Source organism: Chionomys nivalis, chromosome 1 (assembly GCF_950005125.1).
Source record: "Chionomys nivalis chromosome 1, mChiNiv1.1, whole genome shotgun sequence".
Lineage (NCBI taxonomy): Eukaryota > Metazoa > Chordata > Mammalia > Rodentia > Cricetidae > Chionomys > Chionomys nivalis.
This window is the reverse complement of record NC_080086.1, coordinates 60,851,924-60,912,608: the sequence shown is the minus strand read 5'-3', so window position 1 is coordinate 60,912,608 and position 60,685 is coordinate 60,851,924. Positions and strand designations below refer to the sequence as shown.

Below are 60,685 nucleotides of genomic sequence, written 5' to 3'. Positions count from 1 at the left end.
CATATGTGTCCAGGAATTTGTCTACTTCTTTTACTTTTTCAGATTTCTGAAATGTGCCTTTTAAAATATTCATTAATAATTCTTTACATGCATTTTAATCTGTAGTAGTCTCCCCCTTTTGTGTCTAATTTTATTAATTCAGGTTTATCTCTCTTTCTTTTGTTTAGTTTGGTAAGGCATTTTTCTTTTATTCTTTGTTATTACTTTTATTGAACTATATATTTTTCTTTGCTTCCTTCTCTTTTACACACCTATAAACACCCGATTTTGACAAAGAAGCAAAAAAAATATAAAATGGAAAAGAGAAAACATATTCAACAAGTGGTGCTGGCATAATTGGATATAAACCTGTAGACGAATGAAAATAGATGTATATTTGTCACCATACACAAAACTCAAGTACAAATGAATCAAATACCTCAACATAAAACTGTTAAGTCGGGAGTGTAACACCAGCCCCTGGCATCCATCCAAATCCCCTGGCCTGGGAGTTGCATTGGTTTGGACTCCAAATCCCAGCATGCCAGGTTCTGACCCCTCCCCAGGGGAGGGTCAGGGCAACTCCCACTGGGTATTTAAGTGTGCTCCCAGAGGAGTAACTTATGGTTCCAGATTTGCATGTGCTCCCCGCTTTCCTGTCTCCCTGCCATGTACTCGGCCACCAGAAAGTACCACATTTAATTTAAAAAATGGACATTTTAATTTGGTTTAATTGGACCTAACTGGATTTCTTTGCCCCAGCAGAGCTCCCCGTTTTAGGATTTTTTCCTAACAAAAAACCAGCCACACTGAATCTCATAGAAGAGAAAATAAGAAGTATGCTTGAATGCATTGGCACAGGAGATCACTCCCTAAATATAACCCCAGTAGCACAGACACTGAGAGAAACAATTAATAAATAGGACTTTCCAAAACGGAGAAACTTCTGTAAAGTGAAGGACAACAGTCAACATGACAAAATATCAGCCTGTATGGGAAAAGGTCTTCACCAACCCCACACTGAACAGAGGGCTGATCTCCAAAATATACAAAGAACTCAAGAAATTGCTCATCAAAAGAACAAATAATCCGATAAAAATGGGGTACAGAACTAAACAGAGAACTCTCTATAGATTAAAATGGCTGAAAGACATTTATGGACTCTTAAACACAGCCTGCTAGTACCCGGAGAGGACCAAGAGGTGAGTGACCAGCCACTTCGTAGGACACCCCACTCCTAGAATCTCCATAGCAGGAATAATCCCTGATGGCCTCCCACACCTGCCTCAGCTTCTCTAGCCAGCCGGCAGGAGAAGTTCCTGCAGGTAGGCTGCTCCAACACCCCATCCCATCCACTGGAGCCTGAAATCTAGAAGTCTCGCTTTGCTCCCAAGTCCTCCTATCCCCCCTGCAACCTCAGTGGAACTCTGAAACACAGCCTGCTACTACAGAGAGGATCAAGAGGTAAGTGACCATACACCCTGCAGGACACGCCACTCTCTAAGCCCTCCATACTTGGGCAAACACCCAGGCCCCTCCCCACCTTCCTCATCTTCTCTAGCCAGTCAGCAGGCAAGGTTCCTGCAGGTAGGCTGCTCCAACACCCCTATCCCATCCACTGGGGCCTGAAAGTTACAAGTCCCATTCTACTCCCAAACCTACCAATGCCCCATGTAACTTTAGTGGAACTCTGAAAGACAAGCTTCAACTACAAACAGAGGACTAAGAGAGGAAATCTGAAGCACAAGCTGTAACTGCACAGAGTGGACCAGGAGACACCCTAGTGGCTCCCTGAAATACAGACAGTGACAGTACAGAGCAGAACTAGAACAGTTCCCAAAGACACAGACAGCCACTGCAAGGATTAGACCAAGACGCAAAGATACGGCCAGCACCAATTAAAGGGAAAAAATGGGTAGACGTCAATGCAAGAATTCATCCAAAAACCTAAAAAGCAACATGGTAACATGTGAACCCAGTTGACTTGATCATCCTGACCCAGAAGAAGCAAAAGAAAATTATTTTAAATGTAACTTTAAGAGGATGTTGAAGACTTTAAAGAGGAAAAGAAAAATTCCCTTACAGAAATGGAGGAAAAGACAAAAAAATTCAAAGAACTCAATAAATCTCTCCAAAAAAAATCAAGAAAACCAAGAAAAACAATTAAACAGTTGAAGCAAACAGTTCAAGAGTTGAAGACTGAAATAGAAGCAATAAAGAAAACACAAATTGAGATGATTCTGGATAGGGAAAACCTGGATAAATGAATGGGAACTACAGAGGCAATCATAACTAACAGAATATAAGAGATAGAGGGGAAAATCACAGGTGCTGAAGATTCTATAGAAGAAATAAAATCACTGGTCGAAGAAAACAATAAATTCAGCAAATTCTTAATATAGAACACCCAAGAAATCTGGGACACCATGAAAAGACCAAACCTAAGAATAATAGGGATAGAAGAAGTAGAAGAAGCTCAAAGCCACAGAAAAATATATTCAACAAAATCATAGAAGAAAACTTCCCAACCTAAAGAAGGATATCCCTATGAAGGTACAAGAATCTCACAGAACACCAAATAAATTGAACAAAAAACTGTCCTCTTGCCATATAATAATCAAAACACAAAACATACAAAATAAAGAAGGAATATTAAGAGCTGCAAAGGAAAAAAGATGTCAAGTAGCATATAAAGGTAAAATAATCAGAATTACACCTGACTTCTCAATGGAAACCTTGAAAGCCAGAAGGTCCTGAACAGATACTAAGAGACCATGGATGCAAGCCCAGACTACTATACCCATCAAAACTTTCAATCACCATCAATGGAGAAAACAAGATTTTCCATGACAAAACCAGACTTAAACAATGCCTATGCAAAATTCAGCCCTACAGAACATCCTAGAAGGAAAGCTCTAACCCAACTAAGCTAACTGCACCCATAAAAACATGGACAACAGATAACCTCATACCAGCAAACCCCAAAGAAGGGAAAAACACAAACACTTACCACTGATAAATAACAGAAATTAACAATAATTGGTCATTAATATCTGTTAATATCAATGGACTCAATTCACTTATAAAAAGACACAGGCTAATGGGAATGAATATGAAAGAAGGATCCATCCTTCTGCTAAATACAAATAACACACCTCAACCTCAAAGACAGACATTGCTTTAGAGTAAAGGGTTGGGAAAAGATTTTCCAATCAAATTGATCTAAAACACAAGCAGGTGTAGCTATCCTAATATCTAACAAAATAGATCTCAAACAAAAATTAATCAGAAGAGATGAGGAAGGACACTTTATACTCATAAAAGGAACAATCCATCAAGATGAAGTCTCAATCCTGAACATCTATGCCCCAAATACAAGAGCACCCACATATGTAAAAAGCATATTACTAAAGCTTAATCGGACTCAAATCCCCATACACTAATAGTAGGAGACTTCAACACCACACTGTCCATAATGGATATGTCAACCACACAGAATATTAACAGAAAAAGAAGATAACTTATAGATATGTCATAACTCAAAGAGATTTAACAGACATCTATAGAACATTCCACACAAACACAAAAGAATATATGTTCTTCTCAGCACTTCATGGAATCTTCTCTAAAATTCACCACATACTCAGTAACAAAGCAAGCCTCAAGAGATACAAGAAAGTTAGAATAACCCCTTGTATCTTATTGTATCACCATGGTTTAAAGTTAGAATTTCACAACAACAATAATTTCAGAAAGCCTACAAACTCATGGAAATTGAACAGTGCTCTATTGAACCACCCCTGAGTCAAGAAAGAAATAAAGAAATCAAAAGACTTCCTAGAATTCAACAAAAATGAATACACAACATACCCAGTCCTGTGGGAGACTATGAAAACAGTGCTAAGAAGGAAGTTTATTGCACTAAGTGCCTACATAAAGAAAGCGTAGAAAACTCACACTAGTGACTTAACAGCATACCTGAAAGATCTAGAACAAAAAGAAGCAGACTCACCCAGGAGGAGTAGATAACAGGAAATAATTAAATTGAGGGTCAAAATCAATAAAATAGAAACAAAGAAAACAATACAAACAATCAATGAGACAAAGAGCTGGTTTGTTGAGAAAATCAACATGGTAGAAAAACCCTTACCCAAACTAATCCAAAATCAGAGAGAATATATCCAAATTAACAAAATCAGAAATGAAAGTGGGGACATAACAACAGACACTGAGGAAATCCAGAGAATCATTAGGTCATACTAAAAAGCCTGTACTCCACAAAACTGGAAAATGTGAATAAAATGGACAATTTTCTGGATAGGTACCACATACTAAAATTAAGTCAAGCCCAGGTGAACAATTAAAATAGACCTATAAACTGCAAGGAAACAGAAGCAGTCTTCAAAAGCCTCCCCCCAAAAAAGCCCAGGACCAGATGGTTTCAGTATAGAATTCTATCAGAACTTCCAAGAAGAGCTAATACCTATACTCCTCAAAGTGTTCCACAGAATAGAAACAGAAGGAACATTGCCAAACTCTTTTTTATTGATTTTTATTGAGCTTTACATGCATTTTTCTCTGCTCCCCTCCCTGCCTTTCCCCTTCCCCTTCAATCCTCCCCAAGGTCCCCATGCTCCCAATTTACTCAGGAGATCTTGTCTTTTTCTACCTCCCATGTTGATTAGATCCATGTAAGTCTCTCTTAGTGTCCTCATTGTTGTCTAAGTTCTCTGGGATTGTGGTTTGTAGGCTGGTTTTCTTTTATTTATGTTTTAAAAACACCTATGAGTGAGTACATGTGATAATTGTTTTTCTGTGTCTGGGTAACATCACTCAAAATAATGTTTTCTAGCTCCATCCATTTTCCTGCAAAATTTAAGATGTCATTATTTTTTTCTGCTGTGTAGTACTCCATTGTGTAAATGTACCACACTTTCTTTATCCATTCAGTCAAGGGGCATTTAGGTTGTTTCCAGATTCTGGCTATAACAAACAATGCTGCAATGAACATGGTTGAGCACATGTCCTGTGGCATGATTGAGCATCCTTTGGATATATACCCAAAAGTGGCATTACTGGGTCTTGAGGAAGGTTGTTTCCTAATTTCCTGAGAAGTCACCATGCTGACATCCGAAGGGGCTGTACCAGCTTGCATTCCCACCAGCAATGCAGAAGTGTTCCCTTTTCTCCACAACCTCCCCAGCATAAGTTGTCATCAGTGTTTTTGATCTTGGCCATTCTTATAGGTGTAAGATGGAATCTCAGAGTTGTTTTGATTTGCATTTCTCTGATGACTAAGGATGTTGAACATTTCCTTAAGTGTCTTTCAGTCATTTGAGATTCCTCTGTTGAGAGTTTCTGTTTAGGTCTGTACTCCATTTTTTTTATTGGATTATGTGTTCTTTTGATGACTAATTTCTTGAGTTCTTTGTATATTTTGGAGATCAGAACTCTGTCTGATGTGGGGTTAGTGAAGATCTTTTCCCATTCTGTAGACTGTCGTTTTTGTCTTGTTGACTGTGTCCTTTGCTTTACAGAAGCTTTTCCGTTTCCATTTATTAATTGTTTCTCTCAGTATCTGTGCTGCTGGGGTTATATTTAGGAAATGGTCTCCTGTGTGCCAATGCATTCAAGTGTACTTCCCACTTTCTCTTCTATGAGATTCAGTGTGGCTGGCTTTATGTTGATCCATTTGGACTTGAGTTTTGTGCATGGTGATAGATATGGGTCTATTTTCATTCTTCTACATGCTGATATCCAGTTATGTCAGCACCATTTGTTAAATATCCTTTCTTTTTCCATTTGATTTTTTTTGCTTCTTTGTCAAAAATCAGGTGTTTGAAGGAGTGTTGATCCTTCCAGGTCTTCTATTTGGTTCCATTGGTCTTCCTGTCTGATTTTATGCCAATACCAGGCTGTTTTCAATACTATAGCTCTGGTAGAGTTTGAAGTCAGGGATTGTGATGCCTCCAGAAGTTCTTTTATTGTACAGGATTGTTTTGGCAATCCTGGGTTTTTTGCTTTTCCATATGAAGTTGAGTACTGTTCTTTCTAGGTCTGTGAAGAATTTTTCTGGGATTTTGATGGGCATTGCATTGAATCTGTAGACTGCTTTTGGTAAGATTGCCATTTTTACTATGTTAAATCTGCCTACCCAAGCTTCTTAAATTTCTTTCTTCAAAGATTTAAAGTTCTTGTCATAAAAGGCTCCACTTGTTTGGTTAGAGTTACTCTGAGATATTTTATGCTATTTGTGGCTATTGTGAAGGGTGCTGATTCTTTGATTTCTTTCCCAGCCCTTTTATCATTTGTGTACAGGAGGGCTACTAATTTTTTAAGTTAATCTTGTATCCTGCTATGTTACTGAAAGTATTTATGAGATGTAGAAGTTCCTTGGTAGAATTGTTGAGATCGCTTATGGAAACTAACACATCATCAGCAAACAGTGAGAGTTTGACTTCTTCTTTTACGATTCATATCTCCTTAATGTCCTTTTGTTGTCTTATTGCTCTAGCTAGGACCTCAAGAATTATATTGAATAGATACGGAGAGAGTGGACAACCTTGTCTTGTTCCTGGTTTCAGTGGAATCGCTGGGAGTTTCTCTCCATTAGCTTGATGTTGGCTGTTGGCTTGCTGTATATTGCCTTTATTGTGTTTAGGTATGTTCCTTGTATCCATTCTCTCTCTAAGACCTTTATTATGAAGTGATGTTGTGTTTTGTCATAGCAGCATTTTTTGGTCATAACCATTACCTAAAAACAACCCAAATGACCTTCAGGTGAAGAATGAATAAGGAAAATGTGGCACATTTATGCATTGGAGTACAACACAGCAGAAAAAAATAACAGCGTCTTGAATTTTGCAGAAAAATGGATGGATCTAGAAAACACCATTTTGAGTGAGGTAACCCAGACCCAGAGAGACAACTGTCACATGTTCTTACTCATAAGTGATTTTTAAACATAAAGCAAAGAAAACCAGTCCACAAATCACAATGCCAGAGAATCTAGACAAGAATGAGGACCCTAAGAGAGACATACATAGATCTAATCCACATGGGTAGTAGAAAAAGACAAGATCTCCTGAGTTAATTGGGAGCATGGGGACCTTGGGAGAGGGTTAAAGGGAAGGGAAGAGGCTGGGAGTGAAGAAGAGGAAAATGTAGAGCTCAACAAAAATCAATAAAATAAACAAAAATAAAATACCCCCTCCAAAAAAAAGCAAAAAAGAAAATCGTATAGTGAGATCAAGTAGACCCAGAGTCTACCCATTTCTTTTTTTAAAAAAATATTTATTTATTTATCATGTATACAATATTCTGTGTGTATGCCTGCAGGCCAGAAGAGGGCACCAGACCCATTAGATGGTTGTGAGCCACCATGTGGTTGCTGGGTATTGAACTTGGGACCTTTGGAAGAGCAGGCAATGCTCATAACCTCTGAGCCATCACTCCAGCCCGGAGTCTACCCATTTCAATGAACATCTATACAGGTAGAGGAATCATTATGGGTTTTCAAAATAAATTTTTTTATGTAAAAAATATATAATGTCTTTTCTTTACATTAAAATTTCTGTAGGAAAAATTTTGAAGGCAATATGACTAGAATGCAATCAAGATTTGAATTCACCCTCTCCACATGTGCCTTCTGTAATTTTTCTTCAATGACTATCAATTCCTTTTTAGCTTTAGCTGTTAATTTCCTGAGTCTATTTAAGTCTTGGTCACCATCTAAGGTTTTGTTTAAATTAACTATTAGATCATGTGTCTTTGAAAGTCATTAAGAATCCTCAATCAGTTTCTTCTAATTTGTGCCTTTTGTGTTCTAATTTTTGTAAACCTATTTTATTATCTAGGTAATTGACACAGTCTCCTCTCTGAATTTTTTCAGGAGCAATTTGTAATCCCCATTTTGGCAAAACTTTCTTTACTTCTTCAAACATTCTTTCTAAAGTATCTATATTTGAATGAGATAGCAAAATGTCATCCATGTAGTGGTAAATTATATATGTAGGATATTATTTACATATTATTTCCAATGGCTGGCTTACAAAGCACAGGATGGGACTATTGATCATTTCCTGTGTGAGGACAGTCCACTGGTATCTCCTAGTAGGGTGAGAATTATTGTAAGTAGGCATTGTGAAGGCAAAATTTTCTCTGTCCTTTACTTGTAAAGGTTTAGTGAAGAGACATATCTTTTAAATCAATAACTATAAGAGGCCACCCTTCTGGTAATAGAGAAGGCAAAAGAATTCCAGATTATAGAGGGTCCATAGGTTGAATTATCTTGTTGACAGCTCTTAGATCTATCACCATTCTCCATTTTCTTTTTTTTTTCTTTTTATTTTTGAGACAGGGTTTCTCCGTAGCTTTTTTCCTGTCCTGGAACTAGCTTTTGTAGACCAGGCTGGCCTCGAACTCACAGAGATCCGCCTGCCTCTGCCTCCCGAGTGCTGGGATTAAAGGCGTGCGCCACCACCACCGGGCTACCATTCTCCATTTTCAAGATTTTCTTTTAACAACAAACACAGGAGAATTCCAAGGGCTGGTGGATTCTTCAACATGATGAACATCTAGTTGCTCCCGTACCAGCTGTTCTAAAACCCGCAGTTTGATTTCTGTTAATGGCCATTGATTAACCCTTATGGGTTTCTCAGTTAACCATTTCAAAGGTAGGGCCATTGGTACATCTAACAGTTTGATAGTTTCTCTGTGTTCTTGTACAGCCTGAATGGCTGGTAATCTTTGTGTATAGTACCTTATAATATCCTTTGGAGAAACATGATTTCCTGGGATTGCCAAATGTTAATCTGGGTATTCCATTGCTGCAGTAGGTCTTAACCCCATAAATTCACTGTGATAGTACCCACATATGGTCTCAGACTTCCTATCTGTCCTTTTGGTCCTGTGCATTCAACCCATCTCATGCTTTGTTTCACTTGAGATAGGGTTCCAAACATCTGCCTCTTGAAGAGGCCAATTTGGATGCCAAGATTGGCATACTAGAATAATACTCATGTCATACAAGAATAATAATACTCATGTCCACATCTGTGTCTAGTAATCTTTCAATTATAATGGTAGGTAGAGACACTCTTAGCTTTGGCCTTTGATCATTTATAGAAGTCTGCTAAAATATATACTTCCTATTTCCTATTGGAATTTTTTATTCATCCACCATGTTTATTCCAACATCCAGAACATTATGATTTTTTTTTCCGCAGGCAAGGTTTTATTTTAATTTTCGTGGTGAGACATATCCTCTACAATGACTGAGAATGACTGAACCAAGTTTGACTTGGGAGCCTTCAAGAGGCAGGTGTCAATCTGCTGGTCACAGTCGGATGCTCATGAACTCTGGCTGCCTATAAAGGCCATTTAAGCTGATTTCTAATCCCCCCAGACCTAGATATGGGGGTCATAGCTTGGAAGAAGCAGGACTCTGAACTGGTCAACCCAGAAGATCCTGTAGGAAGATTTTAGGGACAGCCTGGCCTGGAATCTCAGCTGGGGTCAATAATTGATTTTCCCCAGACTCTAGCCCCATTCTCATGTTGTGTTTCTTTCCCTGGCTCAACCTGGAGCCAGGACGCTCAGGGGGTGTGCTAGGGCTATGGACTCACTGAATCAGTGGGGGCCTTGATCTCTCATTCCCCCTCTAGTAGTCGCTCTAGGGGACCCAATCATGGATCCTCGCTGAGGCCCTGATGGAATGTACTGAGACTGTAGTACCATCAGCTGCTCAGTGCTAATTCGTTCCCTGGTGAAAACCAGGCTCTGACAGAAGGAAGGTGAATTCCCAGACTCTCCACTGCAGCTAGCCTGGCTCATGCTGTGGAGATGAGATGAGACCCAATCTTAAACCAAGTGGCAAGTCTGCACCAGCATAACAGGTTGAACTCTGACCTCTACAGACTATGAAACATAGTTGCCTATATTCACAGACATAAAAACACACACATGCACACACACACACACATGTACACACTCACACACACACAAAATATTCCCTCCAAAGTTAAAAAGTGACAAAAATCTGAACACACCAATGTAATTGTTCAATAATAAACTCTTGTGACAAACATGTCCCAAACATTCATTTGAAGATCTTGCTCTGCTGGTTCAAGTCTTGCTATCAATCTCTCCTGGGAAAGTGAACTGGGAAAGTGAAGTACTTCCTGGAGATGCCGCCAGTGCCATGTGCTGCTCAGCCACACAGACAGCTCCAGAGTTGTGAGCTCCTAACGAAGTTTCCTGTGAGTGCAAAACTCCAAATGTAAAGAGCAGATCAGCCAAGAAAACCTTTGATATTAGCCAATGCCATAAAGCCATGGGCTTGAGATGTGCTTCTACATTAGATATGAAGTCAAATAACAAACCCTATGACATATGGGTTTCACATAGGTGACAGTACCGTGTGTCACTTAATGTTTTAAAAGACCAATTCACAGAAATGTGCCAATGCTAAACTCACATTCTACACCTGGAAAAGTCACTGTTTATACTTGTATATCACCAATCTTTAGGATTTACTGAACAAAATGACTCAAACATTGACTGACAGGAGCAGACAAGCTGGCAAAAAATTATGTTACATGTGCTTTCTCCATGTTTAATGAATCATGTGGCCTGACAACAGGTCACATGTCAACAAAATGAAATGGGATTTAACACTATAAGAACTAAAATGTCAAGAGTAATGCTGGGGAAGGGAAATGAAGAGAACCCAACATCTATTGGCCTCAGGCTAGTTAGCATTGGCCAGAACACTCATGCCTTCTCTGACTTGCAAAGGATATTAGGAAATGTAGTTTTATGCTTAGCCAAAGCCAGAGAGTATCTCTATCATCTCAGTAACTTCTCTGACTTGCAAAGGATATTAGGAAATGTAGTTTTATGCTTAGCCAAAGCCAGAGAGTATCTCTATCATCTCAGTAACTGATATATCTCATCACAGTTTTGTCTGCAGTGATAACAGCCACACAAACACTCTCACAGACATTCTTTACAGTGTTGCCATGGACCAGGCACACAGATTTCTGCACGGTGTCCTCTGTCGGGATACACAAAGTCAGAACTCCTCAGGGCTACTTGGGGAGCACTCACTGGGCACAAAGCACCTAATATCTACTGTTTGCTTAACTCCACAACACCCTGGGGTAATCGCTGCACTCCTCCCCTGACAAATGAGTAATGGAGGCTCTGAGAGGCTGCAGACCTGTTCATGCCTCCATCATTATATAACATAGGAGACTTCATACCTTGCTGACCAACCCCAGAGCTCTGGCCATTAACAAGTATGAATGGCTACACTCTAGGACATCTCAAACTTCTATGAAACCCAGCATCTGTGAATGACTTGCTACTATCCGCAGCATTTATTTAATCCACAGGTGGTAGGGTCTGGGCATCAGTACTCTGTACCATCCATTTTCCTTAATCTCTGGTGTTAATGCAGATGGAGTGATTTTTATGTATTAACATCAGGAATGGGTTGGGAGATGGCTCACTGAATAAAATGATTATTATACCAGCATTTCAGAGGTCAGATCCCCAACACACAAGTAAAGGTCAGGCATGTAAGCACAGGCTTGTAATCCAAGCTCCAAGAGGGGACCTCACTGCCCCACTAGTCTAGCTGAAACAATGACTCTCGGGTTCAGTGAGAGACCTGCTCTCAACAAGCGAGGTGGAGAGAAATAGATGAGACCTGAAGATGACCTCTGCCTGCCACATGCACACAAGAGGGAGTCCCCAGGCCCACAAACACACACATGCCTACAGCTCTCCCATGCACACAAGAGGGAGTCCCCAGGCCCACAAACACACACATGCCTACAGCTCTCCCATGCACACAAGAGGGAGTCCCCAGGCCCACAAACACACACATGCCTACAGCTCTCCCATGCACACAAGAGGGAGTCCCCAGGCCCACAAACACACACATGCCTACAGCTCTCCCATGCACACAAGAGGGAGTCCCCAGGCCGACAAACACACACGTGCCTACATCTCTCCCATGCACACAAGAGGGAGTCCCCAGGTCCACAAACACACACATGCCTACAGCTCTCCCATGCACACAAGAGGGAGTCCCCAGGCCCACAAACACACACATGCCTACAGCTCTCCCATGCACACAAGAGGGAGTCCCCAGGCCCACAAACACACACATGCCTACAGCTCTCCCATGCACACAAGAGGGAGTCCCCAGGCCCACAAACACACACATGCCTACAGCTCTCCCATGCACACAAGAGGGAGTCCCCAGGCCCACAAACACACACATGCCTACAGCTCTCCCATGCACACAAGAGGGAGTCCCCAGGCCCACAAACACACACGTGCCTACAGCTCTCCCTTACACACACATGCACACACACACACACACACACACACACACACAATGAAGACCTGGAGAGGTGGACTCTCCTGCCTGTTACCACACAACAAGCTTTAGGAACCTGGCATGTGTGCTCAGACCTCTCCAGCTTCTCCTAAGAGTGATTCTCGGCTCCTCCAAACAGTAGTCTCACCTGCAGATCCCCATCTCAGAGCTTCCCAGGGATTGTGTGGGGACAGAGCACCACATGTACATGGTGACCAATGTGACACACCATGCCACAGTGTAAGGCAGAAGTCTGTTCTGCTACAGCAGAGAAGTTCAGGGTTCAGGATGAGGCTGGACCATGGTGGCCCTGCTTTCCCAGTAGTAACAGGCTGTGGGCTTCCTACTTCCTGGATGAACCCTACTTGATTACGTGTGTTCAAAGCTTCTTCAACAACTTACTCTTACCTCATATTCAAAAGCTTTCATTTAATCCTCCCTTCCTGGCAATGGTCACTTACTACCTTGCTCAGAAGTTCTCTGTAGCTGTCTTCTAGAGTTTCCATCCTTCCCAGGCCCATCTGTGGGCAACCTGACTCTGTAAACGTACAGTCTTTGGTTCTCGTATTTTCTTTGGTTCCTCCCAGGTTTACAGTTCTCCCTGGAAGTTATGAATCTTTCATTCCATTATGACTGCATTAACTTCAAACATTGAGAAGTGTTATATTCAAGTATCGTTTGCTAGAAATGTTCAGTGATTCCTAGACAGTGATTTTTCAACCTTCCTCATGCTGTTACCCTTTAACACAGTTCCTCATGTTGTGGTGACCCCAACCATAACATTATTTTGTTGCTACATCTTAACTGTAATTTTGCTACTGTTATGAATCATATACTGAGGATATCTGATACGTGACCCTAAGGTGTCATGACCCACAGGTTGAGAACCCCTGCAGTCTTAAGGATCATGGTGATGCAGCAGGACCTACAGTGACCCAGAAGTTTTTACAGATTTTTCTCTGAAGCTCTGATTAATCCGGACCCCAGGTAGTATTAGAGGAGCCAACTCTGGCTTTGGAGTGGGAGGCTGACTGTCAAAGAGCTTATTGTCACATTCTTCTTGGTGAACAATCTAATGCTACTGCCTATGTGAAAAAACTCTTGAACTCAATCCAAATAATTCTACTGTGAACCCCTTCATGGTGAATACCATGAAAAAAGCAAGCCTCTGCTCTAAAAACGTTGGCAGAAGGACAGAAATTAGATAATGCAGATGAAGGTTTTGCTATTGGATTAAAAGGTGTCAAGATCCTCAAAATGAGGTGTCTGGGCCTGGAGGGATGGCTCAGCCGTTAAAGGCTAGGCTCACAACCAAAAATATAAGAGGTGTCTGCTTCTCAGGGGACTCAGTCAAAAATCAGGAAAGTCTGGTATCAAATGGAATCTCAAGTGATGGCCACACTTACGATCAGAAAGTTCATAAGAGCAACGTAAACACAGAATTTTCAGGAGAGGCATTGTCGGCAAATGTAAAACTGAATTCTGGTCAGGATTACAACTTGAAGCTGAGATTGCGTCATCCTATAAACCAGTTAACCTGCTTTCAACAAAGATGGAGACTGAGATGAAGAAGCCAGAGGCTGCGAGGCAGAACAGGAATGAGCGCACATGGAAACAGTGCACCACAGATGGGAGGAACCTGCACCATCCTCTCATTGTCCAGGAGACAGGATGCAGTGCCGGGTGAGATGAAAGAAAAGCGTGGGAAGGAAAGGTGAGAAGCTGGGGTGATGCAGTTAGACAAGTTGTGTAAGCAGCTGGTCTAATGCAGGCAAAAGAAAAGATCCTTCTGGTGATGTGGAATGGAAACAGCACTAAATTCATTAGCTATCAAACAGTAATGTGCTGTTTTCTCATTCTAATACCTGACTACTTGAGGGTCTCTCAACATGGCTGCTTTTCTTGACAAGGTCTCTGTGTCTCAGGCTGCTCTTGAACTAAGTAAGCTCCTGCCTGCCTCTCCTGAGTCCTGGGTGCAGGAGTGTGCACCAAGTCTGCACAGGAGATGGAAGCACAGTGCATATTGCTCCACTCAGACGAAGCTCAGCCTCTTTTTGTCATCATCCGTGTGGATGAGGCTGGCGGTTCCTGCTCCTCAGGGACTGGAGGTCCAGCTCAGGCATAGCCTCAGCCTCAGCCTGGCTCCATCTGCCTGTGAGCACTTCAGCCCTGAGCTGTGCCTCTACTTCTCTGGTTTTCATTTCACTTCTTTTAGATGCACATTTAAAATTTACTCTCATCTTTACTTTTTATCAACCTATTTATTTTTTATCCTAGTGGCAGGCTTCCTCCCCATCCTCTCCTCCCAGTCCCTCTCTTCCATTCCCCTCTCCCACCCTCAATTCCCTCCTCTTCTGTCTCTATTCAGGAAAGGGCAGGGCTCCTATGAGTATCAAGAAAACATGGCATATCAAGGTGCAGTAAGACTAGCACCTCCTCCACCCTGTGTATTAAGGTAGGGCGCGTGAGCCAGTATTAGAAGTAAGGTCCCAAAAGCCACTGAAAGAGTCAGAGACAGTCTTTATTTCCGCTGTAAGGATTCCAATGAGAGACCCAAGCTACACAACTGTAACATATATGCAGAATGTCTAGGTCAGTCCTACGCAGGTTCCCTGGTTGTTGGCTCAGTCTCTGTGAGCCCCTACAATCCCAGGTTAGTTGATGGTGTGAGCCTTCTCTTGGTGTCTTTGACCCCTCTGGCTTAGACACTCCTTTTTTCTCCTCCTCAGCAGGATTCTTGAACTCTGCCTAAAGTTTGCCTGTGGGTCTCTGTATCTGCCTCCATCAGGTGTTAGATGATGCCTCTCTGATGACCTATGGGCCAGGCACCAAACCGGTTACAGGAGACATCCAGTTCAGGATATATATTCACTATTGCTAGGAATCTAAGCTGGGATCATCCCCATAGACTCCTGGGAGATTCCCCTGCATTAGGCTTCTGTCTGACCCCCAAAATGCCCCCCAGCAATTCCCCTCAGCATTCTCCCCCGCTATGCCCCCAACCTGAATGTTCATGTTCCCATCCCCACCTGCCTCCCCGCCCCCCGTCCATTCATGAAATCTTTTCCATTTCCCCTTACCAGGGAGATGTGGGTGTCCACCCATGAATTCTCCTTTTTACCTAATCTCTCAGGGTCTGTGGATTGTAACATAGTTATCCTTTATTTTACAGCTAATATCCACTTATGAATTTGTCTTTCTTCATCTGGGTTATTGTTGTCAGGGTTTCTGTCCTGCCAAGTTCCTGCAGTCGTTAAGTTCCAAAGAAATCACACAGAGGTCTGCATTAACTATAAACTGATTGGCCCATTAACTCAGGCTTCTTATTAACCCTTATAACTTATATTAACCCATTGTTCTTGTCTATGTTAGCCACATGGCTCGGTACCTTTTTCAGCGAGGTAGTAACATCTTGCTTCTTCTGTGGCGGGCTCACAACTTCAGAAAGAGCTTCCTTCTCCACAGAATACTCCTGTTTTCATTGACCCTCCTCTACTTCCTGTCTGGTTGTGCTGCCTATATTTCCTGCTTGGCTACTGACCAATCAGTGTTTATTTAAACTATAATTGACAGAATACATTGTCCCACACCAGGTTACCTCATTCAGGATGATTTTTTTCTAACTCCGTCTAGTTGCCTTCAAATTTCCTGGTGTTCTCGTATTTAATAGCTGAATAATATTTCATTGTGTAAATGTACCACATTTTCTTTATCCATCTTATTCTGTCTTCTGGATGATGGAAGCTTCTCCAGTGGTCACCTCCAGAAAAATAAGGTTCTCCAGTGGTTCCAAGGCCTCATCTACTGAAGTTGTGTGTTCATGAGATTGATCCCATTTTCCTGAATGAGGGTTTGCAGCTGCAGTTTGCAAAGGACCATGACAACAGAGTCAGTGTCCTGTTGTGGTGAAAATGTGCTGCTCGCATTTAACAATGTGCTGTGTGGAAGGATTGAAGGTTCTCTCTCTCCCTCTCCCTCTCCCTCTCCCTCTCCCTCTCCCTCTCCCTCTCCCTCTCCCTCTCCCTCTCCCTCTCTCTCTCTCTCTCTCTCTCTCTCTCTCTCTCTCTCTCATAGATAGATGATAGATAGATAGATAGATAGATAGATAGATAGATAGATAGATAGATAGATATGTTGTTTTGTTTCTGACCTCTTCTTACTGAGACTGAAATTAGGCCATTAAGTCCATATGCTATGTAAAGAAAATGATAATTTAAGGGGAATAATTCAGTAAATCTTATTTAAAACTCTATTAGTACTGTTATTGCTATTATTCTTACATTATTATTACTATTAATCTTATAAAAGCTTAACTTGTCCTAAGGATGATATAGAATTATTTAGGAAATCTCCAGTTTTAAGTAATTTATTTCATCTTAATGTGTACAAGCATTTTCCATGCATATGTGTATTCTCACTACATACATGTTTGGTGCCTGTGAACCTCAGAAGCAGCTTTTGGATCCCTTGGAACTGGTGCTCCAGGTGGTTTGGGACTGTAGTGTGGGTGCTGGGAACTGAATCTGGGTCCTCTGCAAGAGCAGCAGATGCTCCAACCATCGAGCCAGCTCTCCAGATACATCTCTAACTGTTTAAACTGACCATCTACCTTAGCTCTGATTTCTTTCTTTTCCATTTCATTTATTTATTTTGTGGGCAAGGAAAAGGAGGCATGCTTGCAACAACACACTATGAGCATAGCTGAGCACATGTCCTTGTGTCACAATTGAGCATCCTTTGGATATATACCCCAAAGTGGAATTGCTACTCCATTTTTTATTGGATTATTTGTTCTTTTGATGACCAATTTCTTGAGTTCTTTGTATATTTTGGAGATCAGATCTCTGTCTCATGTGGGGTTAGTGAAGATCTTTTCCCTTTCTGTAGGCTGTCGTTTTGTCTTGTTGACCGTGTCCTTTGCTTTACAGAAGCTTTTCAGTTTCAGGAGGTCCCATTTATTAATTGTTTCTCTCAGTGTCTGAAGAGAGGACTGGAGCCAGATTAAGAACAAAAGTCCGTGTACTACAGGTGGCAGAGTTGTAAGAGTCGGACTACCAAGCTTTTTAAGCCCAGCCTCTTACACTGTGAGTCCCAATGCTGTACATGGAGCTGTAGGAATTGGTGTCTCCCTGCTGCATTTTAGCCTGGGCCTGGCATGTTACTTTATGCCCTGATTCTTCTATTTTGAAACAACAATGTTTACACTGTGCCATTTATGTTGGAAGTACATAACTTGTTCTTAATTTTTATAGGAACTCACAGTCAAGAGACCCTGGGCTTTTAAAGCATTGGAATTTTAAAGACGGTGGGGACTTTTAAACCTGGAGTATATTTTATGTCATGAGATACACATGAGCATTTGGAGCTCATGGACTCTGAACTGACAGCTCGGGAGACTGTGTGAGACAGACCTAGGCCCTCTGCATGTGGGTGACAGTGTAGACTGGTCTGTTTGTGGGGCCCCTAGCAGTGAGATCAGGATCTGTCCCTGGCACATAGGCTGTTTTGTTGTTGTTGTTTTGTTTTGTTTTTTTGTTTTGTTTTGTTTTTGGAACCTATTTCCCATGCTGTGTTGCCTTGCTCAGCCTTGATGCAGAGGGAGGAGCTTGAACCTGCCTCAACATGATATGCCATGTTTTGTTGATGCCCATGGGAAGCCTGCCCCTTTCTGATGGAAGGAGGAGTGGATGGGAGGTAGACAGGAAGTAGGGGAGGGACGGGAAACTGTGGTATAGTAAAATAAATGAAAATTTTAATAATAAAAAATAAGCACTTGGGGAAAGTGGCAGAAGTGGTGTGTTTTTATGTCAAGCTGACAAGGAATGGAGGTTAGTTTTGTCAACTTGACACACTCTAGAATCATGTAGGGTTGGGTGTCAGTGAGTCTAGATCAGGTTGGCCTGTGAGCTTGTCTGTGGGAGTTTATCTTGATTCATTAACTGAGCTAGGAGACCCCTCCATCTACGGCTGCCACCATTCTGTGGGCAAGGGATCTGGATCTGCAGAACAGAGGAGAGAGCAGTTGAGAGCAAGCACAGGTACATTCACCCTCTCTGCTTCCAGGTGTCCAATGTGATGAGCTAGCTTGGTGCTCCAGTCACAATGTGATGGGCTAACCTGGTGCTCCAGCAACAATGTGATGGGCTAGCCTGGTGCTCTAGGAACAAGGTGATGGGCTAGCCTGGTGCTCCAGTCACAAAGTAATGGGCTAACCTGGTGCTCCAGCCACCATGCCTTCCCAGCTGGTAATGATGGGCATTCTTTTCTAGTTTGGGAAGCATGGGGATTTTACACACACACACATACACACACACACACACACACCTAGGAAGAATATAGCTAAGAATGAGGAGAAAATGAAACCTCACACGTTTGACTTATAAGACATTTTACTGAGAAACAAGAACAGGGAGTATCTAATTTTTACTTAATAGTAGCTTGGGTAGAAAATAATGGAGTTTTGGTTGAGACATTCTGAGTGAATTCTGTTACAAGGCTTTTAAAAATCAGAGCCAACAGAAGGAAAGAAACACCTTTCTCTGGATGTCTGGGGAGTTCCCCAAACATCCCAGCAACAGTAGCCTTAGGAAAGCCAGAATCGAATTCAGACCCTCACCAGGTTTCTGAGAGAAACTGTATGGTTGGCTCCGTTGTACTGAAGGGTGCTAGGGACTGAATCCTTTGATGATTCCTCTGTTGTCATACCTGGAAAGTTAATTTCACAGTGTTCACTGACAGATGTACTAAAAGTGTAGGCTTCTTATTAATGTCAGGGTCTTTCTAAAAGTTCCTGTAATCAAGCCAGTGGACCAGCAGGCCCACATGCAAGGGAGCTTCAGCCAAAGCCTTAAGTACGCACATTCTGGCGCCACCTAGTGTCACATGGGAGGTCGGCAGTTTTAAAAAGGAATAAACTGCCCAGCAGAAGTTCACACAGGGAGAAAGGGGTACCCTCATCCATTGCTGGTGGGACTGCAAACTTGTGCAACCACTTTGGAAATCAGTGTGGCGGTTTCTCAGAAAAATTGGGATCAACCTACCCCTGGACCCAGCAATAGCACTCTTGGGAATATACCCAAGAGATGCCCTAGCATATGACAAAAGCATTTGTCCAACTATGTTCATAGCAGCATTATTTGTAATAGCCAGAACCTGGAAGCAACCTAGATGCCCTTCAATAGAAGAATGGATGAAGAAAGTGTGGAATATATATACATTAGAGTACTACTCTGCGGTAAAAAACAATGACTTCTCGAATTTTGCATGCAAATGGATGGAAATAGAAAATACGATCCTGAGTGAGGTAACCCAGACCCAAAAAGAAGATCATGGGATGTACTCACTCATAATTGGTTTCTAGCCATGGATAGGGGTAACTGAGTCTATAATTTGTGATCCTAAAGAAGCTAAACAAAAGGGTAAACCCAAGGAAAAACATATAGATATCCTCCCAGCTATGGGAAATAGACAAGATTGATGGGCAAAAAACGGGAATCTTGGGGGGTGGGGTGGGATGGGGATGAGGGGAGATGGGGAGAGAAAAGTGTGAAGGAGAGGATGAGGGGAACTGGGGGAATTGGGGTGATTGGGGGTAAAGGAAGGTTGGATGGGGGAGCAGGGAAACTCATACCTTAGTTAAGGGAGCCACCTAAGGGTTGGCAAGAGACTTGAACCTGGAATGGCTACCAGAAGCCCAGGGCAATGTCCCCAGTTAGTTCATTGGGGCACCTGAGGATAGGGAACCTGAAATGAACCTATCCTATAATCATACTGATGAATCTCTTGCATATCACCATAGAACCTTCATCTAGCGATGGATGGAGATAGAGACAGAGACCCACACTGGAGCACCGGACTGAGCTCCCAAGGTTATAATGAGGAGCAGAAGGAGAGAGAACATGAACAAGGAAGTCAGGACCATGAGGGGTGCACCCAACCACTGAGACAGGGGGGCCGATCTATTGGGAGCTCACCAAGGCCAGCTGGACTGCTACTGAAAAAACATGGGATAAAACCGGACTCTCTGAATGTGGTGGACAATGAGAGCTGACGAGAGGCCAAGGAGAATGGCACCAGAACTTTCATCTGGCGATGGATCGAGAGAGAGACAGAGACCCAATTTGGATCAACCGTCTGAGCTCTTAAGGTCCAAATGAAGAGCAGAAGGAGGGAGAACATGAGCAAGGAAATCAGGACCACGAGGCGTGCACCCACCCACTGTGACAGTGGAACTGATCTATTGGGAGCTCTCCAAGGCCAGCTGGACTGGGACTGAATAAGCATGGGTTGAAACTGGACTCTCTGAACAAGGCGGACAATGAAGGCTGATGAGAAGCCAAGGACAATGGCACTAGGTTTCGATCCTAATACATGAACTGGCTTTGTGGGAGCGTAGCCTGTTTGGATGCTCACCTTCCTGGACCTAGATAGAAGTGGGAGGACCTTGGTCTTCCTGTAGAGCAGGGAATTTGGACTGCTCTTCAGTATCGAGAGGGAGGGGGAGTGGACTAGGGGGAGGAGAAGTGGAGTGGGTATAGGGGGAGGGGAGCGGGGGGAGGGGGCAATATGTGGGAGGAGGGGGAGGGAAATGGGAAACGGGGAGCAGTTGGAAATTTTAAGTAAAAAAGAATAAAAAAAAAAAAGAAGTTCACACAGGGAGGGGTGAATACCTAAGTGTTCTGGAAATTTAGAGAGATGGGATGGTGCAATGAAGAAGCAGGCAAGACCAGCTCCTGATGGAGGCCCCATCAGAGCCATGCGTTTCTGGCAGTGAGAGGGCATGTGACTTGCAGAATAACTCTGCGGTGAAAACAGCCTGACTTCTCATGGGGTCTGAGCCCCACGCCTTGTCACCCTGCGATTCTTGGATCAGACCAGTACGCTCTCTCACACAAGAGTCACCTGGAATGCTGTGCCTGCGACTCTGTTTCTACAGAGACACCGGTCTAGCGGGTGGGAAACCGATACCATCCTCTTCATAGCCGGTCCAAACACGGAAAAGACATAGAGAAGACGCTGTCCCCCGCAGCCCCCGCAGCCCAGGCTGTGGAAGAGGCGCGTGTGACATCCACCAAACTGGGTCTGCTGCTCAGATGACTGTCAGCCGCGGGTTCCAATGTTCTCTCCAGATGACCACGTGATGTCAGCGGGGTCGCCCATCCCAGCAGCTTCTCTCACGTGACCGTGTGACTGAAGCGCAGCCGCCCATCCCAGTTACTGCTTCAGGGGACTTTGCGGCCTCGACCCCTCAGTGTCCTGCACCTTTTCCTTCAGGTCCACAGCTCCGCTGAGCAGGCAAGAGATTGGTCAGTCAGATGCCTTTAGGAAGCTAAGCCTCCAACACACCCACCTGAAGAGCATGCTGCCTCAACCAACTGGCCCCGCCCATCCCCAGTTGTCCATCCTCTCAGCTCCCTCTACCCATCAGGCTCAGCAACTTTTATTACTCCACCCATGGACCCGGCTCAACACTTCACCCTGCCCATTCTTTAGCTGACTCAGCTGTCTCCTCCAACCCTTCTTCCAGCCCCACATTTCCTTTTCCCATCCTTTAGCTCTGCCATTCCCTTCTCCCCTGCCTCTTAGCTCCGCCCTCCGTCGGGCCCTCCCATCTTAGCTCTGACCATTCCTTCTGCCTGTTCAGAAAACTACCCAAACTTCCGCTGAGCCCCTCCCTTAACCCTGTCGCATAGCCCTGCTCACCTGTCTAGTCCTGTCTGTCTCTTCTGTTCTTTCACAGCCTGCACCCACTCACTCATCCTTCAGGTGTTCCAAGGAATCTCTTGTCAGCCTCTTTTGCATGGTGTTGCTGGGCACAGTCAGAATCGCATCAAGCAGAGCTCAGCCTAGCTAATACTGCTTCTGTCTCCTCTTCAGTCAACCAAGCCCACCTCTGCACTTGCACCCCCACACACACCAGCCTCCCTGGGAGCTCCTTCCAGAAAGAAGACACAGGCCAGTTATCATGGAATTGCCAACAACTGAGAGAACCTGGACTCTCACATCAAAACTTGGGGTCGTCCTCTCAGCTCTGGCCAGTCTTTTCCATCTGCAAAATGCCCTATAATGGCCCTCTCATAACGACCTTTGGGTAATCTCAATCCATCCTACAACCCTCTTGCAGCACAGACTCAACACTGGAGGTCAGGACAGCAGAAGGGTACTCAAGTAAGCACAGGAAACCGACTTGAGGTCCTGGGTTAAGGGAAGTTCTAGGGTCAAGGTCAGTAGAAGCTGGGCTGCACCATGTGAACTTGGTGCCAACCCCTGAACAGTGTTCCCTGGGCACCGACTCCTGCGAGCGCATGCTGAGCCTTCTGCTGTCTCTCTAACACTGCAGATTCTCAGGCTCCACACGGGGTCTGATTGGCCTGCTGTATGGGTCAGGAAATGTCACTTGTGGTAAAGCAGGGAGGAAAGGATTTTACAGACAGAGGGAACAGCATGAACATCACCAGAGAAGGACCCAGGCGATCTCAGAACTGTGCAAGCAATGCTAGGTCGGGAGCGTGTCTGTCAGCAATCCAGCGTCCCTGTCCTACAGTGTACACTACAGAATATCTGGAAATGTGTTGAATTATTTTATAGATATGCCAGAAGCAATGATAAAGAACTCAAGTTATATATAGGATCATATCATCTTTATATGGGGATTTTTTACTTTTTTCATATTTGTATCCCTTTCATTTCTTTCCCTTACTTTACTTGTTTAGTAACGACTTCAAGTCCTGTATTGAACAGGGGCAGAGTGTATTGAGGGGACAAACTGAACATTCTGGTTTTAGTGTAAATTTTTATATTTTTTTCCCAAGATGTAGTCTCTGAGACGTGTCACTGTAACCCTAGATTCTTCAGTACTTTTATTGTGAAGGGATGTTGCATTTTATTAAAGACTTTTTTTGCATCTAATGAGATGATCATGTGTTTCTAGCCATGAGTCAAATTATGTGGTGAATTAGGTTCACATAAATCATCTCTGGAATGAAGCCTAGTTGGCCAAGGTAGATAATCTTTTTGATGTGTTCTTGCATTTAGTTTGTAAGTATTTGTTGAGAATTTTTGCATCTATATTCATCAAAGGTATTGGTCTATAATGTTGTGTTGGGTCTTTGGTTTTGGTATCAGATTTGTCAAAATTAATTTGTAAATATTCCTTCAATTTTTTATGGGATAATTTGAGGAGACTGCTGTTAGCTCTTCTTTAATATTCGAGTTCTACATCAAATACCTCTGGCTTTGAGCTTTTTTGGCTGGGAGATTTTAATTACCGCTTTTGTCTCATTAGATGTTATGAATCTATTTGAATTTTATTTCATCTTGATTTCCCTTTGGTAAGCTGTATAGAGCTAGAAATATAACCATTTCTTTTAGACTTTTCAGTTTGGTGAAATGTAGAGTTTTAATTTTTAACTTTATTTTCTGTGTATGGATATTTCACCTGCATGCATGTCTGTGCACCATGTGAGTTTCCTGGTGCTTATGGAGGCCAGGAGAAGGTATTGGATTCCCTGGAAATGGAACTATAAAATCTTGTGAGCCACTATGTGGGTCTTGGAAACGGAACCCAGGAACTCTGTAAGAGCAGCAAGGGCACTCAACTGCTGACCCGTCTCCAGGCCTCCTCTTACTTTTAATGAATCCGACTAAAGTTTGTCAATCTTGTGAATCTTTTCAAAGAACAACTCTTTGTTTCATTGGGCATCGTGTTGCTGTATCCATTTCATTAACTTCAACCCTGAAATGGTCATCTCTTCTTGCCTACCTTGCTTGTTTTTGGTTTGTTTTTTGTTTGTTTGTGGGGGTGGGGACTTGTTTGTTCTTACTTTTTCACAGCCTCCAGGTGCATCATTATTAATTTGAGAGATCTCATTTTATTCGTTTGTCTGAGTAGGCACTCAGTGTTGTACTCCTTCCTCTTAGTGCTATTTTCATTGCCTCTCATAGAGTCCGATAAGTTATAGTTTTGTTTTAATTCAATTCTAGGAATTTTGTTGTCTCCTACTTTACTTCATTCTTGGCTTATTTTTCGTTAAGTACTTTGTTACTTAGTTCCTATAAGTTTTTGTACTTTCTGTAATTTGTGTTTCTTTTGATATCCAACTTTATTTGGGTCAGATACGATGGACAATGAGACTTCCATTTTTCCTGTATTTGTGGAGATTTGCTTTTTGTCCTAATACGCAGTCAGTTTTAGAGAAGGTTTCACGGGTTACTGAGAAGAATGTATTCTGTGGTGTTTGGGTGGGATTTTCTGTAGATATGTTAGATCCATTTGATTTATGATACTGCTTAACTCCACGCTTGTCCTTTTATTGCTTTGTTTTATATATTTTTGGGGTGGGGTGATCTGCCTATTAGTGAGAGTCAGGTATTGAAATCACTGCTGTTGAGAAGCTCCGCCCAGTCCCAGACCTTCCATTTCAGACCCCACCCCTGAGAAAGCCTACCATCAGCAGCTCCTCCTCTGAAACTGCTCAAGACTATTTAAGACAGGGCCGATAGACCTGCCTCTCTCCTGCCTTCCTGAGAGTCACCCGGGAGTGCTCTGCTTTGCATTGCCTTGTTTATTAAACCTAGATTTATTAATTTGTTTTGATTTGGATTATTGCATCAGCAGTGGAGGAATCCAATAACCAGGGATCTAATACTTATCAACTATTATTATTGTGTTGGGGTCAATCTGTGATTTTAGATCTACTAGTGTCTCTTTTATGAAATTGGTTGTCCCTGTGCTTGGTGCATATAGTTTTAAGATTGTAATATCCTGTTGATGGACTTTTTTCTTTAATGTGTAGTGTCCTTCCTTGTCCTGACTAGTTTTAACTTGAAATCTATCTTTTTTCAGGTACTAGAATAGCTATGTCTGCTTATATCTTTGTTCAATTTTCTTGTAGTATCTACTTATATACTTTTACTCTAAGGCGATGTCTGTCCTTGAGGTGAGGTGTGAGAAAGGGGAAACACTTGGTCTCTGTTTGTGGGAGTCCAAACTGGTGCACACTGTGGAGGAGGCTCCTCAAAAAACTAGAAGTAGCAGAACATGGTGGCACACTCCTTTAATCCTAGCAGTCAGGAGGCAGAGGCAGGCGGATCTACGTGAGTTTGAGACCAACCTGGTCTACGTAGTGAGTTACATGCCCGCTAGCACTACAAAGTAAAATCTTGTTTAATTAAAAATATATCAACCACATGAACCAGCCATACGACTCTTGGGTATATACCCAAAGGACTTTTTGTCCTACTGCAGAGACGCTTGCTCATTCATTTCACTGCTGCTCTATTTACACTGCCTCAAAATGCAAACAACCTAGATGTCTACCAGCTGATGAGTTGATAATGAAAAGTGATACACTTGGGAGTTTCATCCCTACTAAATCCCTACTACCTCCCATGGTTTTGGAAAGGGCTATGCACATTACCATAGGAGATAATCGCTAATTTTATATACAACGGACAGGCCAGGAAGACGTGCCCACTGGTAAAATTATGTCACAAATGTCATGGCAGTAACAAACCACTTTATGATTGGACTCATGCCCACTCCACAAGTTGAAACCTATGCCTAGCACAATTATCATGGCTAAAGAACCTGTAGGTAGATAAGTCATGGGCTCTAAGGAAGAATCTAATACTATGATAAATTCCTAAGTATGCTAAAGGAGCATATTAGATCAATTCCTAAATATGATAAAGGGACATATTAAATTCCTTGCTATATCCATAGATTAGTGCACCACCCCACCCTCATCTCTCAACACTCATCATTTTTTTCGAAGTAGTGGAGACATGCACAAGACCTTGAAAGCTCAAAGCAGAAAAAATCCTAGTATGGGGTGGGAAGATAGGCATGGAGTCTCAGCACGAGCTAAGGACCTTAGTGATTGACAGCTGTTGGAATAAGGAGAGTCAGTTTTCTTTAATGGTGCAGCCCCTGGCAGGTCAACCAATGGAAGGAACACGAGACAGCTAAAAGTGTATGTGCAGCACAGATTTTGCTTGATGGCTTTAAAAACAAAGAAGAGAGGGGCAGGAGAGATGCCTCGGTGGTTAAGAAAACTGACTGATGTTCTCGAGGACCCAGGTTTGAGTCTCAGCACTCATATAGTGATTCAAAACTGTAACTCCAGTTCCCTGGGAACACTTTGGGTATCAGAAACATATGTAATGCACAGACAAGCATGCAGGTAAAACATTCATACACACAAAATAATTTTTATTTTAAAAAAGAGGTAACATGGTTAGGTGGGAAGGGGGGTTGGACCTGGGAAGAGTGAGGGGAAGGAAGTGAATATGACAAAAATAAATTGTAATCAATTCTCAAAGAACTAATAAAATATGGAAAAAGAACCTATAAGATAAAATGTTGTAATAGGAGCGGCAGGCTGCGTCCCCGGCACCCGGCTGCCCACATGACTAGCTTATGCCCTGAAATAATTACACGGAAACTGTATTCTTTTAATCACTGCCTGGCCCATTAGTTCCAGCCTCTTATTGGCTAGCTCTTACATATTGATCTAACCCATTTCTAATATTCTGTGTAGTACCACGAGCTGGCTTACCAGGAAAGATCTTAACCTGCGTCTGTCTGGAGTGGGAGAATCATGGCGACTCCTTACTCGGCTTCTTTCTCCCAGCATCCTGTCTGTTTACTCCACCCACCTAAGGGCTGGCCTATAAATGGGCCTAGGCAGTTTCTTTATTATTTAACCAATGACCTTCCTCCATCATTTCCCCTTTTTCTGTTTAAACAAAAAAGGCTTTCATTTTAACATAGTAAGATTACATATAGCAAAACAGTTATCAAGCAAGAATTACAGTTACAATATTTATATCTATTTTATCTTTTATCATAATTAAGGAAAACTATAACTATAACTAATCATTCTTCAACTCCATCAAAGACTCCAGAAGGATATAATATTACCTAAGCAAACAAGAAATAAGAAAACTCTAGAAATGACAGAGACATCTTGCTGCCTGGACAGTCACCCAAAGTTCTTTTGTACCCTTGGGGCATCCATCTTCGGCCTACAGGCCCATAGTATCCAGCAGACATTTTCATCAAGCAGGAAATTCCAAAGACAGTTCAGTCACTTTTTGCTGTGTCCTGTAGAATGTCTCGCAGACTCTTTTATGAGTCAGGAACCCCGAAAGACCATCTCACCTTTAGGCAAGTTCAGTAGTCCTCTCTCTGAGGGTTCTCTGTGTCCAGTTTATGCAACAGTCCAGGCAAGAGCAGTTTCTTGCCCAAATGGCTATCAAACTCCATAAGGAGCCTTTTCGATGCCCATCTTCCTCTTGAAGTAGATTGGTGCTGTCAGGAGCAGATGTGTCTCATTTTCATAAAAAGCCCTAAGTTATTAAAACACTTAAATGCCATATTCTGTAGCCTTTGAAAGATATGAAGAATGCCTATCTGAAATATATCTATGCACATCTAGAAAATCTAACTAACATGACTACAAGCTTGACTATTATTTATGATTATCCATTAGCAACCTATATTTCCTAATTATACATTACATTTTTAAATGAACTACACAATCACAATACCTTAATCAAGATTAGAAATATGCATATACATATAACAAAATTGACCTTCAAATCCACACCAATGTAAATTATTCATATCTATATCATATCCCCCTTTAAATGTAAAAAAGAACATTTATAAACAATATATGGGAACATGGGCGCAGCTTTTCTCTCCAAACTGCTTCCTGCTGAATGGGGGCGCTGTTATTCAGATCTTTTATGGTGTAACCTGTGTGCCAGGGTTATCTCAGTCAGCAGTTGAGTGAAGTAATTTTCTGAAGATGTTCACAGCAACCTTTCAGGAGGGCGTGGTCTATCATACCATATTGGGATAGACGCAATCCACAGAGTCTCATCCTCTGTGAAAACAAAAGAAGACCCTTTCCAAAGCATCATATCCTTAGACCCATATTCTGAAATCATAATACCCTTGTATCCATTCTGGTTTAGCTTGGCAGCCCATATAATGAAATGTCTCTCTGCACTTAGCTCCTTTACAGTCAAAAATTTTAAAGAAAACACAATAATACAAAGAATCCAGACTCTCTGTGAATTTTCCATTTTTACGTGGCTTATTTTTCTTTATTTCTTTTAATCTATAACTATCTGTACTCTGTCTCTTTAAAGACTTTACCCTTTTTTTAAAACATTATTCTTTATATATATATTTTTCTCTCTCTCAAGCCTACGTACATTCATCCAACAGTGTCTGAATCAGTTCTATTGTGAATCTGTAATTTTTTTTTTCAGGAGCATTTCTTAAAATATTAAGCAGTTCTTTTTTTTTTTTTTTTTGGTTTTTTTTTTTTGTTTTTTTTTTTTTTTTTTTTTTTGGTTTTTCGAGACAGGGTTTCTCTGTGGTTTTGGAGCCTGGCCTGGAACTAGCTCTTGTAGACCAGTCTGGTCTCGAACTCACAGAGATCCGCCTGCCTCTGCCTCCCAAGTGCTGGGATTAAAGGCGTGCGCCACCACCGCCCGATAATTAAAAACCTAAGTTGCACCATTTAGAGGTATTATGGTACTGCCTGTGTCCTGCCCAGTCTAAACCTTAACTGGGCTGTTATTATGGTAATTACGGTAGTTCCTGCCTGAGACCAGCAGAGTTCCGCATGGCGGAGTTGAGCCGCTCCTGCCTCAGAGCCATTTGGTGCCCCTGAGCCACACACAGTTCCAGGCACACAGCAGTCCACATTGCCATCAAGCAAGCCATAGCACTTTACTCCAAATGATCCATTTAAAGACTCTGTCTCCTGCAGGAGCCAGACAGAGATCGCGATGGCGGCACAGCCCAGAAAGCCGGCATTTTAAAACAGCCAGTTTTTTCCTGCTGCTGAGTCAGGACAATTTCTTTGCCGCACACAACCCACAAACAGCAAAAAGCTGTCTTATATTCTCTCTCTTTCTCCTTTTTAAGCCCTCTCAGGTTTTACGTGGAGTTCATTAGCACGTTGGGTGCCACTCTGTTGTAATAAGAGCGGCAGGGCTGCGTCTCCGGCACCCGGCCGCCCGCAAGGCTTATGCCTCAAAATAATTACACGGAAACTGTATTCTTTTAATCACTGCCTGGCCCATTAGTTCCAGCCTCTTATTGGCTAGCTCTTACATATTGATCTAACCCATTTCTAATATTCTGTGTAGTACCACGAGCTGGCTTACCAGGAAAGATCTTAACCTGCGTCTGTCTGGAGTGGGAGAATCATGGCAACTCCTTACTCGGCTTCTTTCTCCCAGCATCCTGTCTGTTTACTCCACCCACCTAAGGGCTGGCCTATAAATGGGCCTAGGCAGTTTCTTTATTATTTAACCAATGACCTTCCTCCATCAATAAAATATATAAAAAGTTAAAATTAAAAATAATTAAAGCTATATATACTACAGAATTGAAGCAAAAAAGGAATCATTACAACTTCCACCCCCAAATTTGTACTAAGCATTATTCCAGAGATGTGTATAGACATAAATATGGAAGGAAGAGAGGATGAGAATGAGGAGATGAGGGCGAGGGCTGGAGGGCGGCAAGAAGGGCAGGATGGAAGGGGGGAGAAAGCAAAAATAGCACTCAAAGATCATGCTGAGTGTGCTGGTGTTAAAGTTAAATGTGTGGAACTTATTCTTGCTGGAATACAAATTTGAGTGGGTTAAAACAGTTATTAACTTTACACAAGGTTTATTACCCAATTGCACACCTGTCACAAGATGTACCCAAGATGATGGACACTAAAAAACACTTGGACTGCATGTTCTGGTGATCTTAGCACCTGCTCTCTCTGTCCAGAAGGAGTTGGAGCTCCAGTCCTTCATGCATCTTCCATGCCCACTCCGAACTCTCTGCTGCTGGACTTGGCTTCAATACCCAGCTCTGTCATGCCCCTCCTGGACACGTCATCCTGGTCCTGGAGTATCTGAAGGCACTGTCACCGTCCCTATCTGAGTTCTTTAGGTGTCTCTTAGTTATACAACTCTGCTTCATAGATGGGAAGTCAATGCCTGCTCCCTGTCCAGCTGCCCCTGACAAATCAGAGCAGCCTGGAGATTCCGAGCAGCATTTGCCAGATCTACAGACAGTGCTCAGGAGAGCCAAGGGAGGCCAGGGATCCTGAGCTTGGGTGCTGGCACCTAGAGGAGAGACAAACTCTGCATGTGAGCCTTCTGAGGGGCTAGAGCAGCCTGGACAGGACTCAGGCAAGGGCTGGGCAGGTGGTGCCTCTATCCTAGCCTCAGGGACCTGAGGAAGGAATTGATGATCTAGGACACTAGTCCTCTGGGCCTAGAGCTTTCACAGCCTGGACTAAGAATGAAATGGAGGGCAATGACGAAATGGAACGTTTGGTGGCCCTTCACTAGGGAAAACAAACCAAAACTGAGCCCTTTTCCTTTCCTTTAGAAAAATAAGCCCCAAGGTGGGCAGCGCAGGCTGCTGTGGTGCTCACCAGCCATCATGGACCAGAGTGCCCCTGCTTCCATTCCATAATCTTGCTTGAGAGCTCAGAGCGGCATGGGAAGGAGGGTGACCCAAGTCGTGGCTTCCACGAGTTTCCAAGGACAAAAACCATCATGGCCCCTTCAACCTGTAAAGAGTGATAGGAAATGTAGTTTTTATGCTCATTCAACCCAGAGAGCATCTCTGTCATCAGAGTAACTGATACCTGCTCATCACACATTTGTCTACAGTGACAACAGTCACACGTCCTTGCTTACAGACATCTGTTTTGAGGTGACCGCCATGGACCATGCCCACAGATTCCTGCAGGGTATCCTCTGGTGAGCATACACAAAGTCAGACCTCACCCGGTTACTTAGGGAGCTCTCACTAGGAACAAAGCACCTGGGATCCCTTACTCCCTTAATACCACAACCTCAGAAATACGTACTGCCCTCCCCATCTGAGAGATGAGGAATGGGCTCCATCATTCTGTAACAGAGACTTTATATCCATGATGACTGACTTCAGAGCTCTGAACATTAACAAGTTCTCCACACTAGTGACGATCTCCTAGAGCTCCCTCCTTCCCCCAAACCCTTAGGTCCAGTGTCTGAGTACTGATCTCCAGGGCATTGTATCTCACCTGACCAATGCAGCATCCAGACAGCAGGATGTCTACATTATGATTTAACCCTCATAAGTGCTAGAGATGTTTTCATCTGTATTTCAAATCAGAAAAGTAAAACACGGAGAGGTAGTCTCACCAGTAGGTTCTCAGTGTGTCTGGAATGGGTATGGGTTTGTACCTCTCCCTTCCAAGAGCTGTGTTCTCCTCCAGAGAACAGCATCTCCATAAAGCAGGAGACACAGACCAACCTTCCGGTCATACCAGCTCCAGGTGCTGCCTGGATTGGAGGGGCCAAGATTTTGGCAGATACTGAATGCTAAATGGCTTGGGAGATTCAAGGATGTGGTTGGGGGCCCAATCCTGCAAAGGCAGAGGAGGGCTGGCCTGGGTGGGGTCTGAAGTAGGGCTTCCTGTCCCAGTTGTGGGACCCCTTCCTTCCAGCTGAGCCCTGCCTTATCCCTGCAAATATTGTGTTACTAATTGAAGACTGGAGGGCAGATTGCAGCAAGGGCCCAGAGGCTGGGCCCTGGGGAAGTCACATGGCCAGGGTCCCAGGCCTGACCCAGGACAGCTGAGGGTGGGAGGAGAAGGGCCCAGGCCAGGAAGTGACCTGCCTGGAACAGATACTATTCTGAAAAATACCATGGGGACAGAAGCATGATCAGAACCTTCCACCAAAGGTGACCAGCAGCCCACAGTCAGCTGCCCAGTGACCGAGGGGCTGTGCATGACAACCACCTTCAGAGGCATCTCAAAAGTCCCTCTCCAGTGTTCCACAGGAGTGACTTTTCAGCAACCCTACTGCAGGATGGCCTTGGGCATGCCTCCTGCTCAAGGGGCTCTGGCCACGGATGAGAGTTAAGATGGGAGGCTTCTTCCTGCTTCCAGCTGCTCCACACAGCCGGACAGAGAGTCTGCCATGCTCCATCCCACACTGTCCAGTGTACACAGTCTCACAGGCGAAGCATCAGGTAGAGGCTGCGGCAAACCTGGCCTCCAGACAAACCCCTCAAAGTGAGGTGCCAGACGCTCTTATCTTTCTAGTGGGGGGTAAGGATACTGGAGTAGACAGGCACAGTGCTCAGGATTCCAGAACAAGCTGCCTGGAGTTCTGCCTGATTCCACACCTCCCCACCCCAACTCACAGGAAACAGCTTCTGGCCTTCTGATGTCTTCATCTAACTTGACAGGATGTGGAAGTGGGAGATAAGAAGCCTTATTGTGTGACTAAGGCCACATACGGGCCATTTCTATGCCAGAAAACTCCACAGTTCACATAAGCATACACACACACACACACACACACAAGCACAAATTTGAGTTGTGTAGTTAGAGTTGGATGACCACATTATAGTCTCAATCTCAAGCTGAAATCCTATTTGCTGGGTGGCCCACTAGTGGACTCCCAAGCCACACAGATGAACAAAGGGTCTTGTAAATCAACCTACATTTCAACTGAATGCTGTCAGGGAGGTCCGGAATCACCAGCCTCCTGCCAAGCACATAGGGGTTGGACCAAGTCTAGAGACCGTTTAAGCGGTCATGCTGCTCACAGGTTATTTCCCCATTTGCTTAGGTATCCTTTACTTTCTTTTAATTTCTGTGCAGTTTTGAAAAAAAAATAGGTATATGGCAAATAAGCCAATAGGCTAAAAACAACCAGCAGGAATGATGAGCTCATCTGCAAACATCCCCAACCCCCTGGAGGGGGAGGGAGCAGAGCCCCTCCAAGCCTTTGAAGTGTGTACCCCTTCAACACTGAAGACCACTCTTCCACTCTGGCAGGTGCCTAGACAGGGATTTTTGGTTTGTTTGTTTTTTAAGTAGGTTAAAGTCAAGAGTCTCTTGACTGATGATCCCTAGGCAGGAAGGAGGCTTCAGTACTCCCAGCCCTATCTTTAAAGGAACAGCTGCTTGGTGAACACAGACCTCTTCTCCCTATCTAGTCCCAGAACTCTGGCTGCTGGCTCTTCGCCCTTGCTCTGGACAGAGATTGGTGGACTCTTGTCTCTCGGGAGAAGACCTAGGGGTACTAGAGAGGGGTCCCTGAGTAAACAGTCAGTGGATTCCATGTCAGGGCAGCACAAGTCTGGTTGTCACAGGTGTCAGTGCCGTGGAGCAGCTGCCAGGAGTCCAGGTTCTCCCCGAAGGCAAAGGAAGAGCTGGACACCCAGAGGCTTAGAAAGGTCAAAGAGCTCTTTACTGGGGCAGAAAGCAAAAGGCAGAATGTTCTCTGTCGAGAAGGTTGGAGTCTCCAGAGCTGGTAGACTATCCCGTGGACTCTGGGTTAGTCTTTTGTAGGGCCCCTAGACTTCCCCTCTTTGGATCCCCCTTTTTTTTCTCTGTTCTCTCCTTCCCTCTCCCATTACTTCATCTCCTTGACCCGGATGCTCCATGACTCAAAGAGATAATCCCAGCTCCCAAGCAGGAGTGTTGTCTGTTGGCTTCATTCATGGTCCATCCACTGTGTGAGAAGTTTCTCTCTCTCCCTGTGGCCTCTTCCATAACTTCCTATTCCCTACTAACTCCTTATCATGGTAAGCCCTAGATACAAGCTCAGAGCCTTGGATATTTTGCTTATTTTTATATGTGTTGTTGATGTCTATGTATTTTTTAATTTTCCCTCCTACATTTTATGTTTTTATTGAAAATACTTTTTCATATATTATATTCTGATCACAGCTTCTGTTCTCTGATCTGTTCCCACCCCCTTCCCACTTCCCACCCCTTCCCACTCCCCACCCCCTTCCCACTCCCCACCTCCTTCCCACTCCCCACTCCCTTTCCAATCCCCACCCCTTTCCCATTCCCCACTCCCTTACAAGTCCTCACCTTCTTTATGTATGGAAAACAAACAGAAAAAACTGAACCACAGTAAAACAAAACAAAAACAAAAAAAATAGAAAATTATAAAGTATGAGAAACATACACACGCACACACCATAAAAACCACATAATCAAAACCATAATATATAATCAAAAGACTGTACCAGGCTTTTTACTTTTAGGCCACCAACCAGTTTTCAAATCATGACACAGAGATTGGTTTTGAATGCTCAGCCTAGCTTAGGCACATTTCTGGCTAGCTCTTTTAACTTAAACTAACCTGTTTCTATTTATATCCTTTTGCCTCAAGGACTGTTACCTTTCTTACTTCTGTATATCTTACTTTCAGTGCTTCTCTATGTCTGCTGGCTGGCATGTGCCTGGCTTCTTACTCTGGGTGTCTCCCCCATGCTCTCCTCCTCCTTCTCTCTCTCGGTCCTCTGGTTCTTCTTGAGTCTGAATTTCTCCACCTATTAATTCTCCCTGCCTGGCAGCCCCACCTGTCCTTTTCCTGCCTATTGGCCATTCAGCTTTTTATTAGACCAATCAGGTGCCTTAGGCAGGTAAGATGACACAAATGCAACACGTCTGTGCACAATTGAACAAATGCAGCATAAACAATAGTAGCACATCTTTGCCTAGTTAAATTAATATTCCACAGCAAAAGGCCAGTAAGATAAAGAATAGAAAACAACAGCAACGACAAAAAAAAAAAAAAAAACAACCACCCAAATCATATGAGGCAAAATAATCTCCAAAACTGCCATTGAAATGAATTTGTTTGTGTTGGTCATCTGCTGATAGACACAGGGCCTCCCTTAAGTGTGGTGTGTATACTCAGTAAAACGCCATTGGAGAAAACGAATTGTGTCCTTTGTGAGCAGCTGTCATTGGTGATAGCTTCTAGGTTCGGGATGGGGGTTCATGTCTGCTTTCCCTCTCAGCTCAGACCCCATCTCGCTTGTACCTGTGCAAACCTGTGCACACTGCCAGTCTTGAGGGGCTCATATGTTCATCAGTCCTGCTGTGTCTGAAAGACACTGTTTGCTGGGTGTCTTCATCCCTCCTGACCCTTACAATCTTTTCATTTTCTCTTTGGCTTAGCTCCCTGAGCCCTGAGGGGAAGGGTTTGAGAGAGCCGTCCTGTTTAGAGTACCCAAGGTTTCTCACTTTCAGCACATTTTCCAGTTCTGAGTCTCTGTATTTGTCCCACCTACTGCAGGAGGAAGTGTCTTTGATGATGGATGAGTAACTTACTGATCACGGATGTAACAGAATGTCATCAGGAGTCATTCTATTGCTATGTTCCTGTAGCATGACAGTAGCATTTGGTTTTCCTCCATGTGTATGATTATCTAGTCTCAGATTCTTGGCCACGCAAGCAGTGTCAGGCATGGGTTCCACATCATGGAGTGGGGCTTAAATGCGATCAGATAGTGGACTTGGATAGAGAGGGCCTTAAATGCGATCAGACAGTGGACTTGGATAGAGAGGGCCTTAAATGCGATCAGACAGTGGACTTGGAGTCTCCCTCAACTTTTGTGCCATTGTTCACCAGCATATCATGCAGCCATGTCACCATTTGATGGGGAAGCTTTGTTAACCAGTTATCATCAAGAGGTGGGACCAAGTTAGGGTATGGCTTTCTGGGGCTTGGAGAGAAACGGGCTCATGGCTCAGGTGCTCTCTCTCTCTGTGGTTCCCTTGCAATACAGCTGACCTTGTACTTCTCGTTCCTGTTCCATGGGTTCTTCCCCTTATAATAAGTAAAAATATAATTGTTTATCTTTTAGCTAGCCTGGTTATTTCCCAAATCGAGCTAACTTCTACAACCATTGTAGATGAAGGGTTTGTAGCTGGGCTAATGTTTAGCTGTCTCCTCTGGTAGCATGTAGACTACTTTCCAGCACCAAGAACACTAGTCAGTAGGTGTGAAGGCTCTTAGTAGACACCAGTTCAACTTCTCCGCGTTCAGTGAGATATGTAGGTGTGTCTGCAGCAATATGGCTTCACCATCAGTTTGCAGAGAGCAACCAATAGCCTTAGCGATCAAGCAAACAAGCGACAACCAAACAATCAAGCAACAACCTGAGTTGTTTGTTGCATAACAACTCAATTAGATGCAACACATTTATGGAACTGGAGGTTTCATTTGGTGGTGAAAGATGTCCATTGGGAGCTTTGTCTCCACTGTTATTTGGTGATTTCATTTAGATTTCTTTCATATACATAAAGAAGCTTCTACTGCAGGAGGTTTCCATATGACCTCTCCAATGGCCCTGAGTGTTAACTGTCCCTCACCATATTCTTTCCCTTTCCCCATTTCCTCCCTCATTTCTGTTTAATCCTCCCATTCCAGTCCCCTTCCCATCTCTCCATGACTATGCATCCTATTTCCCCTTCCTTGGAAGATCCTCTACTCAATCCCTTACTTTATACACAAACTCTGTGATTATTCAAGTAATAGCATTCCTATCAAAGGGTTAAAACCTAACATCTACATATAAAGGAATACATACCATATTTGTCTTATTGGGTCTGAGTTACCTGTCTCACTCAGAATGATTTTTTTCTAGATTCATCCATTCACCTGAAATTTTCATGATTTCTTTTTAACAGCCGAGCAATATTCCATCTGGGTTATTTCCAGTGTCTGGCTGTTATGGATAGAGCAGTAATGAACACGGATGAACAAGTGTCCCTGCAGTAGGATGTAGAGCCCTTTGGCTGGATATATGCTTAAGAGTGGTATAGCTGGATCTTGAGGTAGATCTATTCCCAGCTCCCTAAGGAACCACCATACTGATTTCCACGATGACTGTACAAGTTTGCACTCCCAACGGCAATGGATGTTCCTCTTACCCCCACATTTTGCCATCATGAACTGTCGTTTTATTGATTTTAGCCATTTTGACTGGTATATGATGAAATCTCAAAGATCTTATTTGCATTTCTCTAATGACCAAGAATGAACATTTCTTAAGTGTTACTCAGAAATTTGTGTTCCATCTTTTCAGAACTGTTTTGTTCTGCATGTCATTTTAATTAGGTCATTTGTTTTCTTGGTGTCCAGTTCTTTAAGTTCTTTAGAAATTTTAGATATTAGCCCTCTATTAGATGCACAAATTTGTAAAGATCTTTTATTATTCTGTAACCTGCCACTTTGTCCTAATGATGGTGTCCTTTGTCATACGGAAGCTTTTCAGTTTCATGAGGTTGCTTCAGTCTGCAGGAATCATGCAGTGAGATTGCAGCTGATAAGGCAGAAGGCTGATCCACCAGAATGAATGCATTCTGATGGAGGCAAACCCAGTTCGCAAGGCGCTAGGCTTACCACCTTTTGCATATTGACTGATTCTCACATTGGTTCTCTTGTGAAGCCATAAGCACTCTTCCTTGGCACAAGATTCAGCAGAGTATGGATTATTAGGCACAACTCTTTCCCATGTACTGGTATGTTGGGTCATCCCACCCCACTCTGAGGGACCTCTAGTGGGAAATTCAGTCAGTTCGTAATCGTAGGTTCCACAGTCTAAGCTCCACTTCGTTCCCTGAGATACATTGGAAGCCACCTCCCCACAACTGTCTTCCATTTGGCAGGACATGCAGTCAGGAAAGGAGTCTTTTATATAGATCACATTTGGAACCTTCAAAGATAAAGAAACATCCAAGCTCAGAGAATTGTCTTTGTTTTGTGTATATAAACGGGAAACTTTACAGAACAGAGCACCAGGATAAGAATAAAGAAACTGATGCAGAAAAGTGCATAGTGGCGAGTTCATTTTGCCCTCAGATCTAAGTCCCATGCCTGCCGTAAGTCTTCTTTTGAACCCTGAAGGGGACGCTGAGGCTGGTACTCAGAGGGCCTCAATATGAAGCCCCATTCATTTTTGTTCTTAGTGCCTCTGCTATTGGTGTTCTGTTCAGGAGTTCTTTTTCTGTGCCAGTGAGTTCAAGATGATTCCCATCTTTTTCTTAAAAGTATATGATTCAAGGTATATGACCTTATGCTGAGGTTCTATCTATTTGGAGTTGAGTTGTGCAGGGTAATAAATATGGATGTATTTGCATTGTTCTACATGCAGCTATCTAGTTGGCCAGCACCATTTGTTGAAGATGCTGTCTTTTTCCTAGAGGTCTATTTCCAAAATGCATATGCAGTCTTGTCACTTTTCTCTTTGGGGCTTTTCTTGACCTGCATCAGCCTGTGAGACCTGATGCACTGGGCCTCAGGACTGGCCAGCCTTGATTTTCCTGGCCCCACCATGCTCTCCACACAGAGGCTTTCTTTTAGATCTTCAGAGCTCAATACTCAGCTAGAAGGAAGACAGAAATCTGCATATGAAGGAAACGAGGCCACCAGCTGGCCCAGTGTCTACTGCCCTTAGAGCCTGAAGCACACACTCTGTCTTAGTCACTGCTCTGTGGCTGTGAAGAGACACCACGACCAAGGTGATTCTTATAAAAGAAAGCATTTAATTGGGGGCTGGCTTACAGTTTCAAGGGCTTCGGCCATAATCACTATCATAGTGGAGAGCATGCAGCAAGCATGGCAATAAGCATGGAAAAGTAGGTGAGGGCTACATCCTGATCCTGATCCTCAGGCAGAGCGCGCAGCCTAGTCCTGGCATGAGCTGTTGAAACCTCAAAGCCCACCCCAAGTAACACACCTCCTCCTCCAAGGCCACACCTCCTAATCCTTCTAATACTTCCAAATAGTGCCAATTTCTGATGACTAATCATTTAAATATGTGAGTCTCTGTAGCTTTGGAGCCTGTCCTGGAACTAGCTCTTGTAGACCAGGCTGGTCTGGAACTCACAGAGATCCACCTGCCTCTGCCTTCCAAGTGCTGGGGTTAAAGGCGTGCGCCACCACTGGTCTTTTCTTAATCACTGTTCACTTCTCAGCTCTGGCTAACCAGTATCACTTGTCCCAGTAAAGCAAAGGTTTCACTTCAGGGGCACCAATCTCTTGTTAAAGCCCTGCTGACCCTTCAGCCCCAGCTGCCCAGAAACTAGATTCTTCACAAATTTGGCCATATAGAGTATTTGCTTCCCTCTGAAACTTCACACCAGGCCTCCATCATCTGCACTGCTCCTAACACTATCTTCCAAGCTCCTACACAATAGCCCACTGAGATCTCAACACTCAGTAGTTTTCTAGTCCAAAGTTCCAAAGTCCTTCCCAAAACACACGGTCAGGCCTCTCACAGCAATACCCCACTCCTAGTACCAAGTTTGGTCTTAATTAGGGTTACCGTTTCTGTGAACACAAATTCCACTCCAAATGGCCTATTTCCTCAAAACAAGGCCCAGCTTCTGTTTCCACTATCCTTCCCCAATGGTACCATCAAATCATGAATTCATCAGTGGGCTGACCCTTTAATCACTTCAGAGCTCTCACAATCTAATCACCTCTCGTGTTGGATCCAACAGCTGGGGACCACATTGAGACACATGAGCCTTTTGGGAGAGTCTGAACCACCAGACTGTAAGAGCTGTGTTCTCATCTGGCTCTCTGTACTTTGAGACCACTCTGCCAACCACAGCCAATGTAAGGTGGTCCCAGCAGTGTCTTCTGTTCAAACTCTCAGTGCCCTCACCTGGCTTTCCTGCTGTTCCCTTCAAGACACTTGTCTAAGAAGCTGGGAGGCTCTTCTGGCCCAGAGGAAACAGGGGAGAAAGCCTAAATCTCGGCTTAAGGATTTGAGCAGCCTGCTGGGAATCAAGCTCCTTATTGAGTCACCAGAAACAGCCCATTTGGCTTTCCAGACTCTTGGGCATCTCCTGACAGCACTGACCAAATCTCCAGACCTCTCAGCCCATCTTGCTGCCTGGCTCCTCTTCACTTTCTTTCCTTCCTCTCCCTCTCCCTCTTCTTCTTCTTCTTCCTCCTCCTCCTCCTCCTCCTTCTCTCTCTCTCTCTCTCTCTCTCTCTCTCTCTCTCTCTCTCCCTCCCTCCCTCCCTCCCTCCCTCCCTCCCTTCCTTCTTCCCTCCACCCCTTAGTTAGCAAGGTAAGATTCCCCAGCAGATCTCTTGTGCTGGTATACTTGCCCTCAGCTGCTGTGAGAGATGTCAGCAGCTACCCTGTCACTGATTGTGACCTCAGAGGCTTCTGACCTTCCAATGGGCCTGTGGGCCCTGTTATCCCTAAGTCATGGGGTTATGGCTCCCATGGTACCCTGGCACACAGAACCATGGTCAGAATCAAGCCCTGTGGTGTCACCTAAGCCTGTGTGCCAGTGTGCAGCTCTGCTGGCTTGCTTGCTCCCAGAACACCCTGGACCTTGGCCTCCCATCTGACCAAAGTTTCTGAGTGTGGCATCGGAGTCCATGGGGCCACAGCAGCTCTCCCTCTTACAACTGCCTGGACAGGAGCAATTTTAAGACTTTGTGATCCAAGTCCTAATCCACATTCAAGATTTAAGTGAGGCTGCCTTGGTGAGCTCCACTAGCCTGTGTGGACAGTCCCATGCCCCTTAGAGATGTCACAGTTACTGCTGTAAGATGCCGGTAGACATGCCTGGGATGGGTGTCATGGGGTCAAAAGGTTCCCTGGACTCTGCAGTGGTCCCTGCCCTAGAGGAAGCAGCAGCTGACAGGGCCATCCTGCGAATGGATGGCAGTCGGCTGGAACTCCTGACACCCTGGCTATTCAGGATGGTCTGGGCTATTCAGGATCGCCTGGGCTATTCAGGATTGTCTGGGCTATTCAGGATTGTCTGGGCTATTCAGGGTTGTCTGGGCTATTCTGGATTGTCTGGGCTATTCTGGATCGTCTGGACTATTCAGGGTTGTCTGGGCTATTCAGGATTGTCTGGGCTATTCTGGATTGTCTGGGCTATTCAGGATCGCCTGGGCTATTCAGGATCGTCTGGGCTATTCTGGATCATCTGGGCTATTCAGGGTTGTCTGGGCTATTCAGGATCGTCTGGGCTATTCTGGATCGTCTGGGCTATTCAGGATCGTCTGGGCTATTCAGGATCGTCTGGGCTATTCAGGATTGTCTGGGCTATTCTGGATTGTCTGGGCTATTCAGGATTGTCTGGGCTATTCTGGATCGTCTGGGCTATTCAGGATCGTCTGGGCTATTCTGGAAGTGCAGCATTCCTATTTTTATCGGGTGGATGCAAGCAAAGCAGTTCACCTGCTGTAGCTCTTGCTTCCCTTCCCATGAAAAGTGGGGCAATAACAATGTTCTCCACCAGTGGGGAAGTCAAATGAGCTCCACAGATACGACGTACGACCTCCTACTCTTGCCTCTGTTCTGGCAGCTTCCTCTTGTTTTCTAGCCATGACTGAGGAGTACACAGCCTGACCCCGTCTGTGATGGAATCAAGAGGCCTCAAGAAGCCCCTCCGGTATAAGAGACACAAAATCAAGACACATGAGAAGCTCATCAAGAAGTTTCCTTACAGGTACAAGATGCCTAGACACCTAGGACTGAGCCCTGTCGCAGCCCCCACATTGCTCCCAGGTCCCCAGACACAGGCGTTCTGAGGAGCTGGAGCCAGAAGGAGAGAAAGACTCTAGTCCATGGAGCCCCTAGGAACACTGCTGTGGCCAACAATCTGGCCCTCCCTTCTTCACCTGCTGTCCCAGGCCAGGGAAGCCAAAGGGTGGAATAAAGGTTTTGTAAATCACTGGGTATGAGGCTAGACACATAGGAAGGCCCAGGTATGAACTCCTGTGGGCGGCTGGCTGCAGGACTTAACCACTCAAGGGCCCTTCTAGGTTATCGTGGTTGACGGAGCCCAGCCCAGATTCCCCACAGTCTTGGAAGGCTAAGAGCAAAGGGTTGCTGAAGGACCAGCTGCCCTTACAGAAGAAACTGGTGCCAACGCGGTCCATTCCCCTCCCAGGGTAAGTTCTGTACTTGGCTGCCCTCAATGGCCACACACAGACAAATATCTCATCCACATCACCCGCCCTATCCAGGGAAACCTCAGTCACTTTTGGACAGGCCCTCTCAGAGAGTCAGAAGACATGTGAGTACAGTGCTCCATCCTAAACAGAGGTGCAGGAAGCAAGACACTCCACCAGACTCTAAGTGCTTCCGGTACACAGGCGTGGTAGACAGGCTTCTCCATCCTGAGGGACTTCCAGGCCAACTGGCATATGGTACCCTGACACCCCAGTCCTACCCCAATACATCAGTCCAACCACTGTGAGAAATTAGTTCTTCCCTGAGCAGGAGGAGCCGCCATGGCTCAGCAGCTAGGAAATGCATGTTGAGACTGCCCAACCCACTACATTAGAATAGAGGAGTAGGGTGCAAGTGAAGAAACCCCAGCCCCATGCGGTCCTCTGGCTCTGAACCTGTGCCTGCTTCTTTCTGGGAGTCCAGTCAAGAAGGCCAGCTGTGGGGCCCAGGGCACAGAGAAAGGAGAAGGAGCAAGGTAAAAGAGTAACAGGGACCTTGAAGGAGAAGCCCAGTGTAGGGGACTGCATTTGCAGGTACCATAAGGGGTGAGGAGAGAGCAAGGACCCAGCCTCAGGCCAGGAGGTAAGAGGAGCCAGTCACGGGTGGGAGGGACCAGTCTCACATTGAGGACAGTCTCAAGACGAGCTAGGTCTCAGATGGTGGTAACTACAGAATAAAGATAACCATGACTTAGCTGACTTATCGACCAACAAAGCTTCCTCAGTGGATGGGCAGAACTAGGGGGCACCCTGAGGCCCATGCAGCATTCAAAATCTGCTGTGTCTAACTTGGATTTCCAAGGCTGGGTGAGCAGGGAGAAAGGAGAGTTCCTGTGCCTCTTTGGCAGTCATTAGCTACAGAGGCTGCATATGGGCCTGGGCCAGGCCTGGCTGGAGACATCTTTCAAAAGCCCTCCCAGATACGGTCCTGTCTGCCCTGCAGGATTCCCTGGGTCACGTGTGGTTCCATGTGGCTTCTCTAGGGTCGGAGCTCCGGACTTTACATCGCCGCCATTCAGTTGCTGCTCACAGCCTCCTCCGCATCCTCCACTGTGTAACCTCTGGGAACTTAAATTACTGCACGTCCGTTTCCCTAGACAAGACCTTAGCAAGCTGCCTCCTCTGAAGGCCAGTGCTGACCAGCCCTACACCAGTGGTGCTTCAGGGCCATCTGAGAGCTTTTACTAGAACGTCCACTCTCCATGGCTTCTTTCTCAGCCACCTTCTCTCTGCTCCACGTAGCTGCCACCAAGATCTTTGTAAAGGGGAACAGCCTTGTAGCCCACCAAAAACCAGGAGTGGCCCACACCCCACATGCAAAAAACACACAGCACCAATAAACTTTGCAGATTTTGCAGTCCACTTCTGCTTGGACTGATCAATTTACCTCAAGTTTCCCATTTTAAAAATGGGTATAATATTTAATCAGGAGGCCTTGGAGTAAAGATTCAAAAGAGCAAATGACACTTCTAGAACTTTATCCAGATACGTGCGCACATAAGCCAAGGTACTGGGACAATAACAGTAGTCATTCTACTAGCGGGGAATAGCAAGAGTACGAAGCCAACTCAACACCTGGTAGTAGGCATCACTGGTGCTCATAGCTACACCTACAGTCTTAGGCAGCCATTAAAAAGGAGCAACTATGTATTGATTTGGAAAGATCTATAAGGTATAGAAATATTTTTGAGACAGAGTTTCTCTGTGTAGTTTTGGGCCTGTCCTGGAACTAGCTCTTGTAGACCAGGCTGACCTCATACTCATAGAGTGCTGGGATTAAAGGCGTGCGCCACCACCATCCGGCTTGGTATAAAAATAATTTTAAAGTATCGATGTATGTGAGAAGCTGTCTTGTGTATGTTAAAAATGTGTGTGTGTGTTGCCCGAAAGGGGACATGTTGGCATGTGAGGGGACGTCTGGAGGGAGCATAACAGTCGCTGCCTCATTTGAGGGCATGTGTGTGATCAGCAGCGTGCACAGCACTGAAGGGGGCAGCGTGTACCTCAATGCATCTGGATGCGACACGCCTGGGAGTGTGGCATTAGAGCTGGGTGTCAGCTTCAGCAAACAGGCTCCATCAGGGGCTCTGTGGAAGCTGAGCTGAGTGATAAACAGGTGTGAACCTGCTGAGCACCCAGTGAACTGTCACAGAGTGAGGGCCGGGACATACGAGCAGAGAGGGTGGGTGAGGACTGGTGTGACCATGGACCCCAGCCTCTCACTCCATAGTTTGGTTGGAAGGGCAGAGCTATGGTCTTGGGTTTCTGGGAAAGATACCAGGCTCCGGGCTCTCCACGTTCCTCCAATGGGGAGAAGAGCAGTCTTGGGGCCAGGATTCATACAGCCAGCAGCAGCAGTGGCAATTCCTTCCAAGATCCATAGAAGCGAGAGTCCTGCGTAGGCCTGTGGCTGCTCACCGACAGGCTGCTCTGAAGGCCTCAGGCAAGTTCCTGTGAGGGAGAACCCAGCATGGAAAAGGAACAGGGGTGAGTGGCTGAGCAGGTAGACCCAGGGCTCCTCTGCACCCCACGGATGCGGTTTCACTTTGCCTGCTCTCAGGCAGCTGAGAGCCTGAGATCCTACTGTACCTAAACAGAACTCCGAGCAGGAGAGGAGAAACCGCAGCACTGGCAGTCACGACCCTCCAGTGCCCAAGGCTCAAGAGCTGCACTGGCACAGCCAGAGGCTGCAGTTTAAATCCTGAGAGCCAGGGCCCTGTTGTTCCAGGCTGTAGAAGCCACGCTCAAGTTGGGGGGGGGGGGTGTATTTCCCTGAGCTTTAGCCAGCAGCCCATCACTAGCAGCTTCTGGCAACAGTGAACAGCAGGAGCAGCAGGGGGCAGACAGCAGATGGTAGGCAATGCCTGCTGTCAGTGTTACAGCTTCCTGACAGGCCGCGGGTGTCAGAATCCTTCGCTCCGCTCCGACAGTAAGTGAGCCCTGCCCGCCCCCTCGTATCTTCACAGCCATTTCTCTTGGCCCTCGAACTCCAGCCGCCCTCTTGCTGTCACCATTGCCACCACCTGAGCGCTGCTGTGGAGGTGACCTGGGTTCCATGCCCACTTTCCTCTGATCTGCCTGCCACCGCGCATTCTTGCGCCACTCAACAGCAGAAGAAACTGAGGCTCATAGACACCGAGTTGCCCAAGATTAGGCAGGTAAACGGCCTAATGAAGCAGAGAAACTTCCCAAAGTGAAAAATGTAACAAAACATATTTATTTAAAAACCATGACCAGGCCAGTCCCCCGGCTTGCAGGAAAAACTGCCACCATGTTGTATCCTGGCCTCTGAGGACACTGGAAGATCTGGAATTTTGCAATGAGATCAAAGGGAGACCAGCCAAGCAGAGGTGGATTGTAGGGGCTCTGCCATCCTGTGGCTGCTCATGGTGACTCGGAGGCAGTGCCTGGCAACACACCTCCCCAGGCTGGCCAGGGCATAGCTTCTCTCTAGCCATGTCTGCCCTAGCCAGTCTAGGTGAAGACAGGAAGGCCCAGGGCAGGACCTCAGACCACTCTGAACCAAACCCTGGCATTCTGTCTGTAGCAGCATGGGCAGGCTCTGCCTAGACATGACTGAGATTGGCCTCTCACAACCAAAACGCCACCAAACCATACCAAACCTGATGGAGGAGTTACTTTCATTTAATAAAAAAACTGCCTTGGCCCATTTATAGGCCAGCCCTTAGGTGGGTGGAGTAAACAAAACAGAATGCTGGAAAAAAGAAGCCGAGTGAGTGAGTCGCCATGATTCTCCCTCTCCAGACAGACGCAGGTTAAGATCTTCCCTGGTAAGCCAGCTCATGGGCTACACAAAATATTAGAAATGGGTTAGATCAATATGTAAGAGCTAGCCAATAAGAGATTAAAACTAATGGGCCAGGCAGTGATTAAAAGAATACAGTTTCCGTGTAATTATTTCAGGGCATAAGGTAGCCATGCGGGCGGCTGGGTGCCGGGGACGCAGCCCCGCCGCTCTTATTACATCACAAACCAAACCAAACAAACCCTGGGGTCCTGGAAAAAAGCCTGCCACCTGCCATCAAACCAAAGGCAGAAGAAGCCAGCCAGAACTGTCACCTGAGTTGTGCCCAACCCAGTAGGTATGAGTGTGTCCAGGCTCTCGGCAGGCCCACTGAGTACGGAATGCGAATGGTTCTCCTATCCACACTATGGGCTCATTCCAGACCTCCTGGTGGCCTCTTGGTCACAGCAGTCACAGGCCCTCTCGACACCCAGCATCCCTAATGCAGCCGCAGGTAGGAGGGGGCAGAATAGTTAAAGAGCAGAAAGTCCATCTTATAGAGGTCAAAGAGGCGGCGCTGATAAAAGGGACTGATGTCCTGGAAGAGGCGCCAGACCTGGTCACGCGTAGGGTCCTTCTCAGGCCTCCGTGGCGGAGCAGGAAAGCGCAGGCCGGGCTCGCCCACCAGGTCCAGCACAAAGGCCGCGTCATCAGCCAACGTCTCAAACTTGCCCACCACGTCATAGCGCACTAGGCACGGGTGGCACAGCGCGTGCGCGCGCTCCCAGTGTTCATTGAAGGGCTCCTGGCGGCGCGTGCGCGGGTCGAGCAGGTAGGCCAGGAATTCGGCAAAGCGCACGTCGTGGCCTCGGGCCAGCGCATCGGGCTGTGCGTGTGGTCGTAGGCGGCGCACGATGCGTGTGCCATAGCGCTGCTGGAAGACGGCGCTGTGTGGCCGCGCCAGCTTGTTGCGGTAGGCCGAGGCCAGGCGCTCGAAGGGCTCGCGCACGAAGAGAAAGGCCAGGTAGTCGCGAAGCCTCCGGTTGACCTCGGCCGGCGCAAAGTCGGCCAGCGAGGGCAGCAGGCCAGGCGCATGCGCCTCGTGCGCAGGGATGGAGCCAGGGTCCCCACGGCCACGCAGCGCTAGCAGCACGCGCTTCCAGTTGGTGCAGGCCACCTTGGGCACATAGCAATACAGCAGCCCGTGCGTGTCATCCACCAGCACGTGCCGCAGGTCCTCCGGCTGCAGCAGGCGCTGGCGTCGTGTGTGGCGGCTGCAGGCGCGGTGTAGCAGCTGGCGCCGCTGCTGGTGCACCTCGGCCATCACAGAACCCTGACCCTGCAAGGCGACAAGGGACAGAAGCAGGCAGGGCCAAGCGTCAGAGTGCAGCAGGCTCCAAGCAGAGGCTGCACAGAAGCCACGTGCCCAGGGACCCAAGCAAGGGATTCCCCTACTGGAAACTGGAATCCCAGAGGTGTCACCAGTCTCTGGACCAGAATCTGCCCAGGATTTGGAGGAAATGCAGTCTAACTGCTGAGGCGGGAAGGATGTGAGGAGCCAGGTGTGCTGGGTACTGTGCACACGCTAGGATTGCCGAGAACGAGTCTTTACAGGACTGGGTAAGCTGGTCAAAGGATGGCTGAGGACAGGGTCCACAGCATATAGCCGCGGGAACACATAGACCAATAGACGATCTGTCCTCTACTGTGGGTTTAATTCCTGCTTCCCCATTGTGTCATCCCCACCTCATCCACTCCAGCAAGGACAACAGAAAGGCTGTGCCCTGGCTAGCCTTGAAGCACAGCCATCCCTTGGCAGCTGCCATTCAGGTACTTGCAGGATGTGGGTTTTTATGTGTGTTACTGATTTTGTATTAGTGAATGAACAAATTTCTTTGGACTTTGATTTATTCCCCACCCCCAGAAAAGTTTTTCCTTTTATGCTTATGGGTATTTTTGCCTTCCTGTACATTTATGCACCATATACGTGCAGTGCCCAAAGAGGCCAGAAGAGGGCATCGGATACCCCTGGAACTTGAATTGTAAATGGAAATGAGCCACCACCGTGTGATGCTGTGAATCCAACCTGGTTCTCTACAAGCAGTGAGTGCTCTTAATGCTGAGCCATGGCTCCATCTCGCCATCAGCAAATTTTAATCTCAGTGCTTTGACAGAAAGTGTAACCTTTTCCCTGCCTATCTGTCCTCTGGGGGAGGGGGAACGAACCACCATCATTTGTCTAGCACTTCCGGTATGCCAACCACAGTATAGCACTATGAATTAGGTCCTATTCAGAGGACCATGGGCGTGGTCCACTTATCCTGTCTCAGTCACGCAAAGACCCAAGTTGTGCTTACAGGATGTCCCTTCAAGTTCATTCTTCAATAGGGTCCTCATCTCTAAGACTACCCCACCATCATTCCACCTCCATGGTTTGAGATGGAGGAAAGGCAGTCACTAGGGTGCAGGGTGCTGTTAAAAATCTATTAAAGTTACTCTTAGTGATAATGATAACTGTGCCATCCTTCTGCTGTTCATTTTTCTGAAAATAATCAAAGACGTTGGGGAATGAGGAGTTTGGGTATCTAGTTAGTAGTCACTGAACTTCCCCTGGATCTCCTAACTAAAAGGACGACAGCCAAACAGCCACCTTGAACACTTACACCATGAGAACACAAAGATCACAGCTGCTTCCCCTGGCTCCTGAAGGCACAGCTTCAGCCAGGGGGTGAAACTGTTTGTTTCCAAGGTTTGATGAGATCTAGAAAAGCCTGCAGCCATTTCTGCCAGGACTAGAGGGACAGTAGGTGTCTATTCTCATCATCTGTCCCTCCACCCCTCTCCCGGCCAGCAGAAGGACTAAGAGGCAAGTCTGTGATTGTCCCAAATACAGACCTCCATGTCTGTGCTGGGTGATAAAGAAACAAATGCTGTGTTTGGTACCGATGCCTGTCTAGCGCTGTGTGAACAGAGTGCTCAGACAGCTGCATAAGGCCCTCTGCACTGTCCTGGTACTGCAGCATTAATCCCGTCTCCGGAGGGGCTTTCCTTGTCTGCTTTCTCTGGTGTGGTCTGAGATGGCATCCGGCAGAAGGCAGGAGAGTCAGCTCGGTGAGGGAAGAGCTGAAGCCAGGGCAAGGCAGCCAGCTGTCTGGCAGCTGGACAGTCGTGGAATGGCCAAAGCAAGCAGTGACCACAGAGAGGCTAGAGAGCTGGGGTTGAAGAATCAGAAGGCTTAAAGAGCCAGAGAAAGGGAGCATGTATGCCCTGCTTCCTGGAAAGGTGGAAGGCTGGTAGATGTTTGGGGCCAGGAGTCTCAAATGCAAGCCTAAGCATTGTGCTGCTGGCTCGATGCTGCTGGCTCAGTGCTGCTGGCTGGAGTAAAGAGTGCAGAAGCCCTGACTTCCTGCACTGACATAGGAGCAGCAGCATTAGTAGGACTATAGGTCCTGACCCCAGGCCTGACTGAGGGCTATAACGTCACGTGGCACCATTTACTGCTCTTCCCACCTGCCTATCCAGAGCTCAGAGTTCCCAAACAGCTAAAACCATAGGCACACAAAAAAAAAAACTGTATATGAATGCTCATAGCAGCATTATTCCAATTGGCAAAATGTGGATACATCTTAAATACCCATCATCTGACAAACGGATAAATAGTATATGGCATAACAATAGCAGAATGCCATTCGGCTGTTAAATGGAATGGAAGTACGACAGATGCTACAGAGGAACCTTGACAGCGTTATGCTGGGTGGAAAGGTAACTATTGCATGATTCTTTTTTGATACAGGGTAGCCCTAACTATCCTGGAACTTGTGATGTAGACCAAGCCAGCCTTGATCCCCCTGCCTCTGCCTCCCAAGTGCTGGAACTAACAGCATAATCATAGATTCCTTTTCTATGGGATGATCAGAACAGGTAATCTACAGACAGGAAGTGGATTGGTGGTTGTCAGGGGCTAGAAGAGAAGGAAGAGGAATGGCCGCAATATAATCATAGTCTCTCTTGGGATAATATAAGTGTTCTGGAATTAGGCAGTAGTGAGAACACATGTAAAATATAAAAACCACTGAGTCAGCCGTTTCAAAAGAGCAAATTTACACTGAGTTATTTCTCAGAAAGTCAAAGACCTTCAGAATCTCTCCAGCTCAGAGGCCATACCAGAAGCAGAAATGGAAGATTCCCCAGGCTCAGGCATGAGATCATGGATGCTGGTGACACAGGAGTATGTGGGTGTGTGACCACAGGCAAAATGTGTTTCTGGGGCTTTTTAAAGTAGTTCATAATTCTTGAAGTGGCATGAACTTTGTGTTTCATGAAGGAGGGAAGAAAACAAACTACTTCGGAAAGAATGGGCAGAGGGGCACCTTTTTTCTATTTCAGAAAGGATGGGCAGAGGGCCACTTTTTCTTTTCTTTCAAGTGCTGCCAGAGTCCCAGAATCCACAGGCTGGGGTGAGCTTTAGAGTAGGAGGCAGAGAGTCAGTGGTGTAATGTGGGGGTCTGTGTCAGTCATCCTGCTTGCATTTCCAAAGGAGAGCTAAAGCAGAAAGGTGGACAAGCAGAGACACACAACTTGAATTTCAGGAGGAGGTATTTTGGAAGAGTTAAAATGCACTGTTGTGAGATATTTGTATACTGAGCGAAGGTGTATTGCTGTGATTGGTGTAACAAAAGCTGAATGGCCAATAGCTTGGCAGGAGGTATGGCTTGTATTTCCTGGGAGAGAAAGGAAGAGGAGGAATCTAGGCATGCAGGAGACTCCAGGAGACACAAGAGAGGGAAAAGGTGCAAGGTAGAAGAGAGGTAACATCACAAGGTATAATATGAGTTAATTTAAGTTGTAAAAACTAGTTAGGAACTGAGTTTTCATTATTTGGGAACTGGCTGGTGGGACACAATAAGACTCATTACAATGCACATCCTAGATCCTGCCTGGAAGCCCACACAAGGACCAGTCCCATCTGGGGAAGACCAGGGCCTGCCTGAGGAGATGTGTGCTGCCCTGAACTTTCACCATTCTTTGTGAGCATGCCAAGTTCAGCCATGGCCACAGGGTCTGTAGGCTCTGGGAAGATCCTGTTCTCTGCCAGGAGTGCCCTGGAAACCTGGCTGCACCCGGAGCCCCACAGACCCTGCCCTCAACCTCCTCACAGCCTAGCACACCCTTGTGGAGGAATGCCAGCCATCTCTTCCTTAGCTCACCTCTCTCCTCACTAACTGTGTTGGGACCTATGCCTAGCCTCAGAAGAACCAGCCATGCAGCTTCACAACATCACAAAAGGGATGTGGCCTGGGTCTGACCAATGAGCTGTGAGGAAGTCAGCCTGCTGCTCCTGGGAAAGGCTTTTCCTTAGGATGCAAAGCAAGAGGACAAGGGTGGGGGAACCCAAACCTTTGACCACCCACCCCCATCCTGGGGTCCTCTTCTGTGAGGATGGCGGTCATCTTGCAGTCATGGGGCTGCGAATCTGAAACAGGAGTCAACACTCAGAGGATGACAGAGGGTGACATCCCACTACTGTTCCCTGAGGCTCCCGGCCTTTCTGTCAACACTGTTGTTGTATACAGACTTGTGAATTCTAATACAGTCAACATGATCCCCTCAGCAGATGACAAAACCTAGGCTTTGGATAAGTGAGCTTCCTGAGGACATGGCATTTTGCGGGAAGACCGGCTCTTGAGCTTGGGACTGTAGGGACTCACCAGCTGGGGCTACAGCTCTTGTCTCTCCTAGTGAGCTGCCCAACTGACTCAATTCTTATGACCTCTATGACTTTTGCAGGGTCCTCAGCCTCTTGCTTCAATCCCCATCAATAACACACATAACATAGCCCTATCTCATGGTTTGCATAAGTGGGAGAGTGCATGGCACAGGATCAGTCCTTGTCCCCTGGCATTTCTATTGCTGCCATTTCTCCAGAAGCAAGTATATGGCCTCGAAGGATTTGACTCCAACAGTCCCGGGACCCTGGGACTTGAGGACCCATCTGTCCCTCTGAAGGCTACAAAGCTGGTGGAATATGGGACCCCTGAGAGTCTGTCCTCCACCTGCTCATGTGCAACCAGGAGTGAACCAGACATACTCTGCGAACAAGACTTCCTAATCTTCAACCCAAGGGCGCTAGGTTCAGCAGTCAGACCCAACAATCCTCCCACAGCAGTCCAAGGGAATCTTCTGGCCCTGCTGCCTCTGCTTTAAATCCTCCATGGTTCCCCCACTGCCCTTGCCAGTGTTTGGGCCTAAGCTAGGCCAAGCATTCAAAACTAATACATCATCTCCATGTCATGATTTGGGAGCTGGTTGGTGGCCCAAAAAGAAAAAGCCTAGTACCAGAATGGCTGCATTCGGTAGGTGCTAATACATGCTGTCTATGTGTTTGTTTGACTGAGCCGGGTATGGGGTCTTCTAATGGCATTCAGTCAGTCATACTTGAATGATTTTAGAAATTTAACAACAACAACAAAAAACTTTCTGATGGTTGCATTCAGAAGAAGATGCTGTTAGTTTGGAATGGAGACTTTTTTCTGGGCTTGAGTGATACTCTTGTCGAAGGAGAGGATAGTGAGTCTGACCCATACATATACCATCACTAGGGGAGCAACTACATCCACAGTGTCCTGTATGGCCAAGTGACTGGACATCAAAGGTCCCAGATGTTAGGAGCATTTGACTTAGCAATATATAAGCAGGCTGGGCTGGGTTCCTTGGGAACTAATCCCACCCTGAGTTGAGTGCTTGTGCTATTGGGTGTGTGAGAGGCTGTGTGTAGTCCCAGAAGGGCCACTTGCTCCATCTTCTTGGAGCTGATTGGGTGGGTGCATGGGGGCATCCTTTGAACATTCCCTTGTTGTGCCACATTACTAAACTTTCGGAACTTAATGACCATCTGCTTGAACTCCTGAGACAGACATAGCTTAATGACCATCTGTTGCTGGTCCCCTGGGACAGACTTGGGACTGTTTTACTTCCCTGTAGCTGCAGTACATAACACAGAACAAGCACAGACCTCGGGTGTGGTGGGAGGGATAACGAGTAGGAAGCCCCATTGTGTACACTGGACAGAGCCTATGGCAGCACGTATACCGGAGGCTGTGACTTCCCGTCCAGGAGGAGAGGGCATCCCAGCCACTTACCTGGTCCAGGTCGTGCAACAGTTGTAGGGGACTCTTCCTCACTCCTCCAAACCAGCTGGAGCCCAGGGCTTTGTTTTTAAATGCTGAAGGGCACAAGGACAGAGAGATCACTGCTGGCTTTGGACAAGGTATAGTTTGACCAGTACCCCTAAGACATATTTAACTCATTTGTGTGACTTATTTTCTTCTTGTGTCTTCTCTTCCTCCTGGGGGTTTGGTAAATGGTGGGCACTGGTAAGGCAGTGTCCCTGGGGTCATTCCCATCTTCGTGCCCTACCTTCCACCATTGGGAAGTGGCAAGTACAGGGAACAAGAGGAAAAGGAGCCTGCCTGCTCTCTGGTATGAGCCCTGTCCAACTCTTCTCCCTCTGTCTCAGCATCACCCCCACTTTACCAGCCACTTCTGCTGGGTCCTACGGCTCACAAGTCTGATGGCTGTCCAGCCCTAGATCTGAATTGGGAGCATCCATAAAGGCTGGGTGATGGCACAGCCAGGCTGCAGGCTGTTTGAGCGAGGGCACCACTCTATCTGAGGCATCATGAAAGCCCCCGGAAGCATGTGCATGGCCCAGGGTGCGAATGCCGCTCCTGATAAATGCAGCTTTACCTATTTCCAGAACTGGACAGGGACACTCTCTACGTTTTTATCTTTCATTCTTCGGTGTCCTTAAGACTACAGGGCTGTCTGCATACCCCAGGCCATGTGTGTGTACCTAGAAGGAGTGGGGCTTGAACCAGGGCTCATGGAGGAAGCCTGTCTTGAAGATTCCCATGGACCCAGCCTTTGAACTTCTCCAGACTATACCCAGGGAAGGTTCTCTGATCCTGCTGCCTTTTCGATAGAACAGCACCTTCATTGGAGAGTGAGCTGCCAGGAAAGGCGAGCACCACTAATTATAAGCTGTGGCTAAATACAGCAGCTGGCATCAGCATCTGAGCAGGGTTGCAACATGCCAGAGTGACCTCTCTCAACAGCAGGAAAGAAGAGCATCCTCATCATTCTGCAGGTTAGAGATGTCACTCTAGGCCACCCAGTGGCGGGGTCTTCTTAGAGCCTCAGCAAGCAACTGGGGGACCACTGGGGGACCATAGTTCCCTCTTGGTCTGTGGGCAGGATAGGGAGAGCAACCTGGAGGGACCACACCACAATCATCTGACCCACAGCCTTCTTTGAAGGTTCCTATCCTTCCAGAAGCCACTCCTTGCCCAAGGCCTTCCATTTCCTGGCCAGACCACAGCTGTCTAAGAGTGGGTCCCACAACAGATGCCAAAGGTCTGTGGGTAGAGGACAGGCACCCAGGGTTCCAAGAATAGCTGTGGTCACAGATTACAGGGCCAGGCAACCCCCACCCTGCCAATGAAGAGTCCAGGGCTCCAGGCCCATTAAGGACAGGCTGGCTGTAGAAGGGATGGTGTGTGCGTGTGTGTGTCCACATGTCCACATGCATAAGTGTGCACACACACACACAAGTTTATCAGAAAGGGTTGCCCTTATAGTCCGACCCACTAAGGACCACTGAGGCTACAAACAGGGCCACATGGAGCCCCAGCATCTTCACCGCCAGGCTTGCTCAACCTGCTCCCAGCTGTGGTCCCTCTTTTCCCTAAGACACATAGAACAGAATACAGAGGAGGCAGCAGGTTTGTATAGCCAAGGGGGGCCTCAGCAGAACTAAGACTTCCCCTAACCCCAAGCATTAGGAAAGCTAACAACTACCCTGCCTTAGAGAGGAGAGAGAGAAAGGGAAAGAAAAGGAACAGATGGAGGGCCAATAGCAGGAGAGAGACGGGGATAGCGCTGGAGTGCAGCTGGGAAGACAGTAGTGTGGACTCAGGGAGCCCAGAAGCAACGATATTTTGGAAGGAGACCAGAGCAAGCCTGTGGGCTGGAAACAGGCCTGTGGGCTGGAAACAGGCCTGTGGGATGGAAACTGGCAGGAACATGCTGATTGTACAGGCAGGCCGCTTCCCTCAGCTCAAGACACCAGAGTGAGGCCCACCAGAACTTTTGGTGCCCTGTCTTGGGTGGACTCAGGGCCCCTGAAGGGTGGAAGGAAATCCTGGTGAAAGCACCACAGGCCTCAGCAGAGGGCTTTGCCCGGCATCCTATGTCCACACAAGGGCAGGTGACACGGGACACTATGTAACTGTGCTGTGTGAAACTGGCCTGTGTCGTCCTGTCAGGTGGACACTGTTACTTTCCCACTTACTAGATGGGGAAACTGACAGCCACAAGGTCAGAAACCGTCAAGGCTACTGACTTCAAAGACAGGCTAAACCTCAGGTCCCAGTGTCTGCACTGCTAAGGCCCAGGCTTCCACTTGTTGGGCTCTTGCCCATCTCGCACATTCTAGGGATCCACAACGTCCTCAAGCTCTGCTTTACTAAAAAGAAGCACCCACCATGGTGGGGAGGGACGAGGCGCACAATGTCACAGAGGGTGAAATACAGCAGGGCACACCCTCTCGAGAACTTGTGGGCTGAAACATCACAAAAATCTAAGAAAGTTGACCTCAGCAGGAAGCCCCATGCCCCAGGCCTGGTTGCTTTGGGGGATGGGACTGGGTGGGAGTCCAGCCCAGGGCACATTGCAACAGCCACATCCTGGTTAATAAGTTCTCACTGCCATGTTGCAAGACTAACCAACACAAGCACCAGGAAGAGCTAGGTCAGAGCCTTGGGTCTGCTGGTTCCACTCAAACCTCCCCCACCAAAAAAAAATGCTTTTGGGGAGCTCTGCAATCCAGTGTCAGGGGCATTCTTTCCTGTGATTACCCTGACGGAGAGGGGGATACATTGGACAAGCTCTTCACAGGAAGAAAGGTCATTCTGTCTCTCTCCGGTTATATTTAAACTCCATTCATTGACTTGTACAAGCCAGCTGCTCTGAAGAAACTCCTATTTGACCCCATCACCAGGTCCACATTGCCTCTTAACTATCAGCCCTCATGGCTTGGGAGCAACAGGAAACTATCCTGCCAACCTACTGCTTATCCCACACGGTTCACCTCAAAAATTCATGCAGCAGCCCTGCTTCGTGGTGCCCGACTGTGATCCCAGATACTTAGATGGCTGGAGCAGGAGGATCACAGTCTAAGTACAGCTCAGAGTACCCAGCTATCCTAGGCAAATATTGAATCCCTGGCTCAGAAACCTAAGATTGAGGAGGAAGGATTCAGAAGCTACAAATACAGCTCACTGGTAGCACACGTGACATTTGCCGGCCAGAAAGGAACCCCACTTCAGTCTCCAGTACTGGGCCTGGGGTGGGGGTGACGCTTGCTACCAGTTTGCCTCTCATCAGAGTCCAGGTCCTGTCAAGAGTAGAAGCCTCTTGCTGACCATGTCCCACTAAGTGGCAGAAAACCATCTTCAGTCACGCTGCTGGATAGCGTCATGTCGAGTTGACACAAGCTAAAGTCATTTAGGAAGAGGAAACCTCAGCTGAGAAAATGCCCCTACCAGCTTGGCCCATAGTGCATTTTCAAATGGTTGATGTGAAAGGACCCAGCTCACTGTGGGCAATGCCAACCCTGGGCCGGTGTTCTTGGGTGTAATTAAGGGAACTGTGTTATTATCCTGTATTTCTTAGACAGTGCCAGGGACTATTTAAAGACTGGAGAATACCTCACCTCCTAACTGGCCGTTCAAGGCTGAGAACTGGGCTCAGCTCACAGCACCTCTCTAGCTTTTGGCCACCACTTTTTTGGACCCTATGCACCAGCTCAGCACCACGCATGGTGCACAGGCCTTCTACGCCTCTGGTGGACACATGTCCTCATGGATCCAAACCCCACTCTTAGTACTTAGTCCTAATTTGCTTTCTGTTGCTGTGATAAAGCACCATGACCAAAAGCAGCTTGTGGAGGAAGGGGTTTATTTCATAATAGTTTATGTGCCATCACTGAGGGAAGTCAGTCAAGCAGGAACCTAGAGTCAGGGACTACAGGAGAGACCACAGAGGAACGGTTTACTGACTTGCTCCCTATGGCTTGCTCAACACGCTTTCTTATACATCCAGGACTACCTGTCCAGGGGTGGTACTGCCCACAGTGCCTTGGACCCTCCACATCAATCATTAATCAAGAAAATGTTCCCACAGACTTGCCTACAGGCTAGTCTGATGGAGACATTTTCCCACATTTTCCTAACTGGGGTTTTCTCTTCCCCAATGATCCTTAGCTGTGTCAAGTAGAAAAAAATAAAAATAAAAAAAAAACCTAACCAGTTCATTCAGTTTCCCATATAATCAAGTTATATGCTTCTATCAAAGTCTATGTCAAGTATCCTTGCTTTGTAAAGTGGAAAGAAAAAGTCTAAATCACCATCCCAGGCAAGGATGGCAAAGGAGCAAAGCCATACGAACATTCTAGAACAGCAATGGAGCTATCACGGAGACCCTGTGGGGAGGGTGATGTGCTGGGTAGTTGTCCCATCTCCCCCCCAGGTACCCCTTCCCCTGACTTGGGCTGTAGGACTCAAATCCTGCCCCCACATCTCTTGGCTTAAGGAAGTCGCTTCTTTCCCCCTAACCACATTTGCCTCCCTGCTCTTACTTGAGCTGATTGACATATCAGAGAGCTTTTCTCCAAGAGTCTCCTGAGCTCTGGACTCCAGTTGGACCTGGTGAGCCTCTTGTGAGTCCCATCCTGACAGCCACGCCCTCTCCTTTTGCTACCAGTCTGACATTTAGGCCAAGGGGTTCTGAGGCTCCTCCGCCCTCCCATCTGACAGATCAAATCACCCTAGCCCCACCTCTCAGTGTGTAACTAAGAGTTGATGGTGTGGAGACCTGGGGTTTTGGTGTCAAATCACAACTCTGTGAGGTGGGACACCTATAAGTTCTGCTCCTAGACAGTGGCAACAGGTTCAGCAGATGTGGTTAGAAGTGTGAGCATCAGGGGAACCCAGGCACCAGGCTCGGGTCAAGAGGGCAAAGGACAAAGGGGGACAGGAGATGGCACCACCACTGGGACCCCACAGGGAAGGGTGGCATGCTGGGGACAGAAGTGTCTTAGGCCACTGTCCCACTCCAACATGCTACCTTCTGGGCTCTGAGCCAGTGTTGGTAGCAGATCCTGGGGCAAGGGGACCAGAATAAGCTTCCTACTAGAAAGAGGCCAGTGAGATTCCCCGGGGCAGCTGTGACCCTGCTCAGTGCCTCATTGCCCAGCAGATGGTGACAGTGACATCTCATTCCTTGAAGCAGGAAGGGACAGGTCCCAGCTCGGTCTCTCAGCTGGGTTATGGCACCGGGATTCTCCTGGGCCCTGATTCCTCATTCACCCATAAATTTCTTCCCATGAGCCCCTGATGATTCAGAATTGGGTGCAAAAATGGGCATGTTCCCCTGAGGCCTGGGACAGTGGGACCCTATCCCCTGCAGCAGGACCAGATCTGTCCACTGTCCCCCAGCCAGGGCCTGCCATAGGCACTCTTTTCTCCCCTGAAGTGGAGAGTTCTAGGATACGAGGTGGAATTGGCTTTTGTGGGCCCAAGGAAGTCTGAAAAGTTAGCCGCTGGAAACCTACCCCAATGGGGTGTGAGCATCTGAAGAGACTGTGAGGCAGGGGCAGCAGCTGAGGAAGCTCAGAAACCCATCTCAGACTACGGGGCATGATGCCAGGGGCAGCAGGGACTTCCCAAGCCAGACAGCATGAGGCCAGCGGGGGTGACAGGAGTAGCTAGCAGCCCCACCTGAGCAAAGGTGTTTACACTTCTCCCTCTCCACATTCGCACCCCTCCCCTCCAGATCCTGTGGGCGAGGAGGAGGCCCAGGGCAGTGGTTGTTTCTTTTCTCAGACCTGACTGGAGGGGCTGGCAGGAGAGATATGTCCCAAGAGGCCTGAAGACACACTGAGAGCCACCAAGACATATGGTCCTCTGCAGACACTCCCCAGAGCCCTCATACCCCATAGCAGAGTTGAGCGCTGAGGGGCCTGAGCCATTGTGGCCCGGGACTGGGTAAACATTTGTCTACAATGAATGACAGGGTGGACAGAGACTGTGGCCACAGCAGACACTGGGACTACACCACAGACTGTGCCATGGGACACTGTAGACATGAGGAAGCACCTATACAGGGCTAGCCATTCATCTTCAGGTCCTCGATAAGGGGAGGAAGGCTTCCTGGGGCGGGGGATGGCTTTCAGAGGTGTCCAGGCACAACCACTTGTGTCTGTTCATGGAGAGGTTGATAATTGGCAGAGTGGGTAGGCGTGGGGCTGGTGACTACTCCTTAGGTCTCCCCAGTTCTGTTCACCTGTACCCCAGCCCAACCCTGGTCTCCATCCCAGGGATTCCCTAAGGATGAAGCCAACATGATGAAAGGGCTGGGGGGGGGACAGGGGAGGGGTAAGCACTATCTACTGTAACATTCAAGCTCACCCTCCCAAAAACCCCATAAGGTTGGAGTCGGCATCTATTCCATAGATGAGACTGCTGAGGTCCTGCGAGGGGACAGATAGCAGGATAAACTTTCTGAGTGACCTCCAATCTACCAGGTTGGCCACTGGGTCCCTCCATGGGTAAGTACCATCCAGAAAACAGTTTTCCCTTGTCCTTAGTCACTCCCAACTAACGCCGCTGTCCACCCTAGGGTGTGAGGCTGTCAGGGAGGGAGCAGACTTCATACACACATAAAGATGGGCAGACGTAGCCTAGGCACCTCCAGCCACACACACACACACACACACACACACACACACCTGGCCTCTGCCCTCAGCCTTGTAGAATGAATTGTCCTCCAGAGGATCTGAGGAGACCTGAGCTCATTCAGAATGAAACCACATGCCTGGTGGAAACTGGTACGAGCAGGATGTGGATCCTGTGCCCCAGGCCTGCATAGAGCTGTATAGTTCTTCCATGGATGTAAGTACTCAGAGGGGTCTCAGGTGGAGACGGACATCCTGAAGCAGCAGCGCGAGGCTCAGAGAGTGGGAACACTGACAGAATCCCCCTAGACTGGTTATAAGCCCCACCACAATCACAACCTGACCCAAACAATAGTCACCTCGCCAGCCAGCGACGCGAAAAAGACCCCTTTGGGGAGTGGAAGTCACCTGCCTTCCACCCACCTGGGAACAAGGGTAGGTGCCTGGTCGACCCAGGGGGCGCTCCAGCTAGTGGATCCCCAAAGCGGAGGCACCCGCCAATGCGCACTCACCGGGACGCAGAAGGAGGAGCGCGCACAGGAACAGTAGCGCAGCGCCCAGACTTGCCACCACCGGCAAGCGCCGCCGGCAGCAGGAGCGCCTCCCCATACTGTGCCCCACGCGTGGCAAGCGACGGTCGTCCGGGTGCGTTCTCTCACCGCGCAGCCGAGACCCAGGACACGCCCAGTCCTGAACTTAGCCTAGGACCCGCCCAGGAGTGTCGTCTGGCGCTCCTTCCTGTCTAGCAGTAGGCGCGTGCTCTAGCTGGCTGAATGCGTGAAACTGGAACCCAGGACAGTGAGATGCAGCGTCTAGCCCTGTTACTAATCATTAGGGTGCTCTACCCTGTGCGGGTAGGAATTAGGAGTGGAGAAACTGTCAGGTACAGGTGCCCCAGGCCCAAGGACCAAACAGGCCGAGCCGGAGACTGCAGCTGGGGTGG

At 46.5% G+C, this 60,685-nt stretch overlaps 2 protein-coding genes and 1 pseudogene across 2 annotated transcripts; 2 read left to right on the top strand and 1 right to left on the bottom strand.

Moving 5' to 3' along the window:
- Positions 1 to 9,393: 9,393 nt before the first annotated feature.
- Positions 9,394 to 14,057, top strand: LOC130872486 (protein SGT1 homolog; annotated as a pseudogene).
- A 27,554-nt stretch (positions 14,058 to 41,611) lies between these two features.
- Positions 41,612 to 43,393, top strand: C1H3orf22 (chromosome 1 C3orf22 homolog). Its single transcript, XM_057766378.1, has 3 exons — positions 41,612 to 41,700; positions 42,017 to 42,145; positions 43,189 to 43,393. Exons 1-3 carry the CDS (start codon positions 41,612 to 41,614, stop codon positions 43,391 to 43,393), a joined length of 423 nt encoding a protein of 140 aa, XP_057622361.1.
- A 2,314-nt stretch (positions 43,394 to 45,707) lies between these two features.
- Positions 45,708 to 60,386, bottom strand: Chst13 (carbohydrate sulfotransferase 13). The gene is made up of 4 exons (XM_057761359.1): positions 60,255 to 60,386; positions 53,090 to 53,172; positions 46,200 to 47,289; positions 45,708 to 45,828 (listed from the first exon to the last, which is right to left on the bottom strand). The coding sequence occupies exons 1-3, from the start codon at positions 60,349 to 60,351 to the stop codon at positions 46,450 to 46,452; spliced, it is 1,020 nt and encodes a 339-aa protein (XP_057617342.1). The 5' UTR covers positions 60,352 to 60,386; the 3' UTR covers positions 45,708 to 45,828; positions 46,200 to 46,449.
- Positions 60,387 to 60,685: the final 299 nt, after the last annotated feature.

Bases quoted from the DNA above. Each gene is read 5' to 3' on its own strand.
- Chst13 (XM_057761359.1), bottom strand. From the start codon at position 60,351: ATGGGGAGGCGCTCCTGCTGCCGGCGGCGCTTGCCGGTGGTGGCAAGT. The intron at 53,173-60,254 runs GTGAGTGCGCAT...TGTGCCCTTCAG, and splicing joins GCTCCTCCTTCTGCGTCCCG to CATTTAAAAACAAAGCCCTG. The intron at 47,290-53,089 runs GTAAGTGGCTGG...GTCGCCTTGCAG, and splicing joins TGTTGCACGACCTGGACCAG to GGTCAGGGTTCTGTGATGGC.
- C1H3orf22 (XM_057766378.1), top strand. From the start codon at position 41,612: ATGGAATCAAGAGGCCTCAAGAAGCCCCTCCGGTATAAGAGACACAAA. The intron at 41,701-42,016 runs GTACAAGATGCC...GGGCCCTTCTAG, and splicing joins ATCAAGAAGTTTCCTTACAG to GTTATCGTGGTTGACGGAGC. The intron at 42,146-43,188 runs GTAAGTTCTGTA...TGGCTTCTCTAG, and splicing joins CGGTCCATTCCCCTCCCAGG to GGTCGGAGCTCCGGACTTTA.